This window comes from Phacochoerus africanus, chromosome 7 (genome assembly GCF_016906955.1).
Source record: "Phacochoerus africanus isolate WHEZ1 chromosome 7, ROS_Pafr_v1, whole genome shotgun sequence".
Taxonomy (NCBI): domain Eukaryota; kingdom Metazoa; phylum Chordata; class Mammalia; order Artiodactyla; family Suidae; genus Phacochoerus; species Phacochoerus africanus.
Window position 1 is genome coordinate 24,645,177 of NC_062550.1, and position 60,948 is coordinate 24,706,124.

Sequence of the window (60,948 nt, forward strand, 5' to 3'; positions counted from 1 at the left end):
AGAGCACAATGCATGGATATTAGAATTTACAGATTCATCTTCAATGGCTCCACTTTACCATTTGTTAAGTATCTCTGCTCTCTCCTTGTATTCAGAAGTTACTTGCTACGGGGAATTGGATCACATGGTGGAGTAGGAGGACGCAGAATTCATCTCCCCCATGAATACACCAGAAACACATCTACATGTGGAACAAGTCTCATTGAAAACTAACTGGAGGTTGGCAGAAAGACTCCTCTACAAAAACTAAAGAAAGAAACACCCAGAATTGAGGAGGAAGGGAAGAAAAGTGATCATCAGGTTGGGACCTGTGCCCCTGGGAGGGTTCAGAGAGGGCAGATTACATGGGCAGAGATCCTCCCTGGGAGTGGGCAGTGTGAGCCACATGTTGGGGGCCCCAGCCCTGGGGTCTGACAGGGAAGACAAGCCCTTGCCTATCTAGGAGGACACGTGGGACTAACAAGAGGCTTTGGGAAGCTTAGACTCTGCTTGTGAGGCCTGCACGATGCTTGGATGCTCCCGAGGCAGGGTGGGGAGGGGGAGTGAGAACACATTGAGGATGGCAGGTGCCCTAGCCTGAGCCCAGCGAACTCTCCAGCCCCCCTTGCTTCACAAGGCAGCTCCACGGTGGAGCAGAGAGCTCAGCTGGGAGACACAGAGGTGGCCCAGACCCAAAGCAACATCTGAGCAGGGAAGGGGCAGTTACCTGTGACGGTGGCCAGATCACCACAGCCCACAGCCAGACATGGACCCATACCCACCTCAAAGAAAATCCTACGAAATATTAAAAGAAATTAAATGCGTGGGGATGCCATGTTAATGGATTGGAAGATTCAATACTCTAAAATGTAAATTGTTTTCAAATCAATCCTTTGATATAAAACAAACTCCACCAAAATCCTTGCAGATTATTTTTGTGTAAATTGACAATCTGATTCTAAAATTTATATGGAAATACAGAGACCCAAGAATAAAAACAAACAAACAAACAAACAAAGGCACTCCCCTGAAAAAGAGGAAAATTATACTGATAACAGCATAGAAAAACAGATGGAGCGACTAGGACAGGAAGTGCAGAAAGACACCCATGTAAATGTGCCCCTGCCTCTGTTTCTCCCAGCCTGTCTTTCTCTGAATCCCTGACACCCTGCCCTCTCCTTTCCTACTTCAGCCCATATTTCCCTCTGCCCAGGAAAATCTCCCCTATTGCTGCTTTGGAAGGACCCACCCTTCTCTGTCAATAGCTGACTCACATTTATAAAAGATCTGAAGCTATTTCCACAGTAGGTATGATGGCTGTGATGCTATCGGGACCTATGGAATTTTTACTGTTCACCCTGGATGGGGAGGAGGCTCCAGGTGGTGACATGACTGCAGCTCAGACATCTGAGTTCTCAGCTAACGAGCTTCATGAAAAGCTGGCCCTGCTGAGCACCATGGAAAGATGGGTTCCATCTCTGGATTTATGATTAAACAGTGTATATGCATAAACCTAATACACCCAGATCCTGCATTCTTGATAATCAGAATGACACCTGTGGACTGAACATGGTCCCAGAATGTTTTGAACATGAAATTACAGTGAACAATGAATATGTATATATTAATCAGTTCTACCTTAAAATAGGACCAATGGATGAATTGTATTACATGATCAGTAGAATGAAATAATTAAATATCAACACTCCTACCCACTGAAATAAGACTGTTTACCAAAAACAAAAAAACACAGGAGTTCCCATTGCGGCTCCACAGAAATGAACCTGACTGGTATCCATGAGGACATGGGTTGGATCCCTGGTTCTGCTCAGTGGTTGGGGATCAGGCATTGCAGTGAGCTGTAGCATAGGTCGCATAAGTAGCTCAGATCTGGCGTTGCTGTGGCTGTGGTGTGGGCTGGCAGCTGGGAACTTTCCTGTGGACCCCTAGCCTGGGAACTTCCATGTGACACAGGTGCAGCCCTTAAAAAAAAATTAATAAGCAGATATCTGGAGGGCTGACTTGAGTAGATCACTTAAGGGTGTCTTATAACAAAATTAGAATGCTGACCCCCAGCATTTAGATCATGTAAAAAGAACACTATGAGAATCTGATTGTCATTTTATCATCTGACTTTCTTTTTGCCCTGCAACTGATGCTATTATGATTTCATTTCTCATCTCTGTGGACACTGCCATACAGGTGTTAATTTTTTTCTTTTTTTTTCTACCAAAGGTAATTTTACTATAGGTTCATTGGTGGTTTGAATAGGGTCACCAAGGACATTTTTGTTTGTTCCCTTAATTGATCCCTATGCACTTAAGCAGATAAAACCAAGAAAACACCTGCCATTTCTATTAATGAGAATGTATAGAGTAATCCATCTCTTTGCAAAAAAAGCTCAGCCCATCTTCACTTCACAGCCAGGGAGAGTTGCTAGCATTTATTTACCATTGTTTTCCATTCTTTCAATCACAGAATTTAGAAAGAAGTATTATAATAGTCACATGAGAGACAGGCACTCTCATCAGATTCCATTTGCGATGTGGTGATGTTTGGTAGCTCACTGCCCATTACCTTGCATTTGCAGACACTTCTACCTGGAAGAGTATGCAGGGCTTAAAAGTGGGGCAAAGTTAGCTCAAAATTACAGTCACTAGCACCCAGTATTTCTCAGACTCATGAAGGAACTTTGGGTTAAATGTCCTGAAAAGTCAGGGAACCATCAGAAAGTAAGTATGAAATGTTTGTCATTTATGTGCCTAAAAGTTCAAAAACTGGAACCAGGAAATTGTGTAAAAGCAGCCCTTGGGGAAAGGCACTGAGTTTAAAACTTTCTGCTGGAAAATGTGATATAAGAAGTACCTTTGTGTTCAGAGAGGATTGAAAAGTAATCTTCAAGCTGCCACTTTGTTCTATTAACATGATAAATCTGAACATGACTCTTGAGCTGTGATCTTGGAAGAGATTAGACTTAAAGGTAAGACCAGATACGTACACAGCAGTGTTGGCACTGCCATGGCATAAGGAGAGGGGCCAAAAATGAATCTCAAAAAATTCCTCATGTTTTCAAGACCCTTGCAACATGAGGGTTAGAAACAGCCTCAAAGGGGCAACCACCCCTTTCCATCACTCTGCTAAATGGTTATTTAACTTATCCTTAAACATTTCCAGTGCATCCCTTGGCTGCCTCAGTCCTGTCCAAATCCATAATAATTAAAGTCACATTAATTAGGTCAGACTACATTCTAGGATTTTAGAGCCTCTGATGTTAATTGTTCTTTTACTAGTGCACTCAAATAACTCACATAGGTAAATATATAAAAACAAACAAAAAAAGTAAAGTAAAAGGAGTTCTCTGGTGGCTCAGTGGGTTAAGGATCCAGCATTGTCACTGATGTAGCTCTGGTTATTGCTGTGGCCCGGGAACTTCCAAACGAAGCAAGTGCCGCCAAAAAAAAAAAAAAAAAAGGAATGTAAAATACGCATGTGTTATTAATTGAAAACATCATAAGGTCAGATAAACATAATGGTGATGATTTTGAAGTGAAATGACTATGAGTTAGAATAAAGTGGCAAACTTCACAAGAAGAATACCAATTTAAAAAAATCAGGATTATCTTGTTAGTAAAAGTATTAAAAATAATATCCAGGAATTCCCATCGTGGTGCAGTGGTTAACGAATCCGACTAGGAACCATGAGGTTGTGGGTTCGATCCCTGGCCTTGCTCAGTGGGGTTAGGTTCGGGCATTGCCATGAGCTGTGGTGTAGGTTGCAGACGCGGCTCAGATCCCGCGTTTCTGTGGCTCTGGTGTAGGCGGGCGGCTACAGCTCCGTTTTACCCCTGGCCTGGGGAATCCTAGAAAAGGCAAAAAGACCAAAAAAAATCCAAAGCAGTAATTCTCAAATCCCTAAGGCTTCAGAAAATAGAGATTCTCACTTACAAATAGTGGAACTATACATGAGGACAAATTTCCTAAAGGACTGGCTTAGCAGTAAATATGGGGAGCCCTTTATTCAGTGTTTCTTTTTGACCAGTTCTTAAATGTGAAATCTGATGAGTTAAAAAAAAAAAAAAGTTTTATATATAAGAATGCCCACTAAAAGATTATTTTATAACAAATGGAAGAAATTTTGATGATCAATATTAAAACTACTAACTTTATCGTTTTCTCCTTTATATGTTTGGATATAATAAGCAAAGTTGTGTTTTTAAAGAATATTTAATGACATGAGGAAATACACTCTAAGTACTATAAAAACAATTGCATGAATAAAGGTGAGGTTAAGTGAGGAAAATATCAAATGTTATTTACATATGAAATTAATTTCACAAACTATATATAACTGCCTTTGTACATAACTAATATATGTACAAACAGATTGTAAATAAATTCAACAAGATATGAAAAATGATGAACTCTGTACGAGGTGATTCTAGGAAATCTTTCTTATATTTGTCTCTTAGTTCTAGGTGAATGTAGAGAATAAATACATATTTTTATTTTATTGTGAGGGATTAAGGTAATGTTATTATCTCAAAAGACAAAATAATAAATAACAATTCTCCATAATTTAAAATGATTCCTTGATAGCAGGAAGTGAAACAGTCATAGCCTAAAACTACAGAATTAAATATAATTTCTTTCTATTATGATTTTCCTCTTAAAGCAGTCATTCAAACAGTAATGTGAAGTTCATTGCGAATCTCATTCCACCATGTCCTCTGAACTGAGGCACAAGGTTATATATTTTTATGGTATGCAGCGGTGTACCACCCCGCAATGTTAAGTGGGAGTCAGTATATTGGGCAGCATGAGCATTGGGGTCCACTGGTAGAAGGAGCTGAGGACAACTTTGGAGGCACTAAGTGGGAAGATGTGTAGCTCTCAGGAAACCACCACATCAGCCTCAGAGAGCAATCCCGGCACAGGCACACCTTATTTAAATGTTGTCAACACGTAGGCAAACCCTTTATGCTGTAAGCGAAGGTCAGCAGACTTTTCCTAGGAAGGTGTCCTATCACATTCTGGCAACCTGCCTGACAGAAAAGACAGGATACCTTTCCCGGGCCAGGAGGGAAACAGCACACAAGGTATTTCGTGGGGAATATCTTAAATATCACATAAAAAACGTTCACATTGCAAAGGAATTTATCTCCTAAGGAAATACCATTCTAGTCACTTACTGAAGTAACCCAGATGCCCTGGAGGTACCATTCGTAGCTAGGAAGCATTTGAAAAGCTAACATTTTAATTAATTTGTGACTATGAGAATTGACAAAGGATGAGCAGTTGCCCACATCCTAAAATGACAATTCCTGGAAACATGGAATCTTTGGATCCAATTTGAACTGGCTTAAATTCCAGCGCTGATTTTTTAAAAGTTCAATATACCCTCATCCCTGAGAGAGTGAGTGAATAGATGAGAAATGTGAGAAATGAAAAACTGCTCAAGGGTTTTTTTCCTGGAAGGTGATGAAATGATGGCTGTTTGCCATGATCCTCAAAGGAAGCAACACAGGGAGGCAACCTTGTAGGGAAGCGCCTAAGGATGGATTGTGGGTTTTCAGCTTTTAAGAACAGTCACACTTAATAGCAAGGTTTATTTATTCTCTGTGTCATATTTAGTCCTTGTTAATGTTAATACCTGACAATACCCGTTCTTTGGGGGAATAAGCACAGAATGTGAGTCTCTTCTTGGGCCAGGCTGCTGAGAACAAAGAGATGTCCTCAAGCATTGATAGGGTAGCAGTGATTAAAGCCATTCCCAATGGTAAGGTGTGTCTTCAGTGAAAGAAATCATGGCAAAGAAAGCAGCGCTTTCCCCAAGAATATCCTCCCTCATCTACATCTTGGAGGATATAGATTCTATGTTATTAGGGAGCTGGAAACAGCCTCAGAAGGCATTTGGGAGCTGAAATAGGAGGTTCTGTAAGGATTGTGCAAAACCTAAGGGCAGGACTCTGTTCCCTGGGGAAAACGATCAAAACATTCAATTTGTTAGGGTTCTGGGAAAGCTTAGGACAGGTGGGACCTTAGACAATGGATGAACGTTGAAACAGGAATTCAAGAAAGGACAAAAAACAGAGGCTGGTCAAACTGATTCGCAAGAGAAACACAAACGTCACAAGAAAAAAACGAATATGCTATTATTTCAGCATGTTATCTATCATGAAAGGAGTGCAAAGAAGAAGTTCTGGAGGAGGATGGGACTCAGGAAATTTCATGATAACTCGTGATACTGCTCCCAAGTCACCCAAACAATAAAAGCTTCTCTAGGATGTTGAGGGATTAAGAAATTATTTGAAGGGGACACGTGTTGCAAAGCACAGAAAATAGTGTGAATAAGACATTGGTAGTATTTTATGACCCTAAGGTATGAGAATGATACATTGACAGGCTTTAATGGCAAGTGGATAAAACAAATTTTCATCCATTTGTTTCTATTAATGGTCATTTGTGGATCTCCTACTCTACCGAGGACGGAACACCAGGATGGCTGCCAAATCTCCAGGGACTGTGAGATCTACATTTAAATTTGTGGGAACAGACATGAAATTTCAGATGAGTATTTTTCATAAACTACAGTCTGAAGAGCAAGGAAGGGAAAACAGAGTCCAGGGAAATGAAGCATGATGTGCTCACTTACACCGTGATCATTGATGATCAAGTAAAAGCTCTAAAATGTGCTTCTACAGGCTTCTTTCGCTACTTTTCTATATATAGCTTATTGAGATATTATTTTTATATTTTATTCCTCAGATTCAACATTTATGATTTATAATACAGACTTCTTATGTATCTGAAGACTGTGATGAAAATCGTTGCTATCACTTCCTTCATCCTACTAGGATTAACAGATGACCCACGACTCCAGGTGTTTCTTTCGGTATTCCTGTTTCTGACCTACATTTTCACTGTTGTTGGAAATCTGGTCATCATCCTCCTCACTCTGGTGGACTCTCACCTTAAAACACCCATGTACTTTTTCCTTCGGAATTTCTCCATCCTAGAGATAATATTTACAACTGTGTTCCTCGATTCCTGTATAGCATGACAACTGGGGACAAAAGCGTGACCTATAATGCCTGTGCCATCCAGTTATTTTTTGTCATCCTTATCGGGGCAACAGAATTTTTTCTCCTAACGCCGTGTCCTATGACCGCTACGTGGCCATCTGCAAGCCCCTGCACTACACCGCCATCATGAATGGAAGGATATGCACCACTCTTGTCCTTGGCTGTTGGCTGATTGGGTTAATTGTCGTACTCCCACCTCTCAGCCTAGGAGTTCAGCTAGATTTCTGTGACTCCAATCTCCTTGACCATTTTGGCTGTGATGCATCTCCTCTTCTAAAGATCGTGTGCTCAGACACTCAGTTTGTAGAACAACTTGTTTTAATCATGGCTGTGCTGACCCTCATGGTCACACTCGTCTGTGTGATTGTGTCCTACACCTGCATCATCAAGTCCATTTTAAGGCTCCCTTCAGCCCAGCAGAGACAAAAGGCTTTCTCCACCTGTTCTTCCCACATCATTGTGGTCTCCATCACCTATGGAAGTTGCATCTTTATCTACATCAAACCGGCAAAGGAAGGAGTGGCCATTAATAAGGCGGTGTCCCTGCTCAACACTTCGGTTATTCCTCTGATGAACCCTTTCATTTATACGCTACGGAATAAGCAAGTCAAACAAGCCTCAAGGGACTCAATAAAAAAGATGGCTTTTCTTTCAAAGAGTTAGGCAATGATTGTGTAAATTTAAAATTTACACATATAAACATTTCATCTTTTACTGTGTTCTAATTCAAATCAACCGTACAGTCCTGAATTTAGAGCCTAACTTGCCACCAAAGTTTCTTTTCTATTACTCTGAGAACCATGGACTGAAGAAAGCACTGTAGCCTTAATTCAAATAGACCTTTCTGAAAAATAATGGCTGTGGGTATATGTATAAAAACTGAGTCATTTGTTTTTCAGCAGAAATGATCACAACATTGTAAATCAACTTTACTTCAATAAAACTTAAAAAATAGAACTTCCATTGTTGTTCACGTCTATAAGTGAGCATGAATATAAATTTCCAGAAGGTCCAAATAGTACCTCATCTTCCTTACATCTGAAACACAAAAATGCAGTAACAAAAAAAAAGGGGGGCTGTCCTTTTCCATTCATTTCTTTAAATTTAAGTTCTTCCAGGTCAAAAATTATTTATCTTGGGATTCTTTCCTAGAATCCACTATTTCAAAAACAGGATAATGGGTAGATGTAATTTGACTCTCTCCGTTTTTTTTAATACAAACCACCTTGCTACAGACTAAGATGGAACTAATTTATTATTAAACTGAAACATTTTTTTTATTTTTGACATTATAGACCTTTATTTTTTGCAATCTTATTAGATATAATTGACAAATAACATTGTATAAGCTTAAGGTGTACTCCATAAAGATTTTACATGTGTGTATATTACAAAGTGATTATCATAAGTTTAGTTAACACCAGTTACCTCTGTTTTCTAAAATGGCTGTACAATTTTTTTCTTGTGTGAGAATTTTTTAAGATCTAGTCTCTTGGTAACTTTCATTAAGTACAATAGAGTATCATTAACTATAATCATCATGCTTTACATTTCAACCTCAGGACTTATTTATCTTATAACCAGAAATTTGTGTCTTTGACCACCTTCACCCATTTCCCCCAGCCACTGGCAACTACAAATCTGGTCTCTGTTCCTATGCATTTTTTTAGATTTGTCTTTCTCTGTCTGGCTTATTTTACTTAACATACTGTCCTCAAAATCTAGTTGTGTTGTCAAAAATGGTAGAATTTTCTCATTTTTTTTGGCTGAATGATATTCCTTTGTATATACTTCCTCTTCTTTACCCATTTATCCATCTATGACTCAACTGGTCTCCATATCTTGGCTGTTTACTCATGCTTGGTTAATTTACTAAGGCTGCAATAAACATGGGAGGGCAGATATCTCTTTGAAATAGTGATTTTTGTTGCCTTAGAGTATATACCCAGAAGAAATACTGCTACGTCATATGAGAGTATTATTTTTAGTTTTTAGAGAGTACTCCCTATTGTTTTCTGTAATGGCTGTACCATTTTACTCATTCCCACCAACAGAGTCCCAGGGTTCCCTTTTCTCCATATACTTATAAACACTTGTTATCAACAATTGTAATATTTTTATTGTGGCAGGTATGAGGCAGTATCTCATTGAGGTTTCCATTTGCATTTCTGTGAATATTATTGATATTCCACATCTTTTTATGTACCCGATGGCCTTTTTGGGGGGAGGGGGGAGCTTTTTGTCCTTTTATGGCTGCACCTGTGGCATGTGGAGGTTCCCAGGCTAGGGGTCGAATCGGAGCTGTAGCCTCCAGCCTACACCACAGCCACAGCAACACCAGATCTGAGCCACAACTGCAGCCTACACCATACCTCACGACAATGCGAGATCCTTAACCCACTGAGCGAGGCCAGGAATCAAACCCACAACCTCATGGTTCCTGGTCAGATTCGTTTCCACTGCACCACAATGGGAACACCCTGATGGCCTTTTTAATGTTTTCTCTGGGAAAATGTCTATTCAGATCCTTTGGCCTTCATTTAAATCAGGTTGTTGGGGGGTTTGTTATTGAATTTTAAGAAATCTTTATATATATTGGATATCTGATATATGGTTTGCAATTATTTTCTCCCATTCCACAGACTGCGTTGTCATTTTGTTGATTGTTTCCTTAGCTGTGCAGAATATTTTTAGTTTGTTTAGTCTCACTTGTTTAACTTTGCTTTTGTTGCTTGAGCTTTTGGTGTCATATCCAAACATAATTATTTCCAAAGCCAATGTCAAGGAGTTTTCACTACATTTTATTCTAGGAGTTTTATATATTCAGGTCTTAAGATTTAAGTCTTAAATTAATTTTGAGTTGATTTTTATATATGGTGTAAAATAAGGGTCCAGTTTCATTCTTTTGCATGTAGATATCCAATTTATCCCACCGTTTATTGAAGAGACTATTCTTTCCCCATTGTGACTGCCCATCTATTTTAGTTCTAGAGGCAGCATGATATTTAGGCCAACACCAGACATCACTACAGATCAAATCTTTCAGCCCTATTGGACACCATGGCAACCACACTTATCTCTCGAGTTTAAGTGCTGCCACCAACCTGGCCCCTACTCTCTTAGAGTCTCCCTCTCCCACTGAATTTAAGGAGCTCTTTTTCAAAACCACTGTTTCCCGTTGTCATTCCTGGACTTTAAGAATAGTCACTACAGAGCACTTCAGGAAGCCAAGTCCCTGGTCAACAATGTATTTCTCAAAGGCTGCTGAATGGAATATCCCTTGGAATTTCCTGGACTTTTGTTAAAGAGTAGACAAGCAAGTCTTGCATAATAAATCTTCTCCAGTAGAGACTTTGGATGCTTTCCTCAATAGCATACGGAGAAAGTTCTGGAATTTCTACTTCATTCAGTGTAGGGCACATGTGGGCCAAGTAGGGCCAATAGAAGGATCACAGAGAGGTGTGATGGGACATGTCTATTCCGTGTGAGAAACCCCTGTAAAGTAATGAGCAGCCTGAGGAGGGGGACAGCAGAGACACCTGCTCCATAGAGGCCGTTCCTACCTCTGCTCCATCATTTGACACCAGGATCAACATGAGCAGCAAGAGCAAGAACGTTCAGAAATGACCGCAGAGATAGTCAAAGAAAAGCTTTATTCATATTCATGAGTTCGGGAATAAGGCACAGCAAAACGAGAAACAGATCCTGGAACCAGGCAGGTTTTATCCAGTACGTGGGAGGACAAACTTTGCATTAATTCAAATACCAGGAGCTAGTTTCTTTGCCTATCTAGAAAGTCATAAGTAGAAGGAGAAAGGGTGAAAATAGAGGTGGGTTAGCACTAGAACATCAAGTTTGAAATTTAAATGCTATGGAGGCTCTTAAATGTTGCAACAGCTGTCTAGGGTAGTATGGAGGAAGAAGCAGGATCTTTGAATTCAGATAAACTTTTGAACAAAACCTGCCACACCGCATGGGGCATCTTGACCATTCATTTCTCTGATCCTTAGTTTCCTCATCTGTGAAACGAGGGAGGGGTTTTTATTTTTCATTTTATCTGATATTTACGTCAAAGGTAAATAACATATAGAAAATACCCAAACTGTCTGATTCTAGGAAACACACAAAGATTCCACAAAGAGGAGTTCCCGTTGTGGCGCAGTGGTTAACGAATCCGACTAGGAACCATGAGGTTGCGGGTTCGGTCCCTGCTCTTGCTCAGTGGGTTAACGATCTGGCGTTGCCGTGAGCTGTGGTGTAGGTTGCAGACGCGGCTCGGATCCCGCGTTGCTGTGGCTCTGGCGTAGTCCGGTGGCTACAGCTCCAATTCGACACCTGGCCTGGGAACCTCCATATGCCCTCGGGTGCAGCCAAGAAAATAGCAACACAACAACAACACAACAACAACAACAACAACAAAGAGATTCCACAAAGAAATCAAAATGGCATTCAGATGTCAGACCACCCACAGTGTCTCTGAGGGACACTGTTCCCATTGCTACCTGTGTTTTACATTGTTTATTAGATAGACTGCTGCCAATTCATTAGTACCTTTTGGCAACTGGGTCACTAGGACTATTTCGTTGTGAACTCAGAGGTTTTCCCTGCACACTCCTAGCAGACTAAACCTATAAAAGAAATGTTGCAATTACAGAATTTGCAGGGAGGCCTGCCTCCCTGCCCAGGAAGATCGGCTAGGCCCTCAAAACTCAAGAGAAAGCTTCCTTATCTCTTGCAACCATCTTTTTTTTCCCCTTGAGTTAAGCAGAAAAACTAGGAATTGTAGTTCAGGTGTAGTTTTAGGCTTGGTGAAGGAAGAGAAAACGGAGACAGGGCTCATTACACCAGAGGCCTTGAAAATCCAGGAGAATTCTGTCATTTGTCAAACTTGCCTGTGAGAGGGGTGTGTGTGTGTGTGTGTGTGTTCACATGGGCTTGTACGGAGGGTGAGACTGGGAGCTGGGGCAGGTGGACTGTGAAAGTGAAAGCAGAAGTGGACACGAACCTCCTCTCCAACACAGTGCTCCTCAGACTGTGGTTCCCTCAAAAGCCTCTGCTAAAAGCTATCAGAAAAGGAAGTGTGTAATTTGTCATGATGGCTTTTTCCATATTCTCTAACTATAGGCAGAGAGTGAGTTCAGTCAGTTTTAAAATGTGAATTTTCATTTATTATAATTATGCAGAAAGGTAAACCACACTCATTTCTGATATGTTGTTATTCTGAAGGGACGTGAAATTAGAATTTTCCTGCCATGGTCGCTTTAGCCTTTGGAAGGCACAGACATAACCATCAGTTAGGGAGCAGTTACTGCTAAAGAGACAGAAGAAAAAGAGGTGACTGGAAAGATACCACGACCCAATAATACATTCTAGCATCATAGAAATCAAATAATATCAGTATTATAAGTTACTTCATCTTATTACCTGTTATTTAAGTCCTTTTGGCCACTGTTGGTGGAAGCTGGGGGGATGGGGGGCACAGATTCGCTTCTCGAATCTCTGTCCCGAATGAAGACTGACTGAGCTTTGTTCCATACGTAAGTTCAAAGTGTCTCAAATATATTGTTTTAATTCATTAAATAGGGAGTTGATGAAGGAAAAACCCAAATCTCAATCACCCTTCTAGGTCCCACAGTGACAGTGAGAGGAGGCAGTTTTGCACAGTGTGTCTTCAAACCCTCCATGTTAATGTTAATTGAAAAACATTAATTATAGGAGGAAGGTAGTAAAATTCATCATGTATTCAATGAAATAGTTACCAAGTTGATCCAAATAAAAAGAAGTATTCTCATTCTCCCAGGGAAATCTTCCCAATACAATGCAGAATATTGTTATGACTGGGAGTAAACACGAAAAAAAGGCAGTCGTATAGTCAAAGGATCTGTTACCACAGGCTTGACTGCAATGCCAGAAGCACTGTTTAATTTAACAAGCTTCATGAATTATTTGAATGAATAAATATAGGTTGTTTCATTGGACAATAGGAAATAAGAGGAACCTCGGGTATTTTTTATTCTCTACTCAGAATGCACACATTGGGTCAGTTGGAGCAATTGTTTGCACACATAAGAAATCAGTTCTTCCTCTTATGTAGAAGCATGTAGGGTTTCCCTGCAGACTTTTGCATTATTCCTAAATTTGCTCCTTTAATAATAATAATCCTCCCTAATAAAACTCTAGTGCCTATTACAGGTCAGTATTTTACATTATTGTTAAGAACTGATATCCCTGGTAAGAACGCATTTACTCATTTTCTTTTACAGGATGGAGACCTGAGAGTAAGTTGCTTGAAATATGAATCTCCCGTGCAGGTAAATGTTGACATGAAGGAGAGGGGAATTTCCTGAGCCTCTAATGGGATTCCTGAAGTAATATAAATTAGAGTACAAGGCAGCTTAAAACTCCTGGGAGGGGCTGAAATGGACCGTCATACAGGTCAATGAGAAAGACAGGGTACTTTGTTTACAAAGATTGGCTCATATGGGTCCCTTTGTCTCTAGCTGGCACTTGGTCAAGTTACATATGTCTAAACTCAGAGAACATAAGGGAGCAGGTTGGTAACTTAGGGGGGAGAGGTGATTGGGGAAGGTGAGCAGCAGAAATTGTTCCATCAGATCACCAAGCTGGACCTGAGACAGACTCTGAGGGCTGCCGGCTGTAAAGAGCACAGGGTTGGTCAGGCTGGCAAAGAAAGCAGCTGCCTCAGGCCATCCCCCTCGGCTCTGTCCGTGACCCAGAGCACCACAGCAGGGTTCGGTCTGCTTGATAGTCACATTCCAGAAATGTTTTCTGTATTCCACTTTAGGAATCCCTCTGCTTAAGCTGTCCCCAAACTGGCATAGAAATACTTTCGTTTGCCTAAATATAGGGTGACTGAGCAAAGATGCACATTTTTTCTCCCTCTTTAGAAATTCTTTGAAGGGCAAAGAGAAGAACTAACATTTTAAAGTGAATGTCCTGCTATTAAAGGATGGTGTAATCACATGAGATGATCAACATAAAATGCTCATTATACATCTGTCCAAACCCGTGGACATACAACACCAAGACTGAGCCATAGCTAGACTAAAGGACTTGGGGTGATTGTGATGTGTCCCTGTAGGTTCATCTGTTGTAACATGAGCCACTCTGGTGGGAGATGTTGATAATGGGGAAAATATGCGTATGTGGAAGCAGGAGATATGTGGGACATTTCTGTGCTTTACCTTCTATTTTGCTACAAACATGATATTGCTCTAAAAAATGCTCTAATTTAAAACACCCCCAAAATACTAATGAACAGATCCTTCTTGGTTTTGAAATTGGAGCGTTTTGGTATGGTATGGTATGGAAAACAAAGACAGATGAGGATGGGAGAGAACAAATTTCAAATGTGATATCACTTTCTTCAGAAGGACACACAACATCAAGGCAGTACTGTTGGAAAACTGCACATCAGACACATTATACACTTGTTTCTATCTTTGTACATATGCTTTCGAATCAGAGAATTATCTATCTAATTCTATGCTAGAATTATCTATCTCTCTTATAGACATAAGATCTGTAATAGATACTGTCTATAAATGCCTCTTAGTAAGATGTCAAAAGCACTGCTATGTTAACAAATTTATTATTAAGTAAAGGAAGAAAGTGCATGTGAGCTGGCTTGCTGGGATGCTTCATTCAGATCCAAATACCAGCTTCTTACGATGCTTCTTTCTTCAGGTGGAATCCCCCTTGACTTAGCAGGAGGCAGTGATGAGAAATCATACAGTAATAACCACATTCATCCTGCTGGGATTGACAGAGGACCCAAAACTCCAAGTTCTGCTTTGTGCATTTTTGCTTCTCACCTACATGTTGAGTGTGGCTGGGAACCTCATCATTATCACCCTCACACTTTCGGATCCTCATCTTAAAACACCCATGTATTTTTTCCTCCGAAATTTCTCTTTCTTAGAAGTCTCATTCACGACTGTCTGTATTCCCAGATTCCTGTATACTATGACAACTGGAGATAATACCGTTAGCTATAATGCTTGCGCCACCCAATTATTTTTTGTTGTCCTCTTTGGAGCCACAGAATTTTTTCTCCTCGCCGCTATGTCCTATGACCGCTACGTGGCCATTTGTAAGCCCCTGCACTACACAACCATCATGAACAACCGAGTCTGCACTACCCTCGTTCTCTGCTGCTGGTTTGCCGGCCTGTTGATCATCCTCCCGCCCCTTGGCGTGGGCCTCCAGCTGGAATTCTGTGACTCCAATGTGATTGATCATTTTGGCTGTGACACATCTCCCGTTTTACAGATAACCTGCTCAGACACTGTGCTCATAGAGAGAATTGTCTTGAGTTTCGCTGTGCTGACTCTCCTCATTACCTTGGTGTGTGTGGTCCTCTCCTACACATGCATCATCAAGACCATTCTAAGATTCCCCGCTGCCCAGCAAAGGAAAAAGGCCTTTTCCACCTGCTCCTCCCACATGATTGTGGTTTCCATCACCTATGGCAGCTGCATCTTCATCTACATCAAACCTTCGGCAAAGGAAGGAGTGGCCATTAACAAAGGGGTGTCTGTTCTCACCACTTCAGTTGCCCCTTTGCTTAATCCGTTCATTTATACACTTCGAAATAAACAAGTGAAAGACGCCTTCAAAGGCACAGTAAAACGGATGGTATTTCCCACAAAGAAGTAAGGAGACTCTTGGTGAGTTTTGAGACTAAGTTAAATTTAAATCTGAAGGACCCAAGAGCAACATTCTTGAACATGCAAAATAAAAAGAATTTCTTCCTATTCAGGCTAATCCTCCCCCAGGAACATTTTTCTCTCATAATCCAAAAGCCAAAATCAAGCCATTGACTTCTCCTTCTTTCAAGGTTATTTTATTTGGAATGGTTTCTTCCATCAATGCGTTCCAGCAACTAGATTTCTGAAATACTCAATATCAGAGAAAGGAAATGCAGATAAATGAAGTTGTATTTCTGGCCATATGGCCTTCTCATCATGGGGGCTATAATTGCCCAAAGAGCATTTCTCACTCCTTGGGAAGACTTCAGTGTCTAGTGTCCAGATGTATAGGAGTAATTAAATACTCTTTACCAAAGCTTAAAACATGACCTAAAAGAAAAATGCGCACTCCAGAGCTCTCTTTCTCATTTTAAAATGTTCATTTTTCAGGAATGAGTAGAAGATATCAAAGGGGAAAATTCAAAATTAATGAAGATAGTTATATTCTTCCTTTTTTTTTTCTTTTTGCCTTTTCTAGGGCCGCACCCGCGGCATATGGAGGTTCCCAGGCTAGGCGTCGAATCGGAGCTGTAGCTGCCAGCCTATGCCAGAGCCACAGCAACACGGGATCCGAGCAGCGTCTGCAACCCACACCACAGCTCACGGCATCGCCGGATTGTTAACCCACTGAGCAAGGCCAGGGATTGAACCCGCAACCTCATGGTTCCTAGTCGGATTCGTTAACCACTGAGCCACGAGGGGAACTCCATTATGGTCTTTCTTTTAAGCCAACTTGTCTACCAAAAATATTTCTACTGGCCTTTCCAAAACTTATTTGGTTGTACTGCATCCTGAAATATATGATTACAGAAGAGAAAGAACAAGGCTTCTAAGTGCTGGAGTCTTCTACTGGCATTGCCATTGATGTTGCTTAAGTACAGACCCAAGGAGAACAAGCCCTGAATTTAAGGGTAGGGTAAGTAGGTTTTGGTTAGATAAGTTCTCCAATATCCAGACTTACATTATTCCTTGATTTAAGGAGAATGTTAGAGATTAGGAGGATTGATCAAAACATCAAAAAAGTTCATAATTTGGGGAGAACGTTCTTCTTTTTTTTTTTTTTTTTTTTTGTCTTTTTAGGGCCACACCCACAGCATATGGAGATTCCCAGGCTAGACATCGAATCAGTGCTGCAGCCACCAGCCTACAACACAGCCACAGCAACACCAGATCTGAGCCGTGTCTGCAAATTACACCATAGCTCACAGCAACATGGGATCCTTAACCCACTGAGCAAGGCCAGGAATCAAACCTGCATCCTCATGGAGGCTAGTCAGATTTGTTTCTGCTGAGCCACGACAGGAACTCCTGGGGAAGACATTCTAAGGAATGTCTGGTTCCTTAGCCTAACCTGACTACTGAAGATTAAATCCAGGTATTGTGTGGGGGGGAAATGAAAGAGTAGAGGGAGAAAAGTGGACAAACAGGTAACAGTCATGCAGGGACCTTGGACCAGATAATTAAAATTATCTCTTTTCACTGATAGTCTTTTTACTATTTCCTAGCTCTGTAATTATGAAAATAAAGTTTTGTGCTTTCACAGCATTATCTATGTTTATTAAACCTCATCTACTTTCTCAAATGTACTTTTAATTTTGATATTTACAATTGTTCATTCCAAAGTATGTACAAGTTTCTTCTCTACTTTGAAAATATTTGGGGAAAATAGGAATCTATTCTCCCAAGGCCTTTCTTCTTTTTTATTTAAAATTTCTAAAACACAAAAAGCCCATACTGATATAAATAAATGGTTGGATAAATTACCAAAGGCGAGAGAAGAGACAAATCTCTGATAAAAAAGTATTCCAAAAATTTATACTGATACTCCATTCCTAATATCATCAGTTGATTTCCAACATGTGGGGCATCATACAAAATACCTGACCAGTAATCCTCAAACTGTCAAAGTTATTTTTTTTCTTTCTTTTTTTTTTTTGCTTTTTAGTCCTCACCTGCAGCATATGGAAGTTCCCAGGCTAGGGGTCGAATCAGAGCTACCACAGCCACAGCGACGCGGGATCCAAGCCACATCTGCAATCTACACCACAGCTCATGGCACCACTGGATCCCTAACTCACTGAGCGAGGCCAGGGATCAAACCGGCATCCTCACAGCTCCTAGTTGTGTTCATTAACCACTGAGCCATAAAGGGAACACCTCAAGGTTTTCAAATAAAAGGAAGTCTGAGAAACTGTCACAGTCTGAAGGAGCCTAAGGAGACATGACAACTAACTAATGTCGTGTCCTAGATGAGAACATGGATAGAGAAAAGATTAGGTACAAACTAAGGAAATCTATGTAAGCTATGGACTTTATTTAATAATAATGCATTAGTTCATGAATTGTAACAAATGTATCATAATAATATAAGATTTTAAAAGAAGAAATTGGGCACACACTATATGGGAATCATCCCTACTATTGTCTCCATTTTTCTGTAAATCTAAAACTGTTCTTTTAAAAAAAAAAAAAACCTATTAACAAGTAAACACAATCCTCAATTTAAATGGCAACGATCTTCTCCATGCTGAGCAAAAACCTGTGGCCCCTCAAGTGATGGATTTGAAAGAATATTAAAAGATCTCTTTTGCTGGCTGCTCAAAACACGGATGTCATTCAACCCCGTTGTTCCATCTCTCATTCTTCTCCTTAGTCTGCTGATGACCTGTGTTTGATACTCTCATTGCAACTTTCTTACCCGTCTCTCTGGAATGACTTCTCTATTTAACTTTTGTTCTTGGAGATGGCAACAAAGGGTCTTTATTATTCCCTCAGAACCAGGGTCCCCAGGGAATGTATTGTTTGTCAGCACAATTGATCCCAAGGTGGCCACTCTGAAGAGAGGGGAAAAAAAACGTTACTTTGGATGTTTAAAAACCTCCAAAAAGTGAATGTGTCCCTTGGGAATATAAAGAACCCTAGAAATCCTCTGGCCTTTAACTCATGTTTTGTTTATAATTTAATAAATATTTAAATATATGTCCAGCATTTTGCTGTATGGTATAAAAAATGCAATAAAGCTGGGAGTTCCCGGCGTGGCGCAGCGGAAACAAATCCAACCAGGAACCATGAGGTTGTGGGTTTGGTCCCTGGCCTCGCTCAGTGGGTTAAGAATTCGGCATTGCCGTGACCTGCGGTGTAGTTTGGAGACACGGCTCGGATCTGGCGTTGCTGTGGCTGTGATGTAAGCCGGCAGCTGTAGCTCCGACTGGACTCCTAGCCTGGGAACCTCCATATGCCGCAGGTGCGGCCCTAAAAAGAAAAAAAAAAAATGCAAAAAGTTAACCTACCCGAAGGCAACAATGCCATACAAAAAAATATTCAACCATGAAAAGTTAAATATACAATAAATTTCACAAAGGGGCATGTGTAATTTTTTTAAGTTTTATTGAAGCACAATTAATTGACAATGTTGTATCAGTTTCAGGTGTACAGCAAAGTGAATCAGTTACACATACACATATACCCATTCTTTTTCTGATTCTTTTCCCATATAGATTATTACAGAATGGCGAGCAGAGTTCCCTGTGCTATGCAGCAGGTCCACGGTGGCCAACCATTCCATATACTGCACTGTGTATATGCCAGTCACAGAGGGGTCGAAGTGCCATATGAATGCACGGATCAAAAGTACTTTCAATATAGAAGGAAGACCCCTGTGGCAAGTAAAATAATAGTAGCATTCATGATATTTACTATGAGCCAGACATTGCTCTAAGTAATATGTATGGTAATAATAGAATCAAATAAAACTCTGTATGTTCATTATTATTATCAACATAGTATTATTAATTAATAATAACATGCTATTAGTGTCATTCTTGTATTGCAAATAGAGAGACTGTGGCATAGAGCCTAAGACACAAAACTGATCGAGAGCCTGAGATTTGAACCCAGATAATCTGAATCTAGAGCCCAGGCATGTAACCAGAACACAATAGTGATTTCTATTCAGGCAGAATCTATGCGCATATTGAACTCTCCTTAGACTCAGAAAAGATTTAGAAGGGTGGAGAAGTAAGCAGAGAGCCTTTCTTATAAGAAAACTGGATCAAACAAATGTATGAGACTGTTCTTCAAAACTCTTTGGGGTAACTTCTCTATCTGGGCAAGATGTTTAGGGCAAATATGAAAATTAGAAATAATGATATTTACAGACATTAATGTGAGATGAAAGCAAAGTCTGAATTTCTTGTATGGTTTAAGTCTGGATGACTGGAAGTACACTGCTCTTAACACAAATAGATAATTAACATGGAGAATCAGCATTGTGCTTTTTGAATTTTTATCCAAATTGGTCTTCCTTTTGGATTTCCCGTCATGTCTCAGTGGTTAACGAATCTGACTAGGAACCATGAGGTTGAGGGTTCGATCTCTGGCCTTGCTCAGTGAGTTAAGGATCTGGCATTGCCGTGAGCTGTGGTGTAGGCCACAGACACAGCTTGGATCTGGCGTTGCTGTGGCTCTGGCATATATGATTTCATATAATCCCATAATAACCTTTTCCCCCCTACTTCTATAGTACCCGTACCCCGTTCCCTCTCCCCATGAGTTTGTTCTTTACATCTGTGAGTCCACTTCTTTTTTGTTATATTCACTAGTTTGCTGTACTTGTTTAGATTCCACATATAAGTGATATCATACAGTATTTGTCTGACTTATTTCATTTAGCATAATGAAAATTCCAGCCACATTGCTGCAAGTGGCAAAATTTCATTCTTTTTATGGTGGAGTAGTAGAGCAGTATTTTTTTTTTTCCTTTTCAGGGCCACACCTGCAGCACAGGGAAGTTCCCAGGCTAGATGTAGAATCAGGGCTGCAGCTGCCGGCCTGCACCACAGCCACAGCCATGCCAGATCCGAGCTGCATCTGCAACCTACACCGCAATGCCAGGTCCCCAACCCACTGAGCAAGGCCACAGATTGAACCTGCATCCTCACAATCCTAGTTGGGGTCATTACCACTGCGCCACGACAGGAACTCCTGGCTAAGTAGTATTCCATTGTGTATATATACCACATCTTCTTTATTCATTCGTCTGTTGATAAACACTTAGGTTGCTTCCATATCTCAGCAATTGTAAGTAATCTACTATGAATATTAAAAGGCATGTATTTTTTTGAATTAGTGTTTTTCGATTTTTTATACTCAGGAGTGCAATTGCTAGATCATATGGTGGTTCTATTTTTAGTTTTTTGGTAGGGCACTAAATGGAGGAAATATTCTATAAAATGTATTGATTAATTTTTTAAAAATAAAAATCTTGTGTATATAATTATAATCCTTCACTCCTTGTATCAATTTTTGTTTGGGGTTAGACTGAAACTGACCTTTTTAAAAAGAAGTTGCAATAGAAGTTGCATATATATAACATATATAACATGATGATTTGATATACAAAGTGAGGCTATTGCTACGGTCAAACTAACAAATCTTCTCTTCACATTTATGTGCGTGCATGTTTGTGTGCAAGTGTTCACATGTGTGCATGTGTGTGTGTGTGGTGAGAGCACATGAAATCTATCTTCTTAGTGAAGCTCCAGTATTCAGTACAGCCATCATGCTGTACCTTAGTCTCTGGATTTATTCATCCTGCACATTTGCAACTTTGGACCCTTTGACCAACATGGACAGTAACGGACCTTGAAATCAAACACAGGAAAACTGAACACAAATGCGCCTAATCCTTTGTGATGTCTAATGTGAAGAAAGGTCACCAGAAGAGAAAGCTGCTGAGAAAAGGGGGAGGGACTATTTCCGCTGTGACACAGAGGGATAGGCGTTCATCTAAACCTGCCTTCCCTCCAGGAATTCTGAGCAGCTTCCCTCCAGAGCTCGACTGAACGATGCCTGTGCAGTGTGGACAGAAGTGGCTTCAGACTCTTCCTCTGACTCCCTCTGTGGTGCACATGACCTACTCTTGCATCTACCTGTCTCCAAAGACACTCCTCCCACTGATACGTGATTAAAGCTTTTATTTTAAAGAATTTCTTCAAGTTAATTACACTGAAGATTAATTAGTGACTTTTGAACCTGAGCTCCCAAGGGAATCTTTTGTTTGTTCAGTCAGTTGATCTCTCCACACTTGTTGCACTCTGTGGATATAACTACTGCTCTCTTGCAAATGCAAATTTTAGGGGGAGGCCGGTCTCCCTGTTTGAAAAGCCCAGAATATCAATATCCCAAACTGGAGAGAGTTCTAAACACTTTCCACAGTCTTTCCATCTTCTCTGTTACCCAGAATACATGAACAGTTTTTCCTACTGATAGAGAAGAAACATATAATTGGATTTTGTTTCTTTTCAATTTCTTAAGAGAAAAGGTGACTGGAACTTATCAAACGTGGTTTACTGAGGAGAACTTTCCCACTCACAGAATTTTTGTGAGTACGTCTGTGGGGGTGCACACCAACAATTTGTTGAGGTCCACACCGACTTGCTTCCAGTCATCCATTCCTGCAGCGCTGTGAGTCACACTAAGGACTTTTGTGGTTAAAGCACACTCGGGAGCCATGAAGGACCATCAAGGAGGTGAGTACAATCAAGGTGGCTTTACCCAATATTTACCACCTGAAACTCATAGAATCAAATTTGGGTTCTAAAAAAATTTTGCAGTATTCTAGAAGAACCAACCGTTCTGAGAAATCACCTTGTTCTATGATATGTGACATGACTTTGAACAAGATCTTCGAATAATGTTCATGGAAAGGACAAGAGTTAAGAATAGAAACAGGAGTTCCCGTCGTGGCGCAGTGGTTAACGAATCCGACTAGGAACCATGAGGTTGCTGGTTCGGTCCCTGCCCTTGCTCAGTGGGTTAACGATCCGGCGTTGCCGTGAGCTATGGTGTAGGTTGCAGACATGGCTCGGATCCCGCGTTGCTGTGGCTCTGGCGTAGGCCAGTGGCTACAGCTCCGATTCAACCCCTAGCCTGGGAACCTCCATATGCCGCGGGAGCGGCCCAAGAAATAGCAACAACAACAACAAAAGACAAAAAAAAAAAAAAAAGAATAGAAACAGATATTTATGGAGGATATAGTTACCAGCAAAGGTTCTGAGAAAGCCCTTTCCTTTCAATCCAGTGCAAATGGCTCACTCATTGTTCTCTACTATACAATTTGAATTTCCAAGCTGAGGATATAACCTTCTTTATATTTTATATTTTGTAACACATTTGTCCCCAGGTGCCTACCTGATCAAAGTATCTGTCAGTTACCTATTTGTACCAGTGTACCAATACATGTAACTATTAGGGCCAGGAGTAGTCAGACAATTGCTCTTAAAAATTAGGCTATTGGTCAATGAACACATTAAGTTAGGACATTTCTATGCTATTGCGCAAGGGTTTATTAATTTATTATCCAGGGGACATTGAGATTTGGAGGAAAAAACAGGAACAATTTCAGGGCCCATAAAATAACCCAAGGCAAGGTACCATATGAAGGCACTGAGGTCTTGATCAAAAGTAAGAGATGGGGAGTTCCCGTCGTGGCGCAGTGGTTAACGAATCCGACTAGGAACCATGAGGTTGTGGGTTCGGTCCCTGCCCTTGCTCAGTGGGTTAACGATCCGGCGTTGCCATGAGCTGTGGTGTAGGTTGCAGACGCGGCTCGGATCCCTCGTTGCTGTGGCTCTGGCGTAGGCCGGTGGCTACAGCTCCGATTCAACCCCTAGCCTGGGAACCTCCATATGCCGCGGGAGCGGCCCAAGAAATAGCAATAACAACAACAACAACAACAACAAAAAAGACAAAAGACAAAAAAAAAGTAAGAGATGGAATTAGGTATATACGATGGAAAAATAGTTGGGGTCCAGAGACTTGATCTCTCACCTTTAACATTTGATCTCCTATGGTCATTCCTTGAGTGACTCTGTATTACCTGGAATGGCACAAGCTAGAAGGTAACAAAAGCCAGAGGCCATTCTGCTTCCCTGTAATGCTGTTTGAAAAGCAAGGGAGGGGCTATACGGTGCAACTGGACACAGTCCATCCCTCACTGAGAAGGAAAAAGCCATGTTTCCCTGGACTTGGGGGAAACACACTCCAAGGATATTTGTGGGAAATGTCTTCCAACAACCAAGTGAAAACCATTCTTGCCAAAAATTAATTCCTGTCTGCCGGGAGGATCCTGCTGCATTTAGATGAAGAGAGAAATCAGGAGCCCTGGAGACAGTGAGGACAGATGGGAAACAATTGAATGGCTACGATGTGATTGCTAATAGATTTTTAAGAGCAATCGTCTGACTACTCCTGGCCCTAATAATTACATGTATTGGTACACTGGTACAAGTAGGTAACTGACAGATACTTTGATCAGGTAGGCAGAGGTAGCATCATATAAAAGACTATCCACTCAAAAAATAGAGGCAATGAGGGCAGGGAGAAATCAATTATCCATGTTCTTCCCTTTGCCCAGTCATGAAAAGCTTATACGTAGGTGAAGTAGAAAGTTAAAAAACGATATTTTGAAATGATTAAGAACTAGATCTCTGGAGTCTAATTGTCTTCATACCCCTGCTTTACTATATGCTAATGGATGGCAGCCTAGATAGATAAGTTTTAGGTCCCCTAATACTCATGAGCCACAGGTTCCTTATCTGCAAAATGTGAATTATAATACAACATGCCTCAGAGAAATGCTGTATTATTTGAGGTACACCAGGTAAAGTGTCAGGCACATATTAAAAGTTTGAGAAATGTTTGCTATTAGCCTAGTAAGATTCAGAAATTATTCTGAAGGGAGAAAAAATGGATTTCTTTATTCAGAAGTATTGAAACGCATCATCAGAGATGTGCTTTTCAATTAAAAGCAAAATATCTCTAGAATCTATAGCTCAATGTCATTGCCAACTTTTGAACCTTAGTATTGATCCATTTTCCAATTCTACCACAAGAAAGCTGAGAGCAGCTTTCTGAATATTGTGACACACTCACTAAGTGGTTAACCTTTTGCATAATAAATTATTCACTTCTTAATTTTTCCAGGAGGATTTTAGAGACTGAGAAACAGGAATAAGTGGACTGGCAATCATTTGGAAGATATAGAATACAATAGAGGTATAAAAATCTGAAGATCAGAAAACAGACTCCTAAAACTTTTACCCCACATTATTATAGTAAAGAAAATATGTAATTAGTATTCAGAGGACAAATTTATTTTCCTGACATTAACAAACCAGTTATATATACTTTTTCAGTGATCTATTCTCAGCCTCAGAATTAGGGTACTGAACAAAATGGACAATATTATCAGCTGCATTTAAGATTGTATCAATCTATTCCTAATCTATAGGTAATAATTTTATATAAAGGGGACTGGTGGTCATCAAGCCTGAGAGTGGTTTTTTTTTTTTCTTTTTATGGCTACACTCATGGCACATGAAATTCCCCAGGCTAGTGGGGAATCAGAGCTGCCGCCGCAGCCTAAACCACAGCCACAGCAACACCAGATCCTTAACCCACTGATCAAGGCCAGGGATCAAACCTGCATCCTCACAGAGACAACATTAAGTCCTTAACCCACTGAGCCATAATGGGAACTCCATCAAGGCTGAGTGTATTTTTAAATAAAGAAAGAGACAAGAGACACAAACTGAGTGTGGAAGATACAGCTAAGTTAGTAGGCAAGTTTAAATGACATATTCTGAATTGGCACAAGGTTTTGAAAGGTTGGGGCATCAAGATAAAAGACAATGCCAGAAGATAATTTAAAGGCTATATGCAGTTGTGGGATGAGTTCAAAGAGAGGTGGATGGATTAAGAAATAGTGTCAGCATGTTACTCTACAAATTGCAAAGAGTAAATGACAAATACTAAATGGACTTGGAAAGAAGAGAATACTGGGTTTTATATCAATTAAGAGCTCTGTTAGTGAATAGGCTTGCCAAGGAAGCACATCATGTGAGATTCCAGAACGCCTCATAATATCAGAGTAGAAACTTTTATGGAAGTCTGGGAGATATATTGAGGAGGATAGCTGTGATTGCAGAATGGATGGAAAGGGAACCAAACTTCACTTAACCAAAGAGGAAACAATATTAGGCACCATGGCAGGAACAACTCCTATTCAAGGGAAAAAGAAGAGGAAAGAGTAAAAATAAAAATATTCAGCATTTATTTAGTATTGATAAACTCCCTAAAACTATGCTAAGAACCATAGTATTTAATCTTATTTAATCCTCACCACAATTCAATGAGGAAGACGGTATTAATATCCACATTTTACGGAGGATGAAACGAAGGCAGCAGAGTACTGCAGAGCCATTATTTGGCTTATACTTAAAGAGCCATCATTTGGATCATTGATGCGATCTGACTGATTCCAAAAGCCCAGTCCTTCACCACCACCATTTATAAAATGACCCAGGCAAGTGAACTCTGCCCATCCAGGAATTACCTTTCCTGCAGCCTCAATGAGCTTCCTAGAGGAGAATTAGGGGACTGGATCTCAAGGGCTGGAACAGAATTCAATCTTCTAGCAACTTGTTTCCACAAAGCAGTTCTGCACATTTATCCATGATGATGTAAACACTTTTGTCTGATTTACTCTTCAGCCCAGGCAAAGATATCTGCCTGCTGTCTGATCAGGGGACTCACTGGTAGAATGATCTCTTTATTGTTCATGCCAAAAATAGTTTCAAGAAGTTTAGAGATATTGTTGGAGTTAAGTGACTATCTGAAAGTGGATGAATGAGGTTTCAGTAAAAGTGAAATTCAGCAGATTTATTTCCATGTATAAAATGATTGGTCTCATGTATTAACTTAATAAATATGTATTTATTTCCTCCTGAGTGCCAGACATGTTGCTGGGCAGTCCAGTGTGAGTAGTGAATAAAATAAACACGATCTGGGTCCTTATGAGCCCTGCAATCTAGTAAGGAAATAAAGATGAAGAAGTTGAAAAGAAAATGTGTAATTACAAAGAGTAAAGTGGTGCCGTAAGAAAAGCAGTGGAATACTGAAAAACCCCACGTTCACAGAAGGTTTGTGTGGAAGAACACAGAACCTCCTCTCTGAAGTTGGAGGAACTGAAAAAGGCCACTATAAACAGGGCATTCTGAGTGAGAGAAAAAGCATGAAAGCTGAGGTTGGAGAGATATACAGGGGCCAGATCATGCAGGAATTTTCAGGCCAAAGTAGAGAATGTCACTTTTATTCCAAATTCAGAAGGAAACTGTTGAAGGGATCGAAGCTGAGAAATGATATCATTCAATGTATCTGTTTAATAGAACATTATGGTTTTATGTAGAGGATGCTTTTCTTCATTTTTTCTAGTTTTGAAAGAGAAGAGAGTTGAAAGGCAATAATTTCAAATTTTATTTTTTATTAAAGTATGGTGATTTACAACTTTGTGCCAATTTTTGCTCCAGAGCAAAGTGACCCAGTCATACATACATATATATATATATGCATTCCTTTTCTTATCTTCCATCATATTCTATCCCAAGAGACGGGATATAGTTCTCTGTGCTATAGAGTAGGACTTCATTGCTCATCCATTCTAAATGTAGGCATTTGTATCTATTAACCCCAAACCCCCAGTCCTTCCCACTCCCTCCCCCAGCAATAGTAATTTTAAATGAGCATATTTGGTTGTGGAATTCAGAAAAGACAGGGATTAATAGGAGAAGTTTTAGGAATTTCACATCTTTCGTTATAGTCAACTCTGTTTACATTCCACTGAAAGAAGATATACAGAAATTATGACCAAGTGGATTACCAGCATTAATTCTAAAGACATGTAGGATTTCTCTAGTGACTCAGCAGCCACTCAGGTAGAGCAGATGTGGTGCGAGTTCACTTCCTGGCTCTGGAACTTCCACATGTAGTGGGCATGGCCCAAAAAGCCTCATATAGAATAATAATAATAATAGTAGTAATAACAGCAGAAAACCTTTGAATGGTGTTTATTCTATTCCGGGCAATTTTCCAAGTGGTTTGATTATATTTACTCATGTATTCCTTTAAGGACCCTGTGAAATAAATTCAGTTATTCTTCCCGGTTTAAATATGAAGAAATTGATGCACAGATATTAATAATTTGCCTAAAGTCACAAGCTGAATGAATCATAACTTGAGCCCAGACAATTAAGCTCCAGAATCCATGCCCCAAGCCACTGTGCCCTGCTACCCCTCTGGTGCCATTATATGTTTCGTGATAGATAGCGCTTTTGTTTCTGTTTTTGTTTTTCTACCTGGCTGATATCATCTGAAAGAATTTCATCCCCAGCCTTTGTTTGGGGTTTTTTTTTTGTTTCTGCCTTTCCTTTTTTTTGCAGGGGGGAGGGGAAGTTACTCTAGAAGTCCTCGTACCATAGACTTCTCATTAACATAATGATAAGAATGTTTAATACCAGCTTTCTGGCCACACTATTGTATGAATCTTGGAGTAGCATGAGCCACCCATACGAGCACATTATCGAATAAAGTGATATTGTCCTGCCTGACAGTCTCACCCTACTCCCATGTTTAATTCGTGTGAACCCTACTGATGTCCCATTTCTGCCTTATTTTTACCAACAGAATATGCAGAAGCCAGAGGTCAGTGATGACAAATTACACTGTGTTAACAACCTTCATCTTGGTGGGACTGACAGATGACCCAGATCTTCAGATTCTGCTTTTTATCTTTCTGTTGCTCACCTATCTACTGAGTGTGATTGGGAACCTCACCATCATCACCCTCACCTTGGTAGATTCCCACCTTAAAACCCCTATGTACTTCTTTCTCCGGAATTTCTCCTTTTTAGAAGTCTCTTTTACCACTGTCTGTATCCCCAGATACCTGTATACCCTTGCCACTGGGGACAACACAGTGACCTATAATCCTTGTGCCACTCAATTATTTTTTGTTATCGTGCTGGGTGTGACCGAGTTTTTTCTCCTGACTGCCATGTCCTATGACCGCTACGTGGCCATCTGCAAACCCCTGCATTACACCACCATCATGAGCAGCACAGTCTGCATCAGGTTCCTTCTTGGCTGCTACGTGATTGCTCTGATCATCGTCCTCCCGCCCTATGTAATGGGCTTGGACCTCGAGTTTTGTGACTCGAATGTCATCGATCACTTTGGCTGTGATGCTGCTCCCATCCTGAAGATTACCTGCTCAGACACGGTCCTCATAGAGCGATTTGTCTTGGTCCTGGCTGTGCTGACCCTCCTGTTCACCTTGGTGTGTGTAATTCTGTCCTACACCTACATCATCAGGACCATTCTCAGATTTCCTTCTGCCCAGCAAAGGAAAAAGGCTTTTTCTACCTGTTCTTCCCATGTAATTGTGGTTTCTATCACTTATGGAAGCTGCATTTTCATCTATATTAAACCATCTGCAAAAGAAGGGGGAGCTATGAATAAGGTTGTGTCAGTGCTTACCACCTCGGTGGCACCGGTAATGAGTCCCTTCATTTACACTCTGAGGAACAAGCAAGTGGTACAAGCTTTCAAAGACATGATCAAAAGCATTGCAGCTGTGGCAAAGAACTAAAGGACTACTGAGTTCAGAATGACACATTGTAAATAAATTCCCTATAGCTCTATTTTATTTTTCGCTCTTGGTATGTTAGTCATGGTTTTATATATCACAACCCCATTCTGTTACATTTAGTGCCTACTATTAGTACATGTATTAATAATCCTTTTTTGCTCAACCTAGTCCCAGAAATACAAGGCCAAAGCTTTGCTGTAAATATTTAAAACAATACACCTATTACTAGTTACAGAACCAGGAAATGTAAGCAGCATCATCTTACCATTATACTGCTGCTCAGCTATTCCTCTTTTACTGGCTGGTATGTCCTGATTTGAGTCCCAAATCTCCCAGGAACATCAGGGATGATGGTTTCATGGGTGTGTGTATATGTCCAAACTCATCAAATTGTATACATTAAATCCATACATTTTTGTATATCAATTATACTTTAATAAAGCTGCTTTTTTTAGGAAAATTATTTTTGAGGTCAAATGCACAGATTTATTTCCTTCTAGATGTGTCTTGTGTTTCCTTCTAGGATGCTTTCTGTCATGCACCTGCTTGCTGGCCACTTTGATATTGATGACTGTATCTCTAGAAAACATAGTGTGGTGATTAATCATAACACCTCAATGCATTCTCCTTAATAGACAAACCTGAACCTTAAAAAAATGTGAAGAGAAAAATCATAAAGTTTCTAGATGAAAATTAGCAGAGTATTTCCATGATCTTGGGATAAAGAATATTTCTTAAACTAAAAACAGAAAGCATTAATCATTAATCAAAAAAAGACTGGGAAATTGAACTGCTTTACAATTAGGAAGGTTCTTTTCATCAAGAAATTAGAGAGTTCCCATTGTGGTTCTGTGGGTTAAGGACCCAACGTTGTCTCTGTAAGGATGAGGGTTGCCTCGCTCAGTGGATTACGAATTTGCCCTTGCTGCTGCACAGATTGAAGATTCAGCTCAGATCTGATATTGTCGTGACTGTGGCATAGGCCTTCGGCTACAGCTCTGATTGGACTCTTGGCCCAGGAACTTCCATATGCCACAGGAGCTGCTGTAAAAAGAGAAGAAGAGAAAAGAAAAGAAAAAAGAAAAGGAAGGAAAAGAAAGAGCAGAGTGAAAAGCAGGTATATATGAATCTAGAAGAGCATAAAGATAAAGGTTGGAGTATAAATTTTCCCTAGATTTTTTATGTTTCCTATAAAAGGCCATAGGTTTTTTTATGTTTCCTATAAAAGGCCAAGGCTCTTCACCTGTCTTAAGAACCAGGTTTATAGCCATTTATCTAGTTAATTGCTCTGGTCCAAAAAGGTAATAATTTTTTTATTATCTCCCCTAGGGAGTCAGATGTTACAGCCAAGAGCAACGTCCCGAGATTGGTCCCAAGGTGCCAAGAAAACTAGGACTGTCTCCCTAATTATTCACAAACCAAGGAAGAATGAAACTCAGGAACTTGGAAACATCTCTACATTGTAAAATCTAAGACTTGCATGGGTCTACCTCTTGGAGATATTTTATTTACCTCCCAAATGCCTGGAGGAAAGAGAAGACCCTTTCTGGAAGGGAGAGGACAGTTGCCTCCTTTCCCCTTATAAGAAAAGCATCATTTTTCCTCATCCTTTGCCGATGGATGTACAGCTCCTTACATAGGATGTCTGGCTTGGCTGTCATCATGTTGCCCAGTGATAAGACCTAAGGTGAGGGGATCCAATATATTTATTATTTATTGAGAAGTAATTAATAAGACATCCGTCTCTGATCTAGAGCACTCCATGGGTATACTCAGGATAAAAATTAATAAAGATAAATATTAAACACCCAACAGTAGAATAGTATTAGAGTTTTAATACCACAGTTTCAATTTAAAGTTAGTGTATTTTGTATCAATGATATATCTATATACCAAAACAAACCAGTAGAATATGAAACTGAAAAAGAGATACCATTTAAAAATGAACTAGTTATGAATAAATATACACAAGATTTCTTGGAGAAAAATATAAATTTTTATTTGGAAATTTTTTGGCCATGCCCATGGCATGCAGAAGTTCCTGGGTCAGGGATGGAACTGAACCACGGCAGTGAATTCTTAACCTTTAGGCCACCAGGGAACTCTTATTTGGAGATATTTTAAAGATCTAAATACATGGAGAGATGTATCATACCACAATTATGAGCTAGAAATTTTAATGTCTTAAACATAACAATTTTCACAAGTTTACAATAGATTCAGTGCAATCTCAATAAAAATTCCAATTCTTTTTTTGTAAAATTGACAAGAAACATTTCTGATAAAAAAAAGAAAAATTTCTGATTAGTTACAAAGGACAAAAAAGAATGACACACTCTAAAAGAAGGATAACAAAATGAAGGAAATTATTGTACCAGAAGTCAATAAGTATTCTAAAACTATGTCAATTAAGACAGCACATTACTTTAGCAATTCTGGTTTTTTTTGTGGTTCCATATAAATTTTGGATTGTTTGTTCTAGTTCTAAGAAAATGTCATGGGTAGTTTGATAGGGATTGCATTGAATCTGTAGATTGCTTTGGGTAGTATGACCATTTTTACAACATTAATTTTTCCAATCTAGGAACATGGAATATCTTTCTATTTCTATGCATCTTCTTTAATTTCCTTGATTAACTGTTTTATAGTTCTCAGAATATAGGTCCCTTGCCTCCTTGGTCAGGTGTATTCCCAGGTATTTGATTTTTTGGGGTGCAATTATAAAAGGTATTGTGTTTTTATATTCCTTTTCTAAAGTTGCTTTGTTATTGTACAGAAATGCTACTGATTTCTGAATGTTAATCTTATATCCTGCTACTTTGCTGAATTTGTTGATCAATACTACTCAGCCATAAAAAAGAACAAAATAATGCCATTTGCAGCAACATGGATGGAACTAGAGACTCTCATTCTGAGTGAAGTAAGTCAGAAAGAGAAAGAAAAATATCATATGCTATCACTCATATCTGGTATCCAATATACAGCACAAATGAAACTTTCCACAGAAAAGAAAATCATGGACTTGGAGAATAGACTTGTGGTTGCCCTAGGGGAGGGAGAGGGAGTGGGAGGGATTGGGAGCTTTGGGTTAATGGATGCAAACTATTGCTTTTGGAATGGATTAACAATGAGATCCTGCTGTGTAGCACTGAAGAACTATGTCCTAGATACATACAGGCAGCATGACAATGGGAGAAAAAAAAATTATGTATACATGTATGTGTAACTGGGTTCCCATGATATACAGTGGGAATAAAAAAAAAAGTGTTGGGGAAATTAACAATAAAAAATAAATTTAAAAAAAGACCAGCACATTATTGTTGCAGGAATACAAATAGACTGATGGAATATAATTGATCCTAGAAACTGATTCATGTATATGTGAGGCCTTAACTTATGGTAAAGATATCGTTGCAATGGGGAAAGGACAGTCTTAACAACAAACAGTACCAGAAATATTCAATGTCTATGTGGGGAAAAGTGAAATCGGATGTGAATTACAGGAGAAGTCAATTCCAAATGAACTATTGACATATACCTGAAAGGCAAAAAATTTAAGAAGATGATAATAGGAGAATATTTTCATGGCTCTGGGTAGAAAAGAATTTCTGAATCAGATGAAACAAACAACTGATGAACTGAACATGCTTTAAAATTAAGAATCTGTTCCACCAAACAGAAACCCACCGTTAAGAGAGTGAAAAAGAGAAAATATCTGCAACTCACATGGCCCCAAAAGCAATTATATTCAGACTATATAAAGAATTCCAACATATCAATAGGAAAAAGACAGACAACCCAGTGAAAAAGTGGACAAGAGACTGCAACAGGAACTTCAAAAAAAGAAATATAAATGGCCATGTGGGTATAGAACATTCCTCGCCTACGCTAATGATCACAGGAAAGCAAAGAGCACGTGAGTTCCACTGCACACCAGTCAGCCAGGTAACAGTGACGATCAAGTGCCAAGTAAGGAGGCCACAGAGCCGAGAGCAATTGGATACACGAGAGGTGGTGATATCGTAAAGGATTCAGCCACGCTGAAGTCAGTTTGGCATTACTAGGAAAGTTGAAATCATGTATAGCCAATAACCCAGCAGTTCCACTCCTGGATATATTTCAAAGAGAAAATTTCAGATATGTGTCAGTAAAGCTGCTTATTTCATATTTCCCCCCAAATGAAAACTACATCCCTATCAACTGCATGAATGAAGTGTGGCAAGCTCAAAAATGGAATACTATAATGAGATGAATATTAATCCTAAAACTGAACAAAAGAAGCAAGACAGGAAAGAATATATACAATGTAATTCCATTTTTATAAAGTTTGAAAACAGGCAGCGCTAAACGATATTGTCTAAGGATCTGTACTTAGATGATAAAGTTGTAAATGTAAGCAATCTTATTTGTTGACTTTTTTTTATATGTAAATGTAGATAAAAATAAGACCAGGCTCAGAGTTCCTGTGGTGGCTCAAAAAAACAAATCTAATATCCAAGAGGACGCATGTTCAAGAAAGTACTTAATAAGTATAGTTATTCACATTGTTCTCATTGGTCTTGCTGTTAATATTCCTGGTGTTAGTATTACCACTGATTTTTTTTTATCTTTTGAAACTTCTGAAAACACAATCTTTATCCAAAACAAAGTTTTTAAGCCACATGTTTTCTCCTTTTTGAGTATAATCTTTGTACTTTATTCTTCTAATATCAAATGATGAACCAGAAGAAAGGAATGGACAAGAAAGTAAGATAATATTTGTTTATACTTTGGGGTAGATAATGGATGAATGACTTAATCATAATTGGAGAGACAGCTTGGTTTCTGATGAATTTGCAAGTACTTTGCAGGGCCACTCAGCTCCCTGCAAATGACTGGACCTCTGATTTCGTGGATTTTACAAAAATAATTTATAGTCTATCTTGAGAATGTTGGGCTCTTTGATAACCCTCCAATTGGGGCAACAATTCATTTCGGTGATGACCAAGTCATAATTATTCTAAACATCCTCAAAGTTCTCACCCCATTGCTTTCAAATTCTCTTTCAGATTTAAGCTGTAGCTGATTCTCTCATTGTACTTTTTTTTTTTCCTCTTTTCTCCAGGTTTATTGAAAATAATTGACATATAACATTGTGTGACTTTAAGATGTATAGTGTCATAATTTGATATTTCTCATTGTACTTTTAACATAGTCTTCCTGACCCTTCTTCTCTCAGATAAGTATCTACAACTCGCTTACAATGTTATCAACAGCTGCTGTTCATTAGCACCTTCTGAACTTGAGTCCACAGGGCACCTTTAGTTCGTCAGGAAATTGATCCCCATGTGCCTACTCTGAAAGGAACAGATAAATTCTGGGTCACGGGTCATCCTGGCTAACATGGAATCTGCAGAGAAGTCCATATCTTGGCTTCTAAGGACAGCAACATAATGTATTATAGATCAGAGAACTAGGGGATTTGCAGGCTGATAGATTCTCCTTTTTCATTCTATCACTGCTACTCTTAAATTTTCTGGTTTGCTGTCCTCCTAAATAAAACTTTATCTCTCAAGAACTGAGACTTAATTCCAGTTTGACTTATTTAGAGAAATATAAAAAGGAATACTTCCTTTCTTACTTAGGTAGCCCTTGTAAGGTTAGGCCTTTCCATGAAAAATCATGTCAGGGTATGGTCAGAGAGAATATAGAAAATAAGCTGATTTTTTTAACCATTTATAGACTCTTATGTGACCGCTCACCTTTGGTTCAGATTTTAGAATTAATAAAGTTAGCAGACCACTGCAGTCAGATTGGAAGAGGAGGGCATTTTATGTTTCTAGTTTCCAAAAACACTGATGTGATCATTTTGGGGACATAGACCATGAAACTATACCACTCTAAAGTCTGGAAGAAATTGCAAATCTACTGTTAAAATTCATAGGGGAGTGCAACCAGGAGTGAAAGACCCTGAGAAAGCCAGATCAAAGGTTAAACTTGCTTGGCCCCTCAGTATTCATGTACGGCCATGAGGGAAAATATCAATGACACCTGACAATATGTGATTTTTCTAAATAACTTTGCATGTGGATTAGAGGATCCCTTAAAATATCCTTTGTCACAGGAATCTTCATAATCAGATAAGGCTAAAGATGGCAAAAAAAAAAAAACAACTATCAAAATTTCCTTCCCTGTGGGCCACAAATTTATCCACAAAGGACAACTGTAATCAACAATACTAGTCTCAATTTCCAGGTCTCTTTGTTCTAAAATTAGTGGAAATACCAATGTTTGAGATTATAACCAACCTCTACCCCTAGGTACCATTCAGGACTCTTTAAAGCATAGAGAAAAATCCATTCTGAGAGATGTGTCCTAGGACTGCCACAATATCCCTTCCCAGTGGGGTGCCAAATCGGAGCCCAGAAGACTCTGAATGTGACCACGAAGCATACGACAATGTTTATCAATGCAACTTAGTGATGGCAGAATACTGGACACGGGGAAAGACGTACAGTATAAAAACGACAGAGTCCTGAAACAACAGTCTCCGAATCTTAAAGGCCAATTAGACATTCATCCTAAAAAATGCAGAGAGAGAGTAAAAACTCAACTTTGGATGTGGGATCTATAGCATCATCTGTATTGGGAGAATTTCCAGATTGCTTAAAAAGGAAATCAGGAAACTAGACTGTGAAGGAGATGAGGGTCAGTTACAGACACGATGAAGTGTCAGTTAGTATATGAAGGGGAACCCAAAGGAAAAGACAAACAGAAAGAAACAATGATACTAAGAACATAGAAATGAGAGAAAACTAAAGTCAGATAAAAATACATAAATGTAGGAAATTTATGGATATTTCCTAAGAAAGGACAAGTACTGACAAGAGTCATTCTTATGTGACATATCTTTGCTAAGAACCCAGGAATAGGAGAAGTGGCAAAGCTTTATGAATCAAATCAATATTTTATATTGTTATCTCTTTATTCTCTTGTATGAATTTTCCGTGCACATTTCTGTGTGTGTTTTAGATGTGTTTTAGTCTTTGTGTTTAAATCAATTAATATTCATGTTTTAACATGAAAATATTAATTCATTAAAATATTAACTTGCAAAAAAAAAGTAAAACCGTATGAATGGAGCCACTTACATAGGGGCCCTGGGGCTTCCAACGAGCTAAGCCTAGTACAATGGGATGACAGCTTGGGCCCATTTGGAAGAGGGGTTGATGATATGACCTGATTCTGTTGATTGCAATTAACTTCATTTTTTCTTACCATGAGAAACTCTTCAGTTTTTACCACTGTCCTTCCCTTTTTTCCTGTAGATCTACCAAAGGTCCACAATGAAAAACTGAACCACAATTACTGAATTTATCTTGCAGGGCTTCACAAATCAACCCGAGCTCCAGGTGGTGATATTCATCTTTCTGTTCCTCGCCTACCTGCTAAGTGTCTTGGGAAATCTGACAATCATTATTCTCACTCTGGTAGACCCCCACCTCAAGACCCCCATGTACTTCTTCCTCCGAAATTTCTCCTTCTTAGAAGTTTCCTTCACATCCATTTTTATTCCCAGATTTCTGACCAGCTTGACAACAGGAAATAAAGTCATCAGCTTTGATGGCTGCTTGACTCAGTATTTTTTTGCCATCCTCCTCGGGGCAACAGAATTTTACCTCCTGGCTTCTATGTCCTATGACCGCTACGTGGCCATCTGCAAACCCCTGCACTACCTGACCATCATGAACAGCAGAGTCTGCATCCAGCTTGTGTTCTGCTCCTGGCTCGGGGGAGACTTGAGTACCTTGCCACCCTTCATCACGGTAAGCCACATGGATTTCTGTGCCTCCAATGTTCTGAATCAATACTGCTGTGACTATAGACCTCTCCTAGAGGTTGCCTGCTCAGACACAAGCCTTTTAGAATTAATTGTCATCTTATTAGCTGTTTTGACTCTGGTGGTTACTCTGGTGCTGGTGACACTTTCTTATACATTTATCATCAGGACCATTCTGAGGATCCCTTCTGCCCAGCAAAGGACAAAGGCCTTTGCCACTTGTTCCTCCCACATGATTGTCGTCTCTCTCTCTTACGGAAGCTGCATCTTTTTATACATTAATCCATCACCAAAAAAAGGAGGAAACTCTGACAAGGAAATATCTCTGCTCATGACTTCAGTTAGCCCCTTGTTGAATCCCTTTATTTATGCCCTTAGGAATCAGCAGGTGAAGCAAGCTTTTAAGAACACAATGAAAAAAATTGTGAAGACTTAATAATCAGAATTATTTTAATCAATAAAATTAAACCATGAAATATTTGACTTAATACATATCTATCAAGTGTTTACTATATTTCAAGTGACAGGCTGGGCATTGAGAATAGAAATACAAGAAACACGGTTCTCAATTTTTGAGAACCTCCAGTCTAGTATCATAGAGAGATATAAAAGCTAATAAATTATAATCAAACTTATTAAATGCTATTACAAAGGGATAAATGAGATGCCATAAAAAAAGATTTGAGACAAATAACTTTACTCTTGATTTCATGACATTTCACTTTTGAGATGACATGTGAGAGGCAAAAATAGCTTATAATGGGAATAGTAGGAGGATATTAATTTAGAGTGAATTGTAGGAACCAAATAATGAAGATATTTATCGCACATTTAGGAGTGAGCCAGGCAATACTGAGTCAAGAGAAACTATAAGAAAGTAATATTATCAGTTTGGTCTTCTGAGGAATATAATAGAGCAGAGATTAGATCAACTCCTATGAACAATATGGGTGACAAGCAATTCATCAAGAATAGCATTCAAGGGAGTTCACTTGTGGCACAGCAGGTTAAGGATCCAGAACTGACAGCACAGTGGCTTGGGTCCCTGCATGGCGCAGGTTCCTCCCCTGACCTGGGAACTTCCACATGCCATGGGCACAGCCAAAAAGAGAACAGCGTTCAAGCAAATGATGTAAAAATTCTTATCATGGTCCATGAGAATAGAGAAAAAGGACACAATTATAATCTCAATTCAAACAATTTAGTGGATAGATGACAGAGGTGAGATAGTTTTCCAGCTTGGAAGGCTGAATGGTGGATAAAGCCATAAACCAAAAGAAAGGCTTAAAGAGGAAAATATTTGTCAGTTTAATCACAAGTTATATTTAATCACGTTTGTTTAGAAAAAACGGATGAAAAAATGAACAAATTAGAAGTATTTATTTATCAGTGTCCCATGGACTCAACTTCAGAACATGTGAAATGTACGATTAACTTGAAAGTAAATTCAGGCAAGCAGTGCAAGGAGAAACATGAGGTTTGGACAGAAAGATCTGGCTTTCGTCTCAGAGTAACTTAAGAGCACAGAAACAGGAAACCCCCTTAGAAGTAGCCTTTAACCAAAGATATTCTGACATAAAGCCTGCCCATAGTAGCCATCAGATAGATGGAGGAGGAAGAGGAAGAAGAAGGGAGAAGAAGCAAGAGAGGGAAGAAATAGATGCTCTAGAAAAGAAGTAAAACCTCCCCCGGAAGTCAGGAGTCATACCCTAAAAATTGTCAGAACTGGAAGCAAAGCCAGTAGAATTGGCAGCATGGTGTCTATAAAGCTCCTATATTCTTTCAAAGTTTTCTAGTCGAAGGTCAGAATCACTTCAGTCTAGCAGTGCCAGAATACTACTGGTCATAGGGAGAAGAAGACTGTCGTACCTAATTTAAAAAGAAATGAGTTTTAGACATGCAAGGTGGACACTGAAGGAATTAATGGAACAAGAAAAATCTTGACTCTCTAGGTAAATTCATTAAATGTCAACATTTTGCCTAGCAAGTAGAAGAATTTAGTGTGCCACTTGCCATAATAATAATCTGCCATCTGTGCTATTTGATATTCCTCCTAGAATTAGTGTCTTTTGATTCTTTCCAAAGAGTTTCCCCAGTTGTGTTTTAAACCTACAGATGGGAGACTTTGAACATTTTAAAGAGATTAGCCTCAGTCTTTGCTTACGCCTTTCCTCAGACCTTTCTTAGACCTGACAGATAATTATATCTTAGATGAGCATAATCAATTACACATATATTGTTTCAAAGTCATAAGTGCATGTATTTAAAAAGTCAAATAGTAATCAATGCCTCTCTATACTCAGAGCATATCTCAGATCTACCCCTTTCAATTTCTTCAACTTTCTTCTGTTGGTCACATTTATGTTTTAAATAATGAATTCAGAGAACTATTTCTTGATTTTAGACATATTTCCTGTTATAAAAGATGAGGTTTCAGCCCTCGAATAATATTCTCCTCTCCTACTTCCTTGTATTCCTAGTAATACTAATATGAGGTCATTTTTGAACAGTATTTACAATGTTCTTATATAAATCAAGTTCTCTGCTCACCATGAAGACAAACAGTGCCATACAATTACATCTTTTCTTGAAGAGCCCTTTGATTCTCTAGCAGCTCTAATTACCTTTTTATTTGGCACTATTTGCCATATCTTGTTTTCAAATGTTTAAGTCTATTAAGTATTCTACGGAGTCCTCTTTCATCCTAAAGCCCTCACTCCTAAAACTTCCGTCTTCCTACTCCATCTAGACGAGCGGCCTTCTATGCATGTTCAATAGCCATCCTATATTCACTGCTGGTTAATGGATTAAAATGCGAATTGAGATGTAATTTTTCAAAAGAAGATAATGGGATATAACCCCTCAATAAGAATTACAATAATGGGAGAACATTACAAAAAGATTATAAATCAAAACATATGACAAAATAAATTTTTGTTATAAAATTAATCAATAAGATGTCTCAACATGTAGAAACAATTCTTGAGACCCATAAAAAAAGATAATCAATCTATTCTCAAGTAAAGATTATATTAGATGCTACAAACAGAGTAGCTATTATTGTCCAGATTAGTACCTCAAGAAATAGTGAGTGGTACCCACCAGCAATCGACTGTTACCCAGGATTCATGTAAAATTTGGGAAATCCTTATCCTTATTTCCATAAACTCACAAAGATTGGATTGTACAAAAAAAATGAATGTCTAGTCCCTTCAAAGCTAGCAGACCTCTAAAGTGTTCATATAAAATGTATAAAGTTTGGAATGTTCTATTGATTGCTATGAAGTCCTCCAGTCATTTTGATCCACATAAGAATATATTCATTTTATGTAGTTAAGGAATTTTTCTGGACAAGCTAGAGATGGAGATGAAAACAAGTAGACCAGCATTCATATAATTAATCCTCAATCTGCCCCGTCTTTGTTAGTTAATCCTGTGTTTTGGATTTATCAGAGTATTTCTTCAATGGCATTTTGTTTAAATGGGAGAACAAGAATGTTGCAAGGGAGGTAGGTGCATAATGAGATTTCTTTTCATTACATCTTCCAGAGATGGGCTTAAACCTTCTTTGGCTTATGATTTCAGAAGGTGTTTTAAAAACTTGGAGAGTTTAGTCTAAACAGATTGACCTGAACCTTAGTAGGCTCACCAACAATCATGGTGCCAATGTCTATGGAATGTTCAGTCAATAAAGAATAGATGGCTTTGTGGAATTCCTGCATTGTGTTTTGCTGAGAGGTAAAGACAAACTATCTCAGCTATGGAAGGAAAACAACCTCAGATTTACTTCAGTCAGGGCAGTGTATGTACCACTGTAAACATTTCCTGCTGCACAATGGTAAATTATTCTAGCAAGGTCAAACAAAACATCCATTTTTTTCTTTTTCATATGCACCTGCAGCATATGGAATCTCCTGGGCTAGGGGTCAAATCAGAGATAGAGGAGTTCCCGTCGTGGCACAGTGGTTAAAGAATCTGACTAGGAACCATGAGATTGCAGGTTCGACCCCTGGCGTTGCTCAGTGGGTGAAGGATCTGGCGTTGCCATGAGCTGTGGTGTATGTCGCAGACGTGGCTCGGATCCCGCATTGCTGTGGCTGTGGCTGTGGCTGACAGCTATGGCTCCAATTAGACCCCTAGCCTGGGAACCTCCATATGCTGCGGAAAGCAGCCCTAGAAAAGGCAAAAAGACCAAAAAAAAAAATCAGAGATAGAGCTGCCAGCCTATGCCACAGCCACAGCAATGCCAGATCCTAGCAGCATCTGTGACCTACACCACAGCTCACAGCAATGCTGGATCATTAACCCACTGAGCAAGGCCAGGGATTGAACCTGCATCCTCCTAGAAATTAGTCAGTTTTGTTTCTGCTGAGACACAAAGGGAACTTCCTGTCCATGTTTTAAAACACATGGTTATCTAAGATAGATCCAAATAAATTATCCAAAAACATGCTTTTGTAGCCCAGATTTGGAAATTATGATTATAACAACTAAATAACCTACAAACTTTAGTAATAACTCTTATCTCAGAGTTCGTCTGACAACATACATGAAATGTAATATCCAGTATCTTCAAAGTTGAGCAGCATGTGCCATGGCAAATGATTCAGCAATTGGATCATCCAATATAAAAAATAAGAAGAGGAGTTCTCTTGTGGCAGAGCAGGTTAAGGATCCAACGTTGTGACTGCAGCAGCTTAGGTCAAAGCTGTGGCATGAGTTCAATCCCTGGCCCAGGAAATTCTACATGCTATAGGTGCAGACAAAAGGAAGAAAAAAATAACAAGAAGATCTATGCTTTGGGAGATTGAAATGACTCCTGTTGAAAATTCCGTTTATGATCACAGCCCACTGAACAACAATATAGGACAAACTGATCACATACACAGACTAAAAAGAGTCTATTTTGCATTACAGACTGGCAATCAGATAGTGTGAATGCTACAATTTTGTTATTCCTTGAAAAACTGTTTAGGCCTTCCAAACAACAGCTTTCAAGTTCCTTTGCCTTTCCTTTTATCTACACATTAGAATCCATTATCAATTGATACCCACCAAAAAAAAAAAAAAAAAACCTGCTAGGATTTTGACTGGGTTGCTTTAAATGTATAAATCAAGTTGGGAGGAATTCATTTCTTAAAAACGGGGCTTCTTTTCCACTATAGTTGTTACAGAGGGCTGCCATTGAAGGAGGTTAGGGTTCCCCAAAGTCCAGGACCTATTTCCTAGGACCTTGCCCAGACATGGCTTATGCAATGCAATGACCAAGATAGCCTTCTTACCTAAAATTACACTTGTATTACAGCTATGATATAGAAAATTCAAACAGAGATACAAAAAGCTAAGACAAATCATGAAAAAAATCTAACATCAAGAAATAAACATTATTTTTCTGGTTATTTCCTTCCAAACTTTCTCCATATTTACATATATTTTAACTATAATATAATTATGACACAGCATTTTAACTTACTTTTGCATAAATCTGTTATAAACATATTTCTATTTCAATAAAAAGAGATAGAAACAAGTATTTTATATTTCACTATGGTGTTTACTGTAGGTTTTTTGTTTTTTTTTTGGTATTTGTTTTGTTGTTATTTGGCTGTGCCCACAGCATGTGGAAGTTCCAGAGCCAGGGATTGGACCTGAGACACAGCAATAACACCACCAAATCTGGAATCACAGGCCACCAGGGAACTCCATTTTTTAATTGAAATATAATTGATGTAAAATATTATGTTACAGGTTTATATATAGTGATTCACAATGTTTAAAGGTTATACTCCATTTATAGTTATAAAATATTGGCTATAATCCCTGTTATACAGTATATTCTTGCAGCTAATTTATGCATAATACTTTGTACCTCTTTATCCCCTGCCCACATACTGTCACTTTCCCCTTCCCTCTCCCACTGGTAGTCATTAGTTTGTTCTCTATATCTGTAAGTCTGTTTTTTTTTTGTTATATTCACTAGTTTGTTGTATTTTTTGGATTCCACATATAATGATAACATGCAGTATTTATCTTTTTCTGATTTCTCTCATTTGACATAATACCCTCCATATCTCTCCATGTTGTTTCAAATGGCAAAATTTCATTCTTTTTATGGCTGAATAGTATTCCATTACATATACGTACCACGTCTGCTGTATCCATTCATCTGCTGATGGACACTTAGGTTGCTTCCATGCCTTAGCAACTGTACATAACACTACTATCAACATGCAATGCATGTATCTTTTTGAATTACTGTTTTTTTTGCGGGGGGGGTAAATATATTCCCAGGAGCAGAATTGCTCAGTCATAAGGTAGTTCTGTTTTTAGTCTTTTGAGAAACCTCCATAATGTTTTCCACAGTGGCTGCACCAGTTTACACCCTCCAAAGTGTCTGAGGGCTCCCTTTTCTCCACATCCTCACCAACATTTGTTAATTGTGTTCTTTTTGATGATAGCCATTCTGACAGATGGAAGCTGATATCTAACCCTGGTTTGGATTTGCTTTTCCCTGATGACTAGTGATGTTGAGCATCTTTTCCTGTGCCTGTGGGTATAACTTCTTTGGAGAAATGTCTATTCAGATCATAGGCCTATTTTTAATTCTTTGGGTGTTTTTGATGTTGAGTTGTATGAGCTGTTTATGTATTTTGGATTTTAACCCTTTCATTGATCACATCATTTGCAAGTGTTTTCTTCCATTCAGTTAGTTGTCTTTTCAGTTCATCAATGTTTTCCTTTGCTGTGCGTAAAATTTTAAAGTTAAAGTAGATCTCATTTGGGTTTTTCTTTTTGTTTTTATTTTGTTGGGTTTTGTTGATTAAGGAACTTGACTTTTTTTTTAGGGTTGCCTGCGGCATATGGAGGGTCCCAGGCTAGGGGTCAAATCAGAACTACAGCCACGGCTACAGCGCAACTCAGGATATGAGCCGCATCTGCAACTTACACCACACCTCATGGCAATGCCAAAGTGCTAAAGGGGGAGCTCCCTTGTGGCAGAGTTGGTTAAGGATTCAGTGTTGTCACTGCAGCAGCCTGGGTCACTGCTGTGGTGCAGGTTAGATCCCTGGTCTGGGAACTTAGGTTATTGTTTAGTATTGAAGTAGCAATAAAGAATTTCTTACACAAGCAAAAACCAAGAGTTCATCAATACTTTTAGCCAATCCTAAAAGAAATGTTAAAGGATCTTCTCTAAGTGGAAAAGAAAAGGCTACAACAAGAAGTATCTATAAGAAAGGAAAAATCCCACTAGTAAAGACAAATACATAGTAAAGGCTGAGGATCAGCCACTTAAATAAGCTAAATATGAGAGTAAAATATTTTAAAAATTATAAAATCAAATATAACTAAAAAAATCAATAAAGGAACAAACATAAAGATGTAAGATATGTCATCAAAAACACAGAATGTGGGGATGGGAGTTAAAAATGTAGATCTTTTAGAATGTGATTCAACTTAAATGACTACATATTTAAAATGTGTAGCTATAGTTATAGGTCAACATAGATGAACCCCATGGTAACCACTAATCAAAAAACTATAATACAAAAAAATAAATATTTGGTAGTTAGTATGCTATAGGGACTACAAAATTAGACGTGTAATGTTTACAATGAAAATTACATACTGGTGCAAAACAATACTAAAAAAGAAAGGGGAGTTCCTGCTCTGGTGCAATGTGTCAAGAATCTGACTGCAGTGGCTCAGGTCATTGCTGAGGCACAGATTCAATCCCTGGCCCAGGACAGTGGTTTACAGATCAACATTGCTGCAGCTGTGGCATAGGTGACAGCTGCAATTTGTCTTCAATCCCTGGCCCAGGGACTTCCATATGGGGCAGGTGCAGCCATAAAAAGAAAGAAATTACATGTGTTCAGGCCCCTCAAATGTCCAATATGATTTCTCTAGCCTTAGGAAAATAACAAAATTTCTGCTAGTTCCTCATATCCCAAGTAGACCTTTCTCTGCCCTGATGTTTCAGTTACCAATTGCTGTGTTTAGGTCACTCCTAACGGTTGTATCTTAAAACATCAACTTGTTATTGTTCATGGTTCCAGAGGTTGACTGAGATCAAGAGGGTGGTTCTATCTTGAGTCTGCCATGGAGTTGTAATCAAATGGTAACTGGAGTGGGAATGATAAGAAGCCTGCAGTGGGCTGTTTGTCCAAGATGATGTCTGACACCACAGCTCAGATGGCTGCAAGAGATGGGATGGACCAGGCATCTCGCTATGTTCTCTCCATGGGTCTAGCATAGGCTTTCTCACTGCTTGGCAATATCAGGGTATTCAGATTTTTCACTTGGCACCTGGATTCTGCCCTCACCAGCATGTGTTCCAAAAAAAAGAAGGTGGACATTGAAAATCTTACCTCTTAAGTCAAACAACTTCATTCCTGCCACATTCTCATGATCAAAATGAATTCATAGACCAAACAAGTTTAAAAGGAGAGGAAGTAAAGGACATCTCATGGTGGGGGAAAAGGCATTGAAATTTTGAAACAATCTTTAATCCGCAGTCAGAAAAATCTCATCAACATAAGGCTGGGTCCCTTCAGCATTCTTTCTTAAACATTCTCAAATTTCTTTAATATTTGCTCAAATACATCACTAGTGTGGATCTAATTTCCATCTATATTCCAATAATGAATATTTTATTTTATTTGAGTTTCCGGTATGCTGTTCTGCTACTTCTTTGAATGAAATACAAATCTTTTGAGAGTGTCATGGAAAGACTTCTTTACTTGTTTATTTCTCAGAGTATAAATGAAGGGGTTCAACAAAGGGGCAACAGATATGGGGAGCAGAGATACTCCCTTATTTATGGCCACTTCATCTTTGGCTGATGGTTTGATATACATAAAGATGCAGCTGCCATAGGTCATGGAAACCACAATCATGTGGGAAGAACAGGTGAAAAGGCTTTTTTCCTTTGCTGGGCAGATGGTAATCTTAGGACCGTCCCGATGATGTATATGTAGGACAGAACGACACACACAAGGGTCACCAAGAAGGTCAACACAGCACAGGCTATAACCAGCTGCTCTATGAACCATGTATCTGAACAGGAATTCTTCAGGATTGGAGAAGCATCACAAAGAAAATGGTCAATAACAGAGCCACAGAATTCCAGACGGAGGCTCAGGCCAAGGGGTGGAAGGATAATCAATAAGCCAGATACCCAACAACAGAGGATGAGATTCCTGCACACTCTGCTGTTCATGATGCTCATGTAATGCAGGGGTTTGCAGATGGCCACGTAGCGGTCATAAGACATCACTGCCAAGAGAAAATATTCTGTAGCTGCGAAGAGGACAAAAAAAAAGATTTGGCTGAAGCAGGCACTGATGGTGATGGTTTTGTCCCCACTTGATATGATGTGCAGATAGGTGGGCACACAGGCAGTTGTGAAAGAGATTTCTAAGAAAGAGAAATTTTGAAGGAAAAAATACATAGCTGTTTTTAAATGAGAATCCACCAAGACCAGAGAAATTATGGTCAGATTCCCAATCACACTGAACACATATGTGATCAACAAAAAGGCAAAAACCAGAATCTCCAGTTGTGGGTCATCTGTCAAACCCAGTATGATGAACGTTGTTGTGGTCGAATGGTTTCTCATCACTGACTTCATGCCCAATCTTCACGCAAAAGTCACAGAACATCGATCTGAGGAGCAATGTCAAATACAACAGGATCAAATTGGGACTATAAACAACAATTCGACAAGTCACATGTTTCTCCTTCTAAAACTTGAAAAATTGGTCTTTCATGAAGTGATGCCTTCAACTTCACCAAATATACTACAGAGAAGCTAGAACAAGTTCTTCCCATTGAAGAATTAAACAGGATCCCCATAGGACCAAATTGGCTTGGTGTCAAGATTTCACTGTCTTTTACTGTCCTCAACAAATATCCCTGAAGCGTACATTCCCTACATCAAGGAAATGAAATTCACTTTTCTCCTTGTGATGTGAGTAGAATCAGCTCCCACTAAGTAGAGTTCCCCAGTACAATGCCAAGGTTGTAGTATCATTATAAAAAGAAGGAGAGATGAGGGAAACATTAGCCTGGTCTTAAGAGACAGGTAGTTGGCAGGTACTACCGCTGAAAGAGAGGGAATTTTAAAAGCTGAATATTTACTGTTGGTAATTGAGATAGATGGAATAGACAGATATATAAATAGACACTTCATATATAAAGAAAGACAAAATGAGTGTTTCGAAGACATCTAGGAAGTTGTTTCCACATGCCAATCAAACCACTGTACCAGAGACTCCACCAATTTAATGATAGATGAAGGGAGTCCGGGCCACATTTCAATGTGATGCACGTTCATTGCTCCATAAGTAATCTCAGAAATTAGCAAAATATTTTAATGAAACATCAAAGTTTGAAACTAGTACTTTATTTCTTTCCTAGAGTGAACATATGGTGTGAAAAAATACTGTACAGAATAAAACATAAAAATCTTGTCCGTCAGTTGCAAATAGAAAAGTCCTAGTAAAACATACCTTTGACATTCCTCATTGTTTCACTTGTAATTGTACCTCAAATGGTTCACAATAAGTGAACCTCCAGTTGAACAAAAAGATACCAGTAGGAGCATCTAATTGTATTTCTCAGCCCTGGCTCTTAGGAATCCATCCTCACTGTGAATACATTTTGGTTTCTCAACTATAAGATACTCACCTTTTTTTTATTTATTTTTTTTCTTTCTAGGGCCACACCCGTGGCATATGGAGGTTCCCAGGCCAGGGGTCCATTCAGATGTAGCCACCAGCCTACGCCAGAGCCACAGCAACACAGGATCCGAGCCGCATCTGCAAACTTCACCACAGCTCAAGGCAACACCGGATCCTTAACCCACTGAGAGAGGGCAGGGTTCAAACCTGCAATCTCATGGTTCCCAGTGGATTCATTAACCACTGAGCCACAACGGGAATGCCACATCACCTTATTTTTAAATTAGGAAATATTTATATGCACTCTGTATAACTAAAGGGAAGATAACAGCGTTCAAAAGATAAACGGAAGTTAAGACACCTTTCTAGCTTTTCAAAAGTGGGAGTTCTGATCGTCTGTGTGCAAACAGATTTTCACAATAAAGACACCTTTTATTTCCTTCATTGACAATTGTTTGCATGAAAAAAAGTGAATAAGAGGGTCCTTGGAGGCCCTAAATGAAAAAGTTTCTAATGAATCTAAAATGTAAATTATTTTGGAAAAAAAAGTCACAACCCAAGCCCCAATGGGGTTAATGTCCTTAGAGAGAAAAGGTGCAATAATAGCAACAAACTAAATCCAGCCATAGAAAAATAAGATTCTAATTACAAATCAGAAACAATTTTTCATTATTTATTCACGCATGGTTTAAGGGTGCAATGAGTTAGAAAATAGCTTTCTTACCTAAATTGTACACATAATATATATTTAAAATAGAAAAATTCAAAAGTAGAAAAAAAGAGCTGAAAAATTTAGAACCTCTAATACTCAGAAATAAATAATTTTTGGTCTTGGCATTGTCCTTCCAAATGTTGTCCATAGTTTATATACACATGTATTTTAAGTATAATATTACACACAGCATTTTAATTTAAATTTACTTTTTTACCTAAAAATGTACAGTAAACATCTATTTCAATTAAAAAAGACATAAGCTAGTATTTATATTTCAGTATGGTGTTTACTACACATTTTCTTTAAATGTGTTAAGGAAGTGCCTTTCTGTTCCTAGTTTGCTAAGATTTTTGTAATCATTAATGGATATTGATTTTTACCCATGCCTTTTCCACATCTGTAGAGATCATTATGTTTTTACATTAACTCAGTTAAAGTGGTGACACATGAATAGATTTTCTGATATCAAATCAACCATATACTTCTGAGATGAATACACTGGGTCAAACTACACTATACTTTTAATAAGTTACTGACTTGGTTTACTGATACTTTCTTTGTGGGGGCCGGGGGGAGGTATGGTTTCTTTTTTACCTCAATGAATTTTTATTAACATTTATTGGTTGTACAATGATTATCACAACCTGAATTTTATAGCATTTCCCAAATCTCCAGCCCATCCCCCCAACCCACCAACCTGTCTCCTTTGGTAGCCATAAGTTTTTCAAAGTCTGAGTCAGTTTCTGTTTTGCAAAGTTCGTTGTATCCTTTTTTTAGATTCTATATATAAGTGATAGCATATGACGTTGTTGTCTCACTGTCTGACTAACTTCATTTAGCATGATAATTTCTATGTCCATCCATGTTGCTAAAAATGCCATTATTTCTTTCCTTTTTGTGGATGAATAATACTCCATTATGTATATGTACCATGTCTTCTTTAGGCAAGCCTCTGTCGATGGACACTTAGGTTGCTTCCATGTCTTGGCTATTGTATATAGTGCTGCAATGAACTTTGGAGTACATGTGTCTTTTTGAGTCATGGTTTTCTCTGGATAGATGCCCAGGAGTGGGATTGCTGGACAAAGTGGTAATTATATTTTTAGTTTTCTGAAGAATCTCCATAATGTTTTCTATAGTGTTTGCACCAATTTACATTCCCATCAACAGTGTAATAGGGCTGCTTTTTCTCCACACCCTCTCCAGACTTTTTGATGATGGCCATTCTGGCTGGTGTCAGTTGGTACTCATAGTAGTTTTGATTTGCATGTATCTAATAATGAGTGGTGTTGAACATCTTTTATGTGTTTTTTGGCCATCTGTATGTCTTCTTTGGAGAACTGTCTGTGTAGATCTTCGACACATTTTTTGATGGAGTTGTTTGGTCTTTTTTTTGGTATTGGGCTGCAGGAGATATAAATTTTGGAGATTAATCCCTTGTCTGTCCCTTCATTTGCAAATATTTTCTCCCATTCTGTGGGTTGTCTTTTCATTTGTGTAGAGTTTCCTTTGCTGTGCAGAAATTTTTCAGTTTAATTAGATCCCATTTGTTTATTTTTTTATTGTCATTATTCTATGCGATGGATCAGAGGAGATATAGCTGTGGTTTATTCAGAGAGTGTTTGGGCTATGTGTTTTCCTCTAAGAGTTTTACAGTATCTGGTCTTATATTTAGGTCTTTAATCCATTTTGAGTTTATTTTTGGTGTTATGGTGAATGGTGTTAGGAAGTATTCTAATGTAATTATTTTACATGTAGCTGCCCAGTTTTCCCAGCACCATTTATTGAAGGGGTTGTCTTTTCTCCACTGTATATTCTTGCCTCCTTTGTCATAGATTAGTTGACCATGGGTGTGTGGGTGTGTGGGTTTTTTTTTTTTTTTGTCTTTTGTTGTTGTTATTGTTGTTGTTGTTGCTATTTCTTGGGCCGCTCCCGCGGCATATGGAGGTTCCCAGGCTAGGAGTTGAATCGGAGCTGTAGCCACCGGCCTACACCAGAGCCACAGCAACTCGGGATCCGAGCCATGTCTGCAATCTTGTTAACCCACTGAGCAAGGGCAGGGACCGAACCCTCAACCTCATGGTTCCTAGTCGGATTCGTTAACCACTGCGCCACGACGGGAACTCCGGGTGTGTGGGTCTAATTCTGAGCTTTATATCCTGTTCCACTGATCTTTATTTCTGTTTTGTGCTGGTACCATACTGTTTTGATGACTATGGCTTTGTAGTATAGTCTGAAGTCAGGGACCCTGATGCCTCCAGCTCCGTTTTTCTTTCTAAGGATGGCTTTGGCCATTCTGGGTCTTTTGTGCTTCCAAGCAAACTTTAAAATATTTTGTTCTAGTTCTGTGAAAAATGTCCTTGATAATTTGATAGTGATTTCATTGAATCTGTAGATTGCCTTGGGTAGTATAGTCATTTTGACAATTTTGATTCTTCCAATCCAAGAGCATGGTGTATCTTTCCATCAGTTTGTGTCATCTTTGATTTCCTTCATTAATGTCTTATAGCTTTCAGAGTACAGTTTACTGATACTTGCTTTAGGATTTCTTCATCTATGTTTTTGACTGAGATTCTTCCGTAATTTTCTTTCCTGACAGTACTTGTCAGGTTTGAGTATTGAGTTTGATGCTACAATGAGTTGGGAATACATATTCTATTTACTGGAAGAGTTTGTGAGGTAATTTCTCTTTGCATGATTTGTAGATTATGTTATTTCAGTCAAATAGGCTGGGGGTGTTTTGTGAGAAGTTTTTTGACCATTTATTCATTCCCTTAATGAACACAACACATTTTTTTTTCCATTTTTAAATCAGTGCTAAGCATATATAGCACACGCACAGCTATAATTATCAAATAAGTAAAATTATTATTATTGCTATAAGTAACAGATGCATAAATCAATGGAACAAAATAGGGAGCCCAGCAAAAACTGACCCAAAATGGTCAATTAATTCATGATAAAGGAGCCAGGAATATACCATGGGGAAAGGACAGTCTCTTCAATACAGTAGAAAAAAAAAATAAAAGGTAAAAACTAAAAACTAAAAAAAAAAAAAAGAGTATTGGAAAAACTGGACAGCCACATGCAAAAGAATGAAAGTGGACCCCTGTCTTCTACCATACACAAAAATTAACTCAGAATGAATTAAAGTCTTGAACACAAGATCTAAAATCAAAAACCCCTAAAAGAAAACATGGACATTAGTATCGGCAATGAATTTTTGGGTTTGATACCAAAAGCAAAGGAAACTAAAGCAAATATAAACAAGAGGTCACCTAGAGGGTGTGACCATTGCTTGACTTGTAAGCTGGACCCTGGTAATCAGAGGCTCCTTACCCCTCTGTTATCCTTGGAATGAACGTTCTGCACCCCATTCCCATAACTGGAGCTGTTTTGGGGACGAAACCTTGAGAGAATGTTTTGTTGAGACCATCAGGACTGAATACATGACTGAACCAAAGTAATACCTCCATAAATTGTTAAGATCTTGGTGGATGGGTGCCCAAATCTACTCAGCGTATGGCCAGCCAACACAAGCCTTGTATGGAAGTTCTTTTATTTATTAAAACCACCATCTCCCTGCCCTCCATATGGGAGCCAGTTTTGAATTTCAATTGGACTGAAAAAAAAAACTCCTAAGGTTGTGAACCAACATGGGGCTGCATCTAAGTGAAAAGGAAACCATCAACAAAATGAAAAGGCAACCTGCTGAATGGGAGAAAATATTTGCAAGTTCTATATCGGATAAGGGGTTAATATCCAAAATTAATAAAGAACTCCAAAAGAAAAGAAAGAACTAATACAACTCCATAACAAAACAAAAACAAACCAAAAAAAAATCCAATGTAAAAATGGGCAGAGGATCTGAATAGACGTTTTCCAAAGAAGACACACAGATGGTCAAGAGGCACAACAATGCTGCTTCCGAGCACATCTGCGACCTACACCACAGCTCACAGCAATGACAATTCTCATTTTTACATTTTTAACTTCCTTTGTCCAGAACAAGACCCCATTTTAAGCCATTATTTGAATAGAGTTCACATTCTAAAGTCATTTTTCTCTACAGGATGTTTTCATTTTAGTACTTGGGCTGCAAAAAGGCAAATGACTAAAAAGAATTTACAGCATAAATGCCAATTTACAATAACTGTCTAGAGACTTCCACACCAAAGCCTAACAGTTGCTATAGTACAAGTGAGAACTAACATGATTCTTCCATATGCTCAGACTTCCTTCACTAAATAATACTGTCATAAGGTCCAGAAAAGAAACCTTGGTGCCTTCCAAAGGTGCATAATTCTCCAAACGATTTTCCTCTGGTTGCAGAGCCTGTCCATTCCTTCAATCTTTTTTCAGTCGTTTAGCTTTTGCAATATTTTCTTGACTTTTTTGTTTCTTCTTTTGCTCCTTTTCCCTGGCCTCGATCACCCTGGCCAATTTCCAGGACAGTACAGCACTTGCTGAAAACAGTGGAGTAAGAGCCAAAATAATTGTTGTAAGGAAGCCATATGGATCCTTTGCAGGCCATTCTACAATATACTCAGCCCAAGCTTTTATATTAAACATCTTTGTAGCGGTCTTATGCTTGAGTAGTAATTTTGTCCTGGGATTATTAGCCAATCACAATGTCAGGTGACCCTTAGTTGTCATAGGCTTTAGTTCTACCATACGCTTCTGAGCAAAGGCTTAAATTCTATGTTCTGGTTGAGTTGAAAAGACCGACCCTCCAGCCCTGGGAGCGCGGGCTGGCAGGGCTCGCACAGCGGGCTTTCCCCGGGTATGCAGGGTCATCCCCACCACACCTCGCGCAGCTGGCTCAGTACCCACTACCCCTAGGCATGGGGGCAAGACCACGGCAGTGGGCGCCACCAGCCTCCCCTACATCGCACCCTGAATGTTGAGCTCCAACCCTATAAATTTTATTTTTTTACTTTTGTTATACTTTATCTACAATGTTCTGTCAATTTCTGCTGTGCAGCAAAGTAACCCAGTTATACATATATATGCATTCTTTTTTTCACATTTTCCTCCATCATGTTCCATCACAAGTGATCAGATATAGCTCCTTGGGCTATACAGCAGTCTAGTTGCTCACCCATTCCAAATGCAATAGTTTGCATATATACTAACCCTAAATTTCCAGTCCATCCCACTCCCTCCCCCTCCCCCTTGGCAACCACAAGTCTGTTCTCCATGTCAGTGAATTTGTTCTTTTTCTGTAGATAGGTTCATTTGTGCCATATATTAGATTCCAGATATGTGATACCATATTGTATTTGTCTTTCCCCTTCTGACTTACTTCACTTAGTATGAAAGTCTGGTTCCGTCCATGTTGCTGCAAATGGCATTATTTTGTTCTTTCTTATAGCTGAGTAGTATTCCATTGTGTATAGACACCATGTCTTCTTAATCCAGTCATCTGTTGATGGACATTTATGTTGTTTCCATGGCTTGGCTATTGTGAATAGTGCTGCAATGAATATAGGGGTGCATGTATATTTTTCCTTTTTTTTTTTTTTTGCTTTGCTTTTTAGGGCCGCACCCACAGCATATGGATGTTCCCTGGCTAGGGGTCTAATTGGAGCTGTAGCTGCCAGCCTTCGCCAGAGCCACAGCAACGTGGGATCCAAGCCATGTCTGCAACCTACACCACAGCTCACGGCAATGCCAGATCCTTAATCCACTGAGCAAGGCCAGGGATCGAACCCACAACCTCATGGTTCCTAGTCGGATTCATTAACCACTGAGCCACAACGGGAACACCCTCATTGTAATTTTGATTAATGATATTGAGCAGATTTTCATGTGCTTTGAGTCATCTGTCTGCTTTCTTTGGAGAAATGTCTGTTTAGATCTTCTGACCATTTTTTAACTGGTAAAGAGTACTATATCAAGTAATTTTTCTTAAACCTTTAAACAAAGAAAATTTTTCTGAAAGTTTTAGTACTGCCAACAGTTAAATTTTGCTGATCTCAGTAAATGTAGACTGTTCTCAAGTCAGCCTTCAAATTACCTCATTTAAAAAATGCACTTCTCTGAGGCGATTTAAGATGTGTGTACTGATATTAACACAACTTTGGAGTCATATAAAAGTGGATTTGATTATGAATCCATCACTTATAAAACTACCTAACCTCCAGGAGTCTCATTTTCTCAAAATGAAATATTGATTTCAGAATCAGCAATAATATACAAAAAGTTAGGCACTTAACAGTGTGACTGAAAACTAGCTTTCTTAATCAATCATGTCTTATCATTACATGTATGTCCACTACTAACATTCTTATATTATTTGAAAGTGCAATATATTTTCTTTGGGGTTCAAATTATTTTTGATCCATTACTTCTATATCTAAGCCTTGTCTTTTTTTTAAGATTTTAGTTAAACTTTTTTGAATGTGCTGTACATACAGAAAGGAAAAATCTCAAAAATCTACAGTTTGAGATTTTTCATTTGTTTCTCCAGTAGCTAATATGGTTTCTCTAGCCTTAGGAGACCATGGAGTGTTCTTCTGGCTCCCTGTAGTCCACTAACCAGGCAAAGCACTTTCCCTCTACCTTGTTTTTGAATATCTGTTGCTGTGCAATGTATCTCCCCATATTTTAGTGGATAAGACAAAATGTTATCACTAGTAGTTATAAGAGTGGATGGGGCAGCTGAGTGGTTCTCAAATGGCTCTTTCATTTTGTTGTAATCAGCGGTGACTGCATGTAAAGACACAGCTGAGCAGATATCCAAGAAGGTTTCTGAGACACGTGTCACTACAGCTAACATGGCTGGATGAGATGGCGGCTAACCAGATACCTCTCTCTACACCACCTCTCCACAAGGCTAGCTTGGGCTTCTTCATTGCATGGCAGTCTCGGGGTATTCAAGCTTCTCACATAACTCCTGGACTCCTACAGAGCATATGTTCCAAAAAAGACGGCAGAATCCACATGTCTCCAATGACCTAATCTATGAAGTGACACGACTTCACATCTACAACATGCTAATGGTCAAAGTCAAGTCATAGGGCCAGTCAAAATTAAAAGGAAGAGAAAAGAAACTACTTCTTCTGATCAGGAATGTACAAAGAATTTGCAAAATGTCCTTAATCCACCCACAGTCATGAATCTGAAAATGACCTCGGGGGCAAAAGGAGCTACTTACAATCAGTTCATCCTTCCACAGTTCTGCCCTTTCCAGAATCTTAGCCTCTCTGGTCCCTTTTGTTTCAAACACAGTCTGATGTCTCTAAGTCAATAGCTTTTGTGTTTTACCCATATTTGTTTGTTGTTTTTGAGACAATTACAGGCATGTCTTGGAGAGATTGCAGGTTCAGTTCCAGACCACCACAATAAAAGTGAATATCATAATAAGATGAGTCACAACATTTTTTCGGTTTCCTGGTGGATATTAAAGTTATGCTTACATAATACTGAATCCTATGAAGTGTCCAATAGCACTGTGTCTAAAAAAAAATCAATGTACATATCCTAATTTAAAAATACTTTACTGCTAAGAAATGCTAACCATCATTTGACAACAAAGGTTTGCTACAAAACTTCAATTTGTTAAAAATGCCATATCTGCAAAGTGCAATTAAAGCAAAGGACATCATTGGAGTTCCCGTCATGGCTCAGAAGTTAACAAATCTGACTAGGAACCATGAGGTTGCGGGTTCAATCCCTGGCCTTCCTCAGTGGGTTAAAGATCTGGTGTTGCCGGGAGCTGTGGTGTAGGTTGCAGACGTGGCTTGGATCCCGAGTTGGATCTGGCATAGGCCGGCAGCTATGGCTCTGATTCAACCCCCAGCTTGGGAACTTCCATATGCTACAGGAGCGGCCCAAGAAATGGCAAAAAGACAAAAAAAAAAAAAAAAAAAAAGCAAAGCACAGCATCATTTTGCCTGTGCTCAGAAAAGGAAGTCTGCCAAATATCTTTAAAGACTATTTGGCTATGTTTGTATTTATGTTATATTGGGGGGCATATGGTTTAATAAGTTCAGATTAGCAGAGGCAAGGAATATTATTTATTATAATTTTTGAAAAACCAGGTATTTATCATGAGGCAGGATTAACGAGGCATGTTCACCTGAAGATGAAGAGAACTTACAGTTCCTAAGAATCCATGTTTTTTATCCTGTTGAAAATGGAAAGTATTTAGAAAAAGGTTGTATTACAAAGAGGGGAAAGCACAACATGGAAAGAATAGATTCAATACAGAAGACTAATGACTAATGTATATTTGAGAAAAGTAAAATGAATGCATTGAAATGTAGATCGGGAAGACAAAAGTTTCAGAAAAGTAGAGAACTGTCCACCTGCACGATGCCAGGAATATCAAGGTTCTGACTTGCTTCTCAACTCTCTACTGCTCCTCAACATTAGGGGATTACACAACTCCAGTGCCTCAGTTTCCATCCATAGGTTGACATTTATGTTTTAATTTGAATTCCCAACATGAAGATCGAAATATATTTCAATCAAAATTTCTTTGAAAGATTGGCAAGTCTTTTAAAGGTGTCATAAAAAGACTGCTTTACTTGTTTATTTCTCAGAGTATAAATGAAGGGGTTCAACAAAGGGGCAACAGATGTAGGGAGCAGAGATACTCCCTTATTAATGGCCACTTCATCCTTGGCTGAAGGTTTAATATACATAAAGATGCAGCTGCCATAGGTCATGGAAACCACAATCATGTGGGAAGAACAGGTGAGAAAGGCTTTCTTCCTTTGATGGGCAGACGGAAATCTTAGGACCATCCCGATGATGTATATGTAGGACAGAACGACACACACAAGGGTCACTATGAAGGACAGCACAGCACAGAATAAAATCACCTGCTCAATGAACCAAGTATCTGAACAGGAATTCTTCAGGATTGGAGCAGTGTCACAGAAAAAATGGTCAATAACAAAGCCACAGAATTCCAGACGGAGGCTCAGGCCAAGGGGTGGAAGGATAATCAATAAGCCAGATACCCAGCAACAGAGGATGAGATTCCTGCACACTCTGCTGTTCATGATGCTCATGTAATGCAGGGGTTTGCAGATGGCCACGTAGCGGTCATAGGACATCACTGCCAAGAGAAAATATTCTGCAGCTGCAAAGAGGACGATAAAAAAGATTTGGCTGAAGCAGGCACTGATGGTGATGGTTTTGTCCCCACTTGATATGATGTGCAGATAGGTGGGCACACAGGCAGTTGTGAAAGAGATTTCTAAGAAAGAGAAATTTTGAAGGAAAAAATACATAGCTGTTTTTAAATGAGAATCCACCAAGACCAGAGAAATTATGGTCAGATTCCCAATCACACTGAACACATATGTGATCAACAAAAAGACAAAAACCAGAATCTCCAGTTGTGGGTCATCTGTCAAACCCAGTATGATGAACGTTGTTATGGTCGAATGGTTTCTCATCACTGACTTCATGCCCAATCTTCACGCAAAAGTCACAGAACATCGATCTGAGGAACAATGTCAAAATACGACCGGATCAACACCAAACGAACCTAGTCACACACACTTCCTTCTGATCGGGGGTTTTTTGTTGTTATTGTTGTTGTTGTTTGTCGTTTGCTTTTTGGGGCCTCACCTGTAGCATATGGAGGTTCCCAGGCCAGGGGTCAAATTGGAGCTACAACTGCCAGCTTACACCACAGCCTCAGCAGCACGGGATCCAAGCCGATTCTGTGACCTACACCACAGCTCATGGCAATGCCGCATCCTTAACCCACTAAGTGAGGCCAGGGATCGAACCTACATCCTCATGGATCCTAGTCAGGTTCATTAACCACTGAGCCACTAAGGGAACCTCCCCATAATGGGGTTTTGATGTGGTAATTCCCTCAAATCCACCGAAATCTACCACAGGGGGAGGCTAAGCTTATGGGAAGTTTCTCTTGAAAATTACTGCTATTGAAATTGTTTTCAATATTCTAGGATCTCCCAGTTCACAGCACTATTTCCAACTCACTTTCTTTTTAAGTCCATACTTTGAGCTTTCTCCTATTGGATCAGGAGTTGGCCACTTTTGAGCTATTTTTTATGGGTCACAGAGGGTTTTTCTTCCAAAACACTTGTACTCAGAAGCTAAATCCTTAAAATTCCTTTGCTTAAAGTTGTGTTACCTGATAAAATGCAAATACACAGAGGATGGCATTATGGCCTTGGTACATAATCTCTCCAGATCCCTCCTCAGCACTCCTGAAAGGTCAAGTGAGATTTCTCCCAGAAAATAAGTCATTCAATGGCCCTGTCTCCTGAATTTCTCTGTTATTCCCTGATTTTCCATCTCTCTCTTCAGCAGAGGGCTTTAATGCATAATTATTTCAATTTTTTAAAGGGTTAAAAGGTATAAATAGCTGTAGGATATCAAGACATGCTTTGCTTTCCCTCTTTGTGACAACAGAGGTGGCACAGGGTATATTTTTTTCTCCTGAAGCCAATATCTCATGATCCAAAGAAGGCACTTACCTCTATGAGAAGCATATCTCTCTCCCTCTCCCCTCCCCCTCTCTCCCCTCTTCCTCTTCCCCCCCTCCCTCCCTTTCTCCCCCCCATCTGTCTCTCTCCCTCCTTTTCAACCCCTCTATCTCTCTTCCTCTCTCTCCCTCCCCTCTCTCTCTGTCATACACACATCAATTTCTTCCACATTTCTAGATTCATTTCATCAGCATTCATTCTCTCGTAGGACCTATACTTTAAAAAAAAAAAAAAAGAATAAAAAAACTAGCAGGGAGTGACACACCCATCAGTATACACTTTATATAGCTTTTACTTTAGGAAACATATTAATCTACATATTCAAATGTAGATATGATGTCTTCCAAGCAAATAATTGACCTCTCATTTTTCATACAATTTCTACTTATCTTTCAAGGTGATATTAAGTACACTCCCTAAATACTTACCCATATCATGTACACATAATAGATAAATGAGAGACAGACAAAGAGAGAAAGATTAGGAAAACGTTTCCTGTGTGTGGATCAATCACTGTACGTGGGATTGTATCAACGTGATACATAAAATGAGCCCTGTGCATATTTTCAATTAGGGAAGATTCATGAACTCTATGAATAATCTCAGGAATAACTGGATTTCTTAATAAAATATCAAAAAGAAATACTGAAATTAGTAATTCATTTTTTTTTTTTTACTAGAAGGAAACATAATCACAAACACATGCTGTATAAATTACCTGTGCGAATGTGCCTGCTGGAACACATCCCATTACTGACCTTGGACATTCTTCATTGTTTCACCAGAAAACTCTACCTCAGATGACCTTAGTGAGCTTCACAGATTAACAAAAAAGGACCAGTATGATCATCAAAGTGCACTCCTAGTCCGCTGCCCCCAGAAACCTATAGTCACTACACACAAACACACACACACACACACACACACACACACACACACACATTTTCTAAACTTGTAAGAAACATCATCCTACTTTAAAATTAAGACATACTGGAGTTCCCGTCGTGGCGCAGTGGTTAACGAATCCGACTAGGAACCATGAGGTTGCGGGTTCGGTCCCTGCCCTTGCTCAGTGGGTTAACGATCCGGCGTGGCCGTGAGCTGTGGTGTAGGTTGCAGATGCGGCTCGGATCCCGCGTTGCTGTGGCTCTGGCGTAGGCCGGTGGCTACAGCTCCGATTGGACCCCTAGCCTGGGAACCTCCATATGCCGTGGGAGCAGCCCAAGAAATAGCAACAACAACAACAACAACAAAAAAGACAAAAGACAAAAGACAAAAAAAAGTTAAAATTAAGACATACTTCTGTGCCTTCTGGGTAACTGAAAGAAGACAAAGTCCAAAGAGCAAGGAGGAGTTAAGAAGCCTTTATGCCTCTGCAAAAGTAGATGTTCTGATTTTCTCTGGTCAGTTTATTTCCTTCAGCTGCAACAGGTGTGAAGAAAACACTGAATTAAAAAAATCCTTGGAGAACCTGATTCAAAACTCTCTATTGAATTTAAAATGTAATTTACTTTACAAAAAAAAAAAAAAAATCCTAGGCCAAGCACCAATGAGGATAATTTCCTTAGAGAAAAAGATGAAATAATAGCAACAAAATCTGTCCAAACGTTTAAAAAAAAATGATTCCAGTGATCAATCGGAAAATTGTTTTAATTATTTGTTCATACATGGTATATGCAGTGCAATGAACAGAGAGACTTCTTATCTAAAATAATATCCATAAAAATATTTAATATAGAAAAATAAAAAATAGATTTTAAAAACTAGAAAAACCATAGAAACTGTAAATTCCAGAAATAAAATTATTTTGTTTGTCCTTCCAAATATTGCATATAGTACTATGTAACTGCTGTACTTCCTATGACTAGTTTATTATAAAGGATACATCTCTGGAAGAACTAGATGGAAGAAATTCATAGAGCAAAGTGGGGGGGAT

At 39.0% G+C, this 60,948-nt stretch overlaps 5 protein-coding genes and 2 pseudogenes across 5 annotated transcripts; 4 read left to right on the forward strand and 3 right to left on the reverse strand.

The window, feature by feature from the left end:
• The first annotated feature begins 6,778 nt into the window (after window positions 1–6,778).
• LOC125130477 (olfactory receptor 6C2-like) lies at window positions 6,779–7,724 on the forward strand (annotated as a pseudogene).
• Window positions 7,725–14,801: 7,077 nt separating this feature from the next.
• On the forward strand, window positions 14,802–15,740 carry LOC125131743 (olfactory receptor 6C2-like). Its single transcript, XM_047788515.1, has one exon. The coding sequence runs from the start codon at window positions 14,802–14,804 to the stop codon at window positions 15,738–15,740; it is 939 nt and encodes a 312-aa protein (XP_047644471.1).
• Window positions 15,741–28,379: 12,639 nt separating this feature from the next.
• Window positions 28,380–29,318, forward strand: LOC125130311 (olfactory receptor 6C2-like). The gene has a single exon (XM_047785693.1). The coding sequence runs from the start codon at window positions 28,380–28,382 to the stop codon at window positions 29,316–29,318; it is 939 nt and encodes a 312-aa protein (XP_047641649.1).
• A 7,325-nt stretch (window positions 29,319–36,643) lies between these two features.
• On the forward strand, window positions 36,644–37,573 carry LOC125130381 (olfactory receptor 6C4-like; annotated as a pseudogene).
• Window positions 37,574–45,821: 8,248 nt separating this feature from the next.
• LOC125131598 (olfactory receptor 6C2-like) lies at window positions 45,822–46,756 on the reverse strand. The gene is given in 2 exon segments (XM_047788388.1): window positions 45,822–46,051; window positions 46,054–46,756. Coding segments are annotated over 2 exon segments (933 nt in total).
• A 6,125-nt stretch (window positions 46,757–52,881) lies between these two features.
• On the reverse strand, window positions 52,882–53,106 carry LOC125130309 (small integral membrane protein 15-like). The gene has a single exon (XM_047785691.1). It carries the CDS (start codon window positions 53,104–53,106, stop codon window positions 52,882–52,884), a length of 225 nt encoding a protein of 74 aa, XP_047641647.1.
• Window positions 53,107–57,008: 3,902 nt separating this feature from the next.
• On the reverse strand, window positions 57,009–57,947 carry LOC125130382 (olfactory receptor 6C2-like). Its single transcript, XM_047785744.1, has one exon. The coding sequence runs from the start codon at window positions 57,945–57,947 to the stop codon at window positions 57,009–57,011; it is 939 nt and encodes a 312-aa protein (XP_047641700.1).
• Window positions 57,948–60,948: the final 3,001 nt, after the last annotated feature.

Bases quoted from the DNA above. Each gene is read 5' to 3' on its own strand.
- LOC125130311 (XM_047785693.1), top strand. From the start codon at position 28,380: ATGACAAATTACACTGTGTTAACAACCTTCATCTTGGTGGGACTGACA.
- LOC125131743 (XM_047788515.1), top strand. From the start codon at position 14,802: ATGAGAAATCATACAGTAATAACCACATTCATCCTGCTGGGATTGACA.
- LOC125130309 (XM_047785691.1), bottom strand. From the start codon at position 53,106: ATGTTTAATATAAAAGCTTGGGCTGAGTATATTGTAGAATGGCCTGCA.
- LOC125130382 (XM_047785744.1), bottom strand. From the start codon at position 57,947: ATGAGAAACCATTCGACCATAACAACGTTCATCATACTGGGTTTGACA.